This window comes from Perca fluviatilis, chromosome 1, assembly GCF_010015445.1.
Source record: "Perca fluviatilis chromosome 1, GENO_Pfluv_1.0, whole genome shotgun sequence".
NCBI classification, from domain to species: Eukaryota; Metazoa; Chordata; class Actinopteri; order Perciformes; family Percidae; genus Perca; species Perca fluviatilis.
Genome location: NC_053112.1, coordinates 23,881,315 through 23,952,844, shown reverse-complemented (window position 1 = coordinate 23,952,844; position 71,530 = coordinate 23,881,315). Strand labels below are relative to the sequence as shown.

The window sequence follows — 71,530 nt, the reverse complement described above, 5'->3', positions numbered from 1 at the left end:
CGCTCCCTGCTCCTCAGCCTAATCAAACTCATATATGCAGGCAGAGTGCCTGCAATTATACATAAGCCCCTGCCTTGTGCATGTGTGTGAGTGAGAGTGTTTGGAAGTGTGTTTATACTGCATATGCGTATGTCTGTGTGTACGAGTCTTACCCAATGTGTGTGTGTGTGTGTGTGTGTGTGTGTGTGTGTGTGTGTGTGTGTGTGTGTGTGTGTGTGTGTGCAAGGGTGCGGTTTCGGGGGGTTGAAGTCACCCCCGCGCTCGAATGCCAAGTTTTTCAGGGGGGATATGAAGCTGTGCAGCTTTACGAGACCTCAGCCTGTGTAGGATACTTAAGACACTCACACCACAGACACACATGCATATAATGTACAGCATATACACACATACAATCACACACACGACCACAAATGTCCTGTGGTCAAAGATACGCTGGCACAAGCGACTAGAAAGAGAATTAGATTGGTGAAAAGGAGAAAAAAAATACAAAATAAAAGTGCAACAAAGTGAAGCATATTGAGGTGTAGTCTATTCCTTTCCCAGAGTCTCTCCTCTTTCCAAACCACACCCCACCACGGCACAGGCCCAAACCCCAATGCCTTTGTGTGCTCCCTTCGCTTTCCCTCTTTCTGTCCAACCCCTTTTCTAGTTCTCATTGGTTCTTTTTAGTGACCTTTTTTCTCTTTTTCTATCTTATAATCTTTTGCTGTTCCCTCTCTCTTTCGGTCGTCTTAATCACACACACTGTCCCTTTCGTCTGTCTGCCTTTACTGGCCGTCTTTGTCTCTGGCTGCAGTCTGGGCCGAGGCATCCATCTCAGTATTCAATACAGGCAACTTGGCTGTAACAAACTATAGCAACCACAGAAGTTACAAAACACTGACACTCAGGTTTTCTTTCCAAACACTCTCTCTCTGTCTGTCTGTCTCTCTCTCTCTCTCTCTCTCTCTCTCTCTCTCTCTGCCCATAATCAAACAGTCCTGTCCGACCATCACCTATGAAATCCCCTCGAGCGTGCAGGGCTCTAGTAGTTTCTGAGACGTTTGCCATTAAAAAGCACATGAGAAAACCATATGCTGTGACTAAAGTTAGCATGTTGTGGTCTCCCAATGACATGCAGCACTACCCATATCTTGTTGTTAACCATCGCCTGTGGCCAGGCGATTAAATATTGAAAGTGATGTAGCATACTGATACTGCCATTAGTATGCTAAATGTGCGAGACAGGTGGTTGAGGCTGCTTTTCAAAAGGCAGGAAATATGTGAATGGAAAATGTGTGTAAGTGTACCATTTACGCCATACAGTGTAAATATTGTTTGAGTAAGCTGTTGATGTGTGCTCTGGGAGGGAGCACGCCAGTCAAATACATACAGGCATATGCAGTCAGAAAGAAATGGCTGACTGGCCGTTATGGCTAACAAGCATATCATACACAGTGTGGATCCCAGAGACTCTTTGGATCTGTTTGCAATCTGAGTGTGTGTGCGGAGCAATGTGTTACGCCTGCTGCTTTTTTAGTGTTTACTGTGTGCAATAGCTGTATATACATTTTACTCCGACCGGTTTGAATTACTGCATTTCTACCGTGTTTGTATTCAACAGGAAGAAAAAGGTACAGATTTATTTTTCTAGTCTGATGTCATCATTTCTTAATTTAAGCGGTTAATTCAACATGTCAGATTACAGCACACAGGCCAAAGGGGCAGTTTTTCAGGCAGTCAAACAGTTGTCTGTAAAATTCAACCTGAAAGACGATGTGCTGTGTTTTTTGTTATTGTTGTTTTTTTTACAATTATATGAAAATGACCACATGTGTGTCCTGCAAAAAGAAATCCCCTATCTTCAGTTTTTTTTCTTCTTTTTTTTAGGTTTTGCATTTTATTTTGTTCTCTGCTGCTGGCTTTGTCCTCCGCTTGAGGAACATGTGTCCGGACTCTGCAACAAAGTCAAACTACTGCAAAGCATAAATTAAACCTTGTAAAAATACTAGTCACAGAAAAGCTGACATTTTGAGGAAATACAGAGTTTTGCAGGGCACTGTTGCCACACCTCAGCACGGTCAACAGATGAGTTCAGGACGTCCATGATGACATGTGGGAGATTTTAAAGGAAGTGGATAGATGATCATGCTAACGGGCAGAATGTCAACACTCAAAACTGTGTGTGTATTTCCTGGACACATTAACTCAGAGCTTCCAATTCAAGATCTGAAGAATGGAGATGATATAGTTGTTAATATCCCCATGGTGATGTCTGACTATAAAAATTATTCTGCAACAATGCTCTGATGAGTCTTTTGTACTCTGAATGCCCTCCTCCTCTCAGCTGCGGTAAATCTTTGTATAGGAAAAAATTGAATTTTTAATGGACTGGGCTTGTTTGTGTCTCCATGAAATAAATCACATGTGTGTGTGTGTGTGTGTGTGTGTGTGTGTGTGTGTGTGTGTGTGTGTTTACCCTATATGTATCAGACACGAGGAAACATTCAGGCATCCCTTGGCCTCTAGAAGGATCGTCGTTCACCAGGTAGGTGTCAGTAGCCTAAAAAACAAACAAAATGATGGTTATTCAAATAAACTTTCATGGATTTAATAGTACAGTGATTTTGTCATAATATGAACGACTGTCTTAGGAAGCGGATCCCAACCATTTCTTTTTTACACTTAGGCACCAGAAATTCTAGCGTTTGCTAATTTAGCGCATGCATGAACCTGTTGCTTTGTATAAGTTTCCAGTAAGATGAATAAACTTAAAAATACAATTTATTAAAACATTTAAATCATTGAAATGTATATCTGACATTTGTTGTTCTCCAACAAACATTAAGCTACACTGGTCCTCAGAAATAATGCAGTTAAAAAAATTCTGAGACTATATTAAAATCCAGAAGGATATTTTTTTGACCAATCGTGTCCTGAAACCCCAAGGATCAAACACTTATTTTCATGCTTCCCCTTTGTGAGACAATCCTAAAATGTACCTGTACTATATGAGACAGCCTTATAACCCCTACTAGTGTCATTTATTCACAGAAAGCACAGCGCCTGCTAACAACTCTTGCACTATACATCCCCAGCCAGACTGTCTGTAGTACCAGCATGCATGCATGCATGTGTGCAAGTGTGCATTCAGGGAGCTTCATTTGTATTCTAAGTCAAGCAGGCAGGCAGGCAGGGTTCTGGCAAGGCCCGGAGCTGTGAAATGGGCTCTCCTTGCAGTTCTGCCGTTGATTGGATCAACCTATCCCACTCTGCTTAGCCGAAGGGAGCCCCAAATCCCACAGCCGCTGTGCCGTTCTGTGAAATCCTATTTCATTTCACAACTTTAACGGATAAAAAAGCGTGCACACACACTTGTGCCAGCCCGAGACCCCATGCCACATTTATTTAGCTGAACAGGAGCAGAGAGAAAACAGTGTATCTGGTGTGTGGAAACATTTAAGTGCACACACACATATATAGTCTCACCCTCCTGAAAATATAATCACCTGCACGCATATATGCATTTTTTCCTCGCCCATGTGCTCTCGGCCTCGCACACAAACACACAGCAACACACACACCAACGCACACGTGCATGCCACTTACGCAGACACAAACCCCATAATAAGAGCCAGACATTGGCAGACCACACAGCCCTGAGTTGTGGTGAAAACAAAGGCTATTCATATCCTTCGCAATGAGAGGTCTGTACAGCTAACTCTCTTTCTCCCTCTCTCCCCCGTCTCTCCCCTCAGCTTTTTATTACAGATAATCTGCGCTTGCAAACCTTCCATTTTTCTGCAATTGTGCGATTTCTAATCATCTTTATTAGTCCATAAACATGTTTTTTTTATTTTTAGTCTCTTTTTATAGCCGAGGCCTCCAGCTCCTTAAGGGGGCAACACAGTGCCCATTGTTGAGTCTCAAGAAGAGGATGAAGCCAGGAACGGATTGAGAGAGGCCTGCTGATAAGGCTGCAAAGCATTTTGGGAAAGGGTAGCAGGGTTCCTCAGATGCGCACACGCACACGCACGCACGCACGCGCACACACACACACACACACACACACACACACACACACACACACACAATGCAAAATGCAATCACTCAAAGTCTGCCAGGCCGCACGTGTCTGATAATGAGACAATGCATCTGATTGGCCGGTGCTCAGAATAATGGCCTGGATCCGCATCCGCACCAGCAAGCCGACCACAATGCATCAGGTGTGCTGGAGCCTCTGCGATTGGCTGTGTCTGGCCAGAAACAAGGTCAGGTGCACTAGCAAGCCTCTTCTGATTGGCTGAGCCGGACCCAAAAAGCTACGGGTGGGAAAGAACTGTTTTCCTTGGCTGCCACTGCCTTATTCTGCTGGTGAATGGGTGTCTGGTAGGATGGCGCTGGGAGAACTGGTTCAACTGGGAGTATGTGAGGAAACATACTGACTATTTAATTATCTTTGTACATACATGTACAGATAATCTCAATATTACTCATCCTTTAACTTGACCCAAGGAGCTCTTTGAAACAATGTAAAACACGCACAAAAAGCAAACGGCACACCAACAATAGATCATTTGCTCTCATTTTATATTAACCATCCGACAAAGAGGAATTTAAATGCCCTGTTTATGTCGTCAGCCAACGAAACAGGTGTTGATGAACCTCAATCCCATTGTGCAACAGTGAATAACATGAAGCTAATGAATAGGCTAAGCTCTGTACCTGCCACTGGGGAGGCCAGAACATACTGACTCCCTTTGTAGTAAACCCCAAAAAAACTCCAGGCCCCCAAACACTCTCTCCTGCAGCAGTGTATGAATTATATATTGTACTATATATATAGAGCATATGCCCGGTCCATATGGCCAGCCCTGAGCGAAAAAATCTCAAAGCCCTCCTTAATTAACATTTTAGAGGGAAGATTCGGAGGCGGTAGATTGAGTCAGTGACCTATTTGGAGTCCATCATCACCCAATGCAAATGTGTTAATTAAGACAGATTTTCCCACTCCACAAATATGTGGAGTAGGGGATGTGATGGAGGATTTTTTTTGATTTTTTTGTCTGAGCCATCTGAAGGTAAGGGTATAGGATCTGTTTTAATCTGCCTTTCATGCTGCCTCCACTGACAAAAGAAGACACTTCCCTTTCACTTTCTCCCTCACTACCTCACACAGTCTTTCCTTGGCTCGCTCTCTCTCTCTCTCTCTCTCTCTGGGTATATGTTAACGACCATATGGCCAAATTCTTTGGAGGTGAGATCTCCGAAACCTGCTCACACTCGCGCGCACACTCACACATGTACACACTCACACCTCCACAGAGCTTTGTGTATGAAAGGCCCTGATGGTGGAATTTGTTCTCGGATGGCTCCATTTTAAAGCACATGAATGGCAACATATCAATGATCCTCCTCTCTGTCTATCTGTCTTTCTGCATCTCACATTTGAAGTTACACACAAACACACACACTTACATGCACATTCACCACCTAGACACACACAAACTTACACTTCTCACACACCTGGTGTGGCCCTCGTTTCCAGAAAGCATTTATTCTGGCTGCTGCACAAGCATCAACCACAAGCACTATCGTCGCTGTCAGTCCATCTTCTAAAAACTATAATTATTATCACCACCATTGTGTCTTATCATCATGATTTGGTTGGCTGAAAATAACACTGCCAAGTTTAAGCCTGGATGAGAACGGGGGGATGGGGAGAGAGGAGGATAGAGTCCAGCCAACCTGCGTGAGATGGCAACCACTTCAAAGACGCCGGGCCGCACCGGCGATCTGTTCCACGGTGTGTGAGGGGTATATGAAAGGCAGAAATGGCCGCCGTGTGAGTTCCTGCCAAAGCTACCTCAGGGAGAAATGTTGGAAAAATACAATTTTTCACACAGCCATCTCGGGGGGTGGAGGAAAAACGGGGAGAATAAGAAAGAAGATGAGAAACTGAGGGGCTGCATTAAAAAAAGAAGGATAGATGGATGGCTGAGCAGAGTGGGGCTAATTATTTCACTCCACTTGTGGGTCCTGAAGGTTTTGTTGGGTCAGAAGTACAGCCAAGATGCAGTGCTAAAGACTGCATTTGGCTTAATTGTGCAGTTGTGTTTTATTTACACAATAGTAAACGGTGGGGGCTGTATAAGGCATGAGGCATGAGGCACACGGCGTGAACAGTTTCTGTTAAGGAGGCCTGACTGCAGGAAGCAGGAGTATAAAATTATTTCACATGACTGAGGCAAAACACATTCCACTCATTCAGGAAGTTCAACTTTTATGTGTATGTGTGTGCGGCTTGAATCAAAAGTGCTTATATGCAAATCAGCTGGGTGAGGTTAAAGTTTTTTAATTCCTAAGTAATAGATAGAAACTATGCCACCCTTAACAATAGCTGTCCCAACTCCAGGTAAAAAAATCAATACATTCTTGAAGGAAAACTGTTACAGTGAAACAAGTTTAAACAGAGTGCACATTGTGACACACCCCGAGATTCTCTTGGCCTGGCACCTCGCCTGTCAACTACTGATCTTGCTTGACAGGCACACAACACTGAACTTCCCGGGCTGCAACATCTCGGTGCCACACTGCTTGCACCATACGCTACCTCCGTACACTAGGTAACCCAACGCCACTGGCATCCCTTTTCCTACATGGATCCTTATTCATGCCTTTTTATTGGCCGAACCACACTTAGTTAAGGCCTCGCCGCACTGGCTATGTGCATTTAACAATGAGGTTTGGACTGGTACAATTAGCCCTTTGTGTCACACAAGGACTGATCCGTGGGGAGATTTTCTTGTGGTTATGGTTCTAATACAGCAGAGAATACCACAAAGACCAGGAAGCATAGAGTTACATTACATACACACACTCAGTATGACTCAATAAGGCAGCGTGTTGAGCTCATTTCAAATGTCTCACCAACTTCCAACCCACTGAAATGATACTCTAAAAAATGTATTTAAATACAATGTAAGGTTAACGCCCACCTCCCAGCTTGGCACCAATAACAGTCTTGACTTTGATGTGACTGACAGGTTCTGTGGTTGGCAGGTTTTCTCTGCAACAACTGCAGTGCAACCAACTGCAAAATTACAGGCCCACAATCAAAACAAAGTGAGTATTGTAATATCACTGCCAATTGTGAACCATTGTCTAACATTCACCTTAGGAAGACAATTGTTCAGCTGACATCACAAATCACATGTGGCCTGAAATGTGACATTTTGAACCACTCAAGGCCTGTTTGTGTTGTTGTGTAGATATGACTCAGTGTCACATCATCACAAACATTTTTGGCATTTTTGACCCCTCTAATGAAGTTATTGTTCTTCTAACTGATATTTAAAACGCCTAAAAGTATGTTTTCACACGAGCGAACAATGTGTCTTTCATCTTGGGAACTGAAATCAAGTTGCTCCTGTGAAGTTCCTTGATGACAATAATTGAGCAGAGGCAGACTGAATGAAAACTTGTCATAGATGCTCTGTATAATGATTTTACTTTATAGACGAGACACTTTTGCATATTGTTGATGACACTCAAAGTCCCCTCGAGTCTGAATTTGAGTGTCTGGACAATATCTAAAACTACTCCAGCAAACAAAACTGTATATGAGTTAGTTGTTAATAATGAATAAACAGCAATAAAATATCCTCATGCCTGGAGTTTTCATTCGCATAAGCTGTAGCAACTATTGCAAATTTTTTGCTGTATTGCTGACATTTATGTGTCTTGTGTTTATTATTTTGAATGTTTATCGTTTTTATTGGTGAGACAAAGACATTGTCAAAAATGATATTCAGATAGCGTTTCAGTCTATATAAACCATTATATTTTACCATTAGAATTAGCCATATCATTGGTGCGATAGGAATATTGTATTGCTAAGAAAATCGGAATAATTTCTGGCATGTGCATACTGTATTCATCCCCTATAAAGTAATGAGTTTCTATGTTTCTACAAAAGCTTCCCATCATTACCTCAGAATATTTGAACAGGTCTTTGTTAAACCAAGAGCTCAACAGAACAACCCTGTGAGCTATATACATGTCATATTATGGTACCTTAACAGTAATCTCTTTGGCTGATAATGAAGATCAATTCTAATCTAGGTCACAAATTTAGTCCATTATAACTATACCATGAGGTCATTACAATTCAAAAGCTTTGAAATGCAACATGACAGAGACGGTTTAATGTCAAGGAATTCTTTAGTAATCATCTGATGAAATAAATGCTGCAGTGTATAAAAATATAATCAGATCATCATTAGACCAGAGATTCTTCCTCTTGATTTTCTAAACAGCATTTAATACACGGAGGTGCTCTTATTATTCATGCTGCTTTCGCACTTGTTCCGGGGGTACAAAGACGGTCTGTGTGTAACCTCACCTCCCCACCCCCTTGTAGTCGCTATAAGTGTCATCAACTAGCCTACGCAAATGAAGTGCCCATTGATATATATATATAAAAAAAAAAAAGGCACAGTCAGACAGAAAAGACACTCAGGGTGCAAGGTGGAGAACGGTGCAGCAGCCCTGCGCCACACGGATTTAGGATGCTTTCATAATGTCATCATCATAATGATGAATACCGCACATAGCTATGCTGGGCTTTGAAAATCTCCGCAGTCTGTGCTCGCATACATGTGCTTTATTCTGTTTGATCTGGGCTGAGAAGGAAGATCAGCCTCCACTTTGTCAATCTGTATTTACTGGGCTACTCAAACGCATCTGCAAACAATTCAGCCTGCACAATTTTAACCCATCAGTGAGGCTAAAACAGTTTGAATTAGGAAAAAAATGTGTTTTAGGCTTGTATCATATTAGACATATACTTATTACAACGTTATTATGTTGAGGAAGGTTTAAGGGAATTACGAGCAAGGAAAGTTAGGTTCACAAAAAAAAGACATTTATACTATAAAACAAGAGCTGCATTAAAACACATCGTTGTGGTTTTGGAAGTAATATGGGGCAATCAGCATATTCAATTTTTGTCAAAATGTGGTCAATCAGTGTGACTTTAGATGCTTCATAATTATCAAAATTGGCAGACCAGCAAGGTGAATCTACACCCAAACACAGGTGCGTTGTGTCGTCATCTATGGCCCCACACTCCGCGCGTCCAACACAGTGCTGATCTTCTACAAAGAAATTAAAACCCTCAAACTAACAGCGGGGATTCAGTTTAACACAAGCAATGTTATGTTCAGTCCTATAGACTTTACCCTATAGACCCAACAGAGGGGAACTATTGAGTTACACAGCACGTACCATTATAGGGTGGGGAGATCTGCCAACCCTCTCAATGCCCCATTTTCCTTTAAAAGTTCAGCTTCCAAAAAAGTGAGAGAGGGAGTGAGGGCTGAGGGAGGAAGACTTGGTCTCTTCGCTGTTGCCGGAAGCAGAAAAAGGACCTTTAAACAAGTCGGCCTTAGGCCCAGATAGAAAAAAACACGCTCTTTCAAAAGTGGGTCCACTCTGCAGAGATAGGAGGAAAAGAGGACAGCGGCTCCGAGCCCTCCGTCTACCGCAGTTTGGCCTCAGATGCGCCCATGTCCAGCAGCAAGAAGTCAGAGAGACGTCTGCGTCAGAGTCCCGAGGTGCGTGCTTCAGCGGCCAAACTTGTCCAGCAGATTGGGAGACGCTTAAAAGCTCCCCGAAATAATACAAAATAACACTTTTTTTTTTTTTTTAATTAATGGACGTAAGAGGTCATGCAAAGTAAGTTTTGTTTATATTATTTTTCCGTGTGCTGCCTTTGCAGTCGGGCAGCTTCTGTCTCCAAAACGTGTCCAAAAGCGGCTGTCTCCCGCGCCGCGCGTTCGATCTGTTTTACCCTCGTATCTCTCTCTCTCTCTCTCTCTCTCTTTTTCTTTTTTTTTTTTTTTTTTTTTTTTTTTTTTTTTTTTTTTTTTCTCTCCTCTCTCTTGTTCCAAACACACACAACACACATACGCACACACGCGGAGTTACACACAAACGGGGGGACACCCCTGGTCCCTCGCCGCCTCCTCCTCAAAGCTGACGAGATGAAAGAGCAGCTTGCGTTTTGCTTCTTCAGATCGCTACAGCCTCGCCGATAGCAGAATGCCTGCACAGCGACGCCTAGTCGGTCCGGGCTCCGGCGGGGCTCTGGATGCCTCGGTGCGTAAAATGGAAGCTCGCCGTGCGCTCCGGCAGCGGCGACAAATAGCCCACACTTCCCTCCCCACAAAATATCAGCCACTAAATAGCTCACCTCAGCAACGTGCGTCCTGTTTACACACACACACACACACACACACAGAAAACTAATAGACGAGGAACTGGGGCAGTTGTTTACAGTGAAGGTGGGGGGACGGTGCGACAGCCTCGAACTGGTGAATTATTGTGTGAATTATTAATAAAGCGAGCGGTGTGCAGTCTGTCGCGGAGAGAGCGGAGCGTCCAGGGGAGCAGCTGGGGCTTTAGGAGAATTAGGAGGACCAAGGGCTAAATCACGGACGGCGGGGATTAGGGCTGCACTGGCTCCTACCTACCGCCTGCATGGAGCTTCCAAGAGTGGCACTGTGGGCACGGCTGGGCATGACCCGAGCTGCTCCGAGTTTGATTTACGTAGTTTTTAATGTCACAATCTGGAGCAAAGATCAAGCACAAAAATGGGTTCATTGGGTTCATTTAAGGAAAGTCTAGTCACTCAGTGCCAGTGATTTTCTATGCAGCTGATCACATTCAAAATATCAAAAGCTATGTTACCACGTGTCCCCAGAAGTTGAGTGAATATGAGGAGGTTCAGAGGGCTTTTGAAAGCAGGATTTTCCATATTTTAGGCTTAGAATTATTATTTTTATTCATAATGGCGTTAAGTGTAATGGCAATGATGGAATTCAGCAAACTTTAAAGCTTATTAAACACTTCCCTAACACAGATTGAGTGTCTCCCAACAGAATGAAGCAGTGAAGCAACAGGATTAAATGTGACTGAGATACAGAGTAGGCCTACAGACATATAGTGGAAGATCTGACTTTGGGGAAATGACTCCAGAACACAAAATTTGCTGTTTCTAATGAAAGTGCTGATAGTTGTTGGAGACTATGCCTGCAGTAGTAGCAGCAGGAGCAACAGATCCGTCCAAGACAACAGAAAGACACGACCTGTGGACATCCTCTGGGATTATTTAGGAAAAAGGCCAAAGGGAAGTTCAAAACGTTATTTCAAATTAAGACATTGAGTTTTTTTATGTAACGGTTTTTGTCCTGGGATGAAGAGCATTACGTGTCCAACAGGACTTGTGGTAGCACCCAAAAAGAGAATGACACAAATAAAATAGTCCCTCAAAAATGTCTTCATAAAAGTGATTTCACCAAACCCAAGAAAACGTAAACACTATAGGCTAATTTCAGAAAATATTCAAATAAAAAATAAATACAAGTCGAAAACCCACCCCAGGCTAATCGATTGTTATTTTTGTTTCATATTTCACATTTCAGGCTTTGCAAAACTAATACAAACACTTCGTTTAAATCAAGACAACACATTATGAAATGAAATAGGCCTATTGAATGTAGTTACATTGACACTTTAGGGCATTGAGCCTGCGTCTGCGTGTCAAACGTAGGCTATTTATTCGCAGTTGTGCCTGTGTCGTTATCCGTCTTTTTTTCTTTTTTTTTTTAAAGCAGACGTCTAATGACATTCCTCCAACATGACGGCTTATCAATAATTAAATGTTGACCTCCCCACACATTTGGCCACATCAATTATTCAAGTCACTGAATTTGTGATTTAAGTTTTTGTTTCGGCCCAATTTGGATTATTCCATTTACACGATAGTGTGTCTGTGGTGGGATGACGTGAGGATTTTTGGCGTTTAAAAAAAAAAGAAAAAGAATTTGAGGTAACGGAGGGTCCATTTGCTTAACAGCAGCGATATACAATTTGTCGTTTTAATTGGTGTCACAGTTTTAATGTTCAAAATGGAGACCAAAAAGACCCTTTAATCAAAAGCAGATTCTGTTAATAACACAAAGACAAATAATGTGGGCCTAGCCTAAGCTCTCTCTACTGCAGACTGCCCACCTGCCCATTAACACTTAGTCAAAGGCCATTTTTTTCAAAAATAAAATTGTCTTATTACACATCAATTTAATTCATTTAAAAAAAGTGTCTATAAATGTGCATGAGCTCAAACGTGAGTCTTTTTTTTTGCGACACTGACCGCAAAAATCCTTTCTGAATGTTGATTATTTTAAATTAATAAATACATAATATTAAGTAATCATTTTAAACTTGTGGTTATTATTTGTACGATGAACTCTGGTCATTAGTTGGGACATCAGAATCAAACTACAAGTTGCAGTAGCGACAAGTTCAGCAGGTAGTTATAATAATGATGAATAATGAATTATTATATAACCACCTAGGGTTAAAGGTGCATTAAAATAATTATCAGTAGGCTATACTTTCCCATGCACAAAAAATATAAACAACTCATCAGTCGCACTGAGTGTAGTAATAATAATATAAAAATGAAACAACACTAATAATGATAATTAGATAAAATACAACCTAGAATTCATAATCAACGCGTTGTGATGATTTACTTGTTGAATGACATCAGCCTCCAGCGATTGTATAATTTTCACAGTTTATACCATGACCTTCCTAAATTTGTTTTTCTTTTCATTTTGTTTGAATATTAATTCTGGTGTGGTTTTTTTACAGATGCTGGTGACTGGGAGGCTCACACATGCCCGACGGCCTGTTTGGAGAATGACCAGTTTATTGGAAAAACACCAAAATGTCCCTCTAAACCCCAAATAATCCCACGACACGATTTTTTTCTTTCTTAACTCTTAATTAATTCACAATTAACAGTTTGTACAGTTCGACCGCACTGTGTACTCAGCACGAGCAACTACTGAAGCCCGGAAGTTGCAGAAGGCCAGACAGATTTAGCCTACTGCAAGTTTGAGGTAAAAAAAACGAAAAACGAAAACAATCGAGCAAAATGTGTTTAGAGAACGAGCAAAATGTGTTTAGAGAACGAGCAAAATGTGTAGCATGGTTGTCCAGTGTATAAATCGAAAATAACCTTATTCTCAGCATGACAGTCAGGTGTCTATTTGACATACAGATGACCACTAAATGTGCAGTGCGAGGCTTGCTCAAGTAAAGTAGCCTACGTTTTAAGAAATGGCCCGCAAACATATTTTTAAATATAAAAAAAAATGCTGAAAAAAAAGACGTTTTTTGACTCTTATGAGTGCATTTACCTGTGAAACAAATCTGAGGGTAGGCTACACTGCACAGCAAACTAACACAGATAAACACATTGTGCAGTAATTAACAACATTCACATAATCGCTGTAAATTTAGCTGGCCTATATAAGGTATATTTATCATTTATGAGGAATTTCGAAGAACAGGCCTAAAATTAAAACAGAAGTACACCTGAACTACATGTGGCTGGACATTAAAGTATTAAATATACAAGAAAAACGCGACATCACTAATAATGATTAAAGTATGGATGAAAAACGGTGAAGTTGTTTGTTAAAAGCTATACATTGTTTTATTAGAACAATAGACCAAATACTTTGTCCATCTGAAAATAATTTGAAGAAACCTACTTGCATTTGTCTATGAATGTGGCTTAAATAATAATTTATACTCCTTTGCACTGATGCTGATGCACCATATGCTTATTGACCTCATTTCAATTATGGCATATTTTTTTCTTAAAATAATGTGGATGAAATGTCTTAAAACCTAAAGCCACATCTCAACCACCACGGCCATTACGTTTTTTTTTCTTCTATTTTGTGGAAACAGGGGACACAATAACAAAATAACACAAATGGTTGTTGGCATAAACCCTTGATTTAGGCTATATTATCAAAACAAAATAAAAAAAGGAGCCACCCAAGGAAAAGTTAACAAGTTGGGTTCCTTTTAAAAGTTCTTTGGAAGAAATGTAAATCTAAAAAATAAATTCTTTATGTTACAAAAGTTACAAAAACCAACTGGAGGAAATGTACTGGCGTGCGTCAGCCCTGATCATGTAAAGCAACCTAGAAGTGTCAATTAGGCTGAGCTTTGGGTTAATAGAAGCCCTGAATGGTGGATCTCACCACAGCCCTCTAAACCAGCCATTACTGCAGACCACAACGACTCTGATACCACACTGTTTTAAGACCCAACATTATGTGGGCAATATGTTCCCTAAAGCTCACTGTAAGAGGAGAAGGGCACATTGTGGGATCAGGCAGGCAGAGTTCAGACAACATGGAGGGACTGTTTTTTCTAAAGTCTGTAAACCTTCAAATGATTCTTTCCTAAAAATTACAAGTTTAAGATCCTGGAATAGAACTGCAAACCATGACTGACATGTTAAAAACTAATTATCAGAGAAGAGACCAGCCGATTCATTGCTGGTGATAAATTGCAGCAGACAAATATTCACTTATCAAAGATGGATTTGGCACCAAGTGTTTACGAGTTTAGAGAAACGTAAACAGACGTCTTTAATCATCAGGCACACATTTTATCAAAGTAATTACTAGATATTGAAGTGCACAATAAGGATAACAATATAAGGAACCATCTCAGATTATGTTTAAGTAGTTACAGAGTAAATGTGGTGTCTGAGCAATATGGAAATCGAACAGATGTTTGACGCACCTGTCTATGTAGCACAACATGACTGAGTTAAATGGTCCCTCCTCTGTCCGCAAATCAAAATCTCAAAACACTCTGATTTGTAAAGCGAAATAATGTTGTTACAAATGGTGATTGTTACAATAAACTGAAGCAATATAACTCAGGGTGGACCAAGGTGAAAATAACAAATGTCCTCAGAAGTAAAGGTGAAACAGAAAGACATTCACGGACCTTTAAGAAAAAAAAAGGAGAAAACAATGCAAAGGGAAATGGCAGCTCATCCAGACAACTTTATTGTGCTATTTACAAAATGTACAAATTTGCAAAGCTACTGTGCACAATTAAACTACCAAGGCCTAACAAGATCACAAAAAGAACTACGGACGGTCAATCAAATAGATGGAAGAAATAAAGAAAAGCAAATATAGCTGAGCTGGAGAATTGAGTGACTATTATACCTAAATGATAAGCCAAATTTTAGACTCAAAGCACTGCCAGCAGTGCACAAAAAACACTGCACAGCTAAAAAAGCACAACACAATAAAAAACAAAGGCCTCAGTCCTGCTGCCACTCTTCCCTCTGACTCCTGCAGCATATCTCCTGCTCTCACCGCCCTCTGCTGCAGTGAAAATTAAATACTCATTTGGCCTTACACAAAATATACTCTGCACCAAGACCATATGTCAAACTCGGTGGAACTATTTTTTTCCCTCTCAATCATCATTCCTCTTCCCGCTAAAAGAAATGGCCCAGACAATTCTGCGCCTCCATGCGAGTAGTGCAATAAGCGGTGGAAAGGAAAAAACAAGGCTCTTTTTGTCTGCGGCGGCCCAGGTTTTATCCCCGTATTGCCGAGTGTTGTCTAGCATTACAAATCTCAGCCCTGGCCTGGATGGGCACAGGAGGACTCTGCTGGCCCTGCTCACACTGTCTGCATCCTTTACGCTCCGCCATGCAAATAAACCCAAATGAGAGAGCAGCTGAGGAGGGAGAGCGAAGGAGATGGAGGGTTTGTTGGAGGGAAAAAAAGATGGAAGGAAGGAAAGGGAAATGAAGGAAGACCGATGGATGGGACGGCTGCAAAGAGGAAATGAAGAAATGTATGTGGCAAGTAAGGAAGGAAGGAAATAGTTGGTCTGAAGTAGTCGCATAGGGACAAAAAAGAGTGAGTCTCTGTGTGTTTGTGTGCAACAGAAAGAGAAAGAAAGAGAAAAAGAGCGGGTACTAACCGGCTATTGGAGGGGTGAGGAATGCCCGGCCCTGGCACAGGAGAATGGGATGGAGGGTGGAGTATGTTCACATTGCTGCTGCCAGCCGAGCACATTCCCACTACACAGTCATGGAGACTTTTTAACCTACAGATATTGAAGCAGCAGCAGGAGAGTTTTCTCACTTGGTTACAATAATACATTATTATATGTTTTATTTTATGAAGCGCTGTACAACAAGGCCTCTAAAATGATCTAAAGTGATGCTGAAATGATCTGCTGAGGCCAAAAACATTGAATGAACAATATTTTTATGTCTATTATATTTTCTATTGTTTTGGGGGCATTTTTGTCTTTTTATTCAGACGTTGACAGCAAAGATGGAGAGGACATTTGGCGAGAGAGTCCCCATGTCCTGATAAGTACTGTAAGAGGGTAGTCCACTTTAATAAAAAATAGGTAGAGTATGTCAGACTAAAATAAAAAGCGCCATCTACTCCTTTTCTAAGTGTTTTAATGAAAGGAAATTAAACTTAGATTTTACCATATACTGTTTATCTTATTATTAAAATTATTTATACATTCAATTTACTTTAAAATACTAAACAAAACTCTATAAAAGTTAATGCGCTCAGACAAAAGCAATCTAAAGATACAGAATATTTTAGGGAAACAGCTGACATGCAGTGCACATAATGGCAATGATCAACCCAAAGCTGGCTACCAATATGCAAGGTGTGTTTCTCTTGTACCGCAACTAATAGCTTCTGGAATAAAGACAACTTCCTTCCATTTATTTCACGTATTGTATACATAACCTAAAATGCATTCCTGATATGATCTTTTAAAGTAGTCATAAAAGGACATTTTAATTGTTTGACAATGTCAGAAAACATTATTTTAAAGGTCTTCTAGTTGACCAGCCATAATAATAACAATAAACAATTGATCTGTGCCCGTCCCTCGTGTGTCCAGTTATGTGGAAAGTAAAATTTGAGGTGCTTTTATTTTACTCTATACTTCAGCTCCACTACCTTTAAGCTGGAAATGTACTTTTTACTATACATTTATCTGACAGTTTGAGATTAATTATTTTGCATACTAAACATATGATCATTTTATAAAATATGATTTATTGTATATATATCATGTATATTGATATTTAGATTAAACTACCCGGCAGTATATAAAGTAGTTAAAACCGGCTCCACCTCGACCATCTGCAAGATTAAAATGCTGCTTATATATTAATGCATCAGTAAACTTAAAGTACATTTAGCTGATAATACTTTACTCTTAAGTAAGTACACTTTTAATTGAGTGTGTTTAAGAGTACTTCTATAGTTATAAAGCCTTATCATGCTCTACACATTTTACAGTGAGAGCTCAGAGTCAAAGATTATGAACCCGAAACGTTGAACGTGACGTGAAGAATGTCACGAGCCATTTGTGTTTCTGAAAACAGATTTCACTTTTCCAAGAATTTTGTCTGAGACCAGTATGTGTGCATAAGTGTTGGCGTGTCTTTCGTCAGGGCAAAGGTTTATCAATGGCTGACATTAGGCTCAGCTTTGATAACACACGCACCCATGCACACACAGTTTAACTGATAAAACATTAGCTCCATTTTGAATCACATATTGGATCAGCAAAAATGTGGATGACAAACAAGGTGACCCTAATTACTATGATTATTATTAGAACTAAAACTTTTAGTTGATTAATCGATTAGTTGATCAGTAAAACCTAAAAAAAGTATTTCTTTTTTAGCAAACAATGCAGAAACATTTGCTTCAGCTCCTTCAAATGTGACGATTTGGTAGGTTTGATAGGTTTGATAGGTTCAATGTCTTTGGGTTTTGGATAGTTGGACAAAAGAAGACAGTTTGGTTTCTGGGAAATTGTGATGGACATTTTTATATTTTCTTTGCAATTTCTTAAAATAAACAAATAATTGATTAATCAAGGAACTAAGTCAGATAAATCATTAATGAACATCATTGTTAGCAGCAGCCCTAATATAAAAATAATACTAATATTATTTTGATTATTATTTTGATTATTATTTTGATTATTATTATCATTATTATTATTATTATTATTATTATTATTATCAAATGCCATTCAAATAAAATATTAAACATACAACCTGCTCTCAAGACAGGACACAATGACACACTGCGGTCTGTATTTGTGCGACATTTACTGACATAATTATTCTTTGTGTCATAAACAGTTAGCAAACGTGACCTGATGTGAGGTCACCTAAACTGCAGCACACACAGGCTGTCATTGTGTCTCCACGTCTCCACCCACTCTGTGAACGGGCATGTGAGTGGATTTGTTCTGGGCCGGGCAGGTCAGCGGCGTGTGCAGTGTAAAAGTTAGTTCGTTTTTATGTTTGTGTGGAGAGGAGGAGGGTGGTTTAATGGAGGTTGTGTGTGTGTGTGTGTGTGTGTGTGTGTGTGTGTGTGTGTGTGTGTGTGTGCTCCCCCAGGAGAAAAGAGGACTCCTAATCTGTTTTCCTGGCTCTTCTTTAAAGGGAGAGCAAGACACACTAGAGGTTCCCTCTGATCTGCTGCCCCATCCATCCTTCACTTTCTCTCTCTCCTCCATCTCTCCTTTCCTTGCTTCCATCATCTGTCTCTCGTTCCCTCTGCTTTTAGCCCTCATTTTATCGGCCACCCGTCCCTATGCTCTCTCATCTGTTGTGTTGGCCCGCTCTGGTCTTTGTATGGCGACAGCCCCCATCTCCAGATACTGCCTAAGAGCTCTGATTCCACTTAATCACTCCGTTTTTTATTAGTTTTCCCTCGCAGGGTATTTTGTGTTCTCAATTGCATTTATCTATTATGCTGTTTCAGATTTATTGCTTTAGGAGGCAGACTGTGTGGCACACTACCCGCCAATACGGTACACGATGCTGTGATCTCTCTACGTCTGCCCCTCTTTATGCCTGTCTGCTTTCATCCCTTCAAAATTAAATGAACAAATACACAAGGAGGGTGCTGTGCCACACTAGCTCACAACTCCTCTCCTACTTTATCTTATACTTTTTTATTAGTTTTCTTTTATTGGGCGACTTAAACTCTCGACTGCATTCATTTAGCATGCAGCAAAGACCACAGGGGAAGAGTATATGGCATCAGTTTCTCGGATGGTACACAACTCTTGGATCCATCTGTCCTGGCATCTTTTTTCGCCTCATTGCTTTACTTTTCCAATTTCACAATTCAAATTAAAATCACAGGTATGGCTTACTCTGTGAGCACAGATGTCTGTCTTTAAAATAATTTTCTGTAATTAGCAGAATACTTAGAGTGGCTTAGTAGTGACTGTGGCACCTTCAAATTACATTCTGTTCTGAAAGGGCAAATCTATACTGTTCATTATTATATTGCACTATTGAATTTTTTTTCAAAACACTAATGATTATGCCACGGCTTTGCCCTGCAGTCTGAACTGCTTACTTCTACTTAATTAGGAGACATGGCATGCATACTCAAAATATTTTGCCCCAAAATGGCGGCATACCATCCCGGCCCTCCATTTTGTTCTGTCACTGAATCAAGTCTGGATCCTGCACCTGACTTGTTGGATCAGAGATTGCATTTGAAAATACCCTCTCTCCATGCCCTGCTGTTACTATGCATCCCTCTTCTGGTTATTGGTCACCACAAGTGCTGTTTACCTGCTGCACCAATAGGAGGACGCCCGCTGACTGACGTCCCCTTCTTCTCCACTTTGTTTCCAGGGGCTTCCTGTGACCAGGGGGTGGGGGGGGGGCGGGACATGGGCCCCGGCCATCACCTCGACCGAATCCAGAACCAAATGAGGAAGGCACTCAGAGAGTCAGAGGGATAAAGGAAACAGAAGAGTGAGTGAAGATGCAATAAAATATTATGATTATACAATGATAGTCAAGACAAAGCAAGAAACAACAACAGCTCCTTATTAGGATGAAAAAAAAACAAAGAAAAAATAATAATATGCATGACCCTGTCCCTCCCATCCAAATTCAGCACCCTCCCCTCCTCCCTCCCCACTCAAATACTCCCTCCTCCTCACTTCCTCTCCCCTCCATTGGGTGGCAACACTTGGTACGGCACATGGTGAGACAGCTGTTGCAGGGCAACATGGGCATCTGTGGTGCTACATAGAGGAGAGAGGATAGTAAGGGGGGTGGGGAGGGATTGTAGGGGGTGCAGACAGCATCAAGAGAGAGGGATAGTACCCTCTCTCTGTCCTGTGTACATATGTGTTTGAGTGTGTCCTAAAGTTTCAGGGATTATTAATGGATCTAGGTGGAGAGGTATTTTAGGGACAGACAAGAGAGAGAACAAAAATCAGAGGAAGAAACAAAAAGGCGTCTCTTCTTCTTCTTTTTCTTCTTCTCCTTCTTCTTCTTCTTCTTCTTCTTCTTCTTCTTCTTCTTCTTCTTCTTCTTCTTCTTCTTCTTCTTCTTCTTCTTCTGCTATGCCAAGCTGTGAATGAAAAGTAGCACCTATCCTCCAAGCTATGACAGAGACGACATTAGCATAAGAACATTAGGATAGGCCACTCCAAGACTGGAGTTAGTGCCTTCAACACCTAAAACCTTGCACACACTCACACACACACACACACACACACACACACACACACACACACACACACACACACACACACACACACACCCACACACACACACACACACACACCCTGCTCTCTGTCTGCATTTCATTCTTTCTCTTTCTCACACAAACACACCCTACTAGTCCCCCCCACCACCACCACCCTCCGTCTGCACCTTCCTCTTCAGAGGGAATGGGCGTTTTCCCAGGGTTATTATCACATGCCAGTTGCCCCCCTCCCTTTATACACACACACACACACACACACACACACACACACACACACACACACACACACACACACACACACACACACACACACACACACACACACCTCACCCCCAATCATTCCTCTCCCCTCCTCTCTCCCAGCACCTACCACACACCCTTGCCATTTCTCCCCCCACCCCCCAAAGCGCCAGCGCAGCCCCACCTCGTGGTGCCAAAGTGGGCAGCCTCTGCCTTGGCGTTGCCTGGGCCTTCTGGTGCCCTAGATAGCTGCATGAGTGTGTGTGTTTGTGAGCACTGGCCCAGCTCTGTGCGGACACAGCCAGCCCTTTAAACTGTGTCAAGGCTCCAGATGCTGGGAGAGACTGGGATTAACACAGGCGTTTGTATTCAGACACATACGTGCAAACAGACACACACAAGACATTCTCTAGGCCCGTATATTGCATCACACTTCACATGCCTACATGTTTTGACCAAAGCCAGTGTGACTCTTACAAAAGAAAAGAAAATATGGAAAAGACAAAGAAAAAACCCAGTACCTGCTTTAAAATTAACCAAATAAATTTCACTTTCAGCGCAGCAACGATACAGTTTCTGTCTAAACCTACGGATCGTCTTTTACTATATGGTTTTAATAAAATGCAAACAAAAACACAGAAATGTATTAGACAGGATACACAGGTATCAGAGATCTGATGGCGAACCAACAGACCCTGGCAGAGCTCTGAGATGATGTAGTGATGCCAACGCCGCACCTCAGAAAGTGGATTTGGATTAGGCAGACAGAGAAAAGGACCTCAGAGACCTGACATACACACACACCCCAGTGTCCGTACACTAGCCCTTTAGCAGCATGCCACTACCCTGAGGGCATGAATGCAGACGCGCACACACACACACACACACACACACACACACACACACACACACACACACACACACACACACACACACACACACGCAAAGACACATACGAATACCAACCAAGTGTCCACCTACTGTTTCTTTTGTGGTGTGCCACTGCCCTCGGGGTGTGCAAATTTACAGACACAAAAATACATTCACACAAACACACACCAGCATGCACATTCCTCTGGTGATTCTGACATCATTGCAACTGAACTCATTGAATAGGATTGAAGTGATGTGAATGATAGCGAATTACCAAGACCCCCACAAACTAGCAAAGGCTACAGACTGCTAATTACAAGTATGCAAGCATGTGTGTCCAAGTGTGTGAAAAAGAGAGAGTGAGGGAATGTTTTCTTCCAGTGTTCAGCGTCTCTCTCTCTCTGTGTCTTGCTGAGCAGTAGTTATGGTGCCAGTTATGGAGTGTTTACCATAGCAGGGAGCTGCCTTGGCACCGTGCCCTAATTTAGGGGAATTAAAAAGCACTAGACAGGCCCCTTTGTGGCACCGTGCGCCCGCTTTAATCTCCCCACGCCTCAGCGGGCACCCACAGCACCAGGAGTGGGCACCGTGCCCAAATGACCCCAGGCAATATGGAAATCGCCACCAAAAATCCTAACTAAGCGCCGAGCCCTGCCCCTGGTGCACAGTGTACACAGTACACACAGACATGCGCAAAGCGATCCTATCAAACACGCACACATGGTGCAAGAGGGACAACACCCAGCTCACAATGCTACTTTGCACACTGTACAGCACTTACACACACTTACACACACATATGATTAAAAACATGAAAAAGTAATTGCAGGCTCATAACATGTGTACATAATTACAACACTGAAATACACGCATACAAACACACATAAGTTTCAGAGCACAGGGGCATGAAATGAAACACTCCCGCTGTCTCTGTTGGCATGCGTAAACACACACACACACACACACACACACACACACACACACACACACACACACACACACACACACACACACACACACACACACACACACACACACACACACACACACACACACAAATTCACTTTTCCACTCATCTAAAGTTGGTGTGTTCTTTTTGAAGTGTAGGTGAGTGAGAGCTTGTCATGAGGTCATCCATCAGGGCTAATGAAACTGGCAGACCCTGACACTGTCTCACTGGACAGCACCGCTGGCGCCACAAGCTAACTCAAGGAGAAATCGACTGATTTAATTACACAGCGAGGGCACACACACACACACACACACACACACACACACACACACACACACACACACACACACACACACACACACATACACACACACACACACACACACACACACACACACACACACACACACACACACAACACACACACACACACACACACACACACACACACACACACACACACACACACACACACACACACACACCTGCTCACACCTGCACAGAGAGAAAAAGACATACATGAACACATGTAGGCATACACACACACTTATATATAGGTAGGCTAAACAATCATTAGTAAAAATGCTTTCCCACACACAAATACACACATTAAAAAAGCTAAGAGAACACACACACACACACACACACACACACACACACACACACACACACACACACACCAAATATTGCCCATTACCCACTTCTTGCCTAAACCATGTCATGCCAGCTAGCAGACTGGTGCAACCCTTTAAAGATGAGAAAGTGTGAGCTCAACATGGATGTTAACCTTAGCTGATAAACAGAATGCACCATCATAGTAATATTAAGTTAAGGTGGACTTGTCATCTATACAGAAAAACTTCAAGGCACCTTTAGCGAGCAAGCTGCGCCTCCTCACTGCAGGTTCACAATGTTCCCTTCCCTAAAACAAAGACCCACTTTGGCCCTGGAACAGGACGGACTCCCATCCCTCTCTCTCTCCCTCCCTGTCCATTTGTCTCCGTACTGGTTTCACTTAATAAGCTTCAAAGGTTTCTGGGCAACGTGGCTTTCAAAAAAAAAGTTACCATGGCATTTTTTTGGCACAGGGCATCTTCCCTCTTGCTGAGGATATGGGGTTGCCATGACACCGGTGGGCACCTTATAAAGCATACAATTGTTTAAGTGTGTGTGCGCTCGTGTGTGTGTGTGTGCGCTCGTGTGTGTGTGTGTGTGTGTGTGTGTGTGTGTGTGTGTGTGTGTGTGTAATGGACATTTTGTGCCAACCTCGGTTAAATACTTAGACGCTGGTAGGAAACTCAGGACAGCAGCAAAGCCAGCTCCAAAGTTCAACTTTGTGTGCTCACACACACACAACAAATAACTATAGCATTTAATCTTACTGTTTTAATGCTTTTCAAATTGTATACATGTAAAGATGACATAAAAACAGAATATTGCATGTTTTTGGCTATGACATATTATTAATAAACTCAACAACAAAAGAACTGAGAGTAAACAGCATACATGCATTTTCTGCAAGTACATTCTGTGTTTGTTTTGGTTAAACTTACCCCAGAGAGTCTCAAATCCAAGTGCTAACTTTAAAATTGGCTGTGGATTTTCACTGATGGTTAATGTTTTCATACTGGCATCTTTCTTTGTCCCTGCTAATGTTTGTGTGTGTGTTAGACTGTGTGCGTGTGTGTGCGCGCAAATTTATTTTGTGCACTCCCATCCTAAGTAATTTGGAAAACAGTGAGTGCAATTGTTAGTGATGAATGCAAAAGCCACAGCACCCATGCAAATAACAATCTGAGTGTGTGTTTGGTTTAAAAGTAATATATGACAATGATAATTATTGTTCTTTTTGTGATGGTTCCTTGACCTCAAAGTGGTCTTTGTCCAAAGCGAAACTACAGTTTTGCGGTCTGGTCTGGCTTCAGCAGTCACCGCACACTTCAGTGCAATCGAGCCTCCACTAATGTGCAGTGAGTGGGAGCCGTGAGCAGCTGCAGCATGTCTCTAATTTTGGCCAAATCTTTCCACACGTAGAACAAGTTCCGATTTGAATTTAGGCTGAATAAAGATAGCCTTCCTTAAACTGTGCAACATATAAAAGTTACTCCCATAATTTCTTTCTTGAAACACTTAGGCTGAAGGCAGCCTAATCAAGAACTACATGCTCTCATATGTTCATCAGTGCAATCCGACGGACAGGGCCTCTAGTGGCCTCTAGTGGGTTGTATATGATGTTACATCTCATCAACAGATTCATTGGAACCTGAACACAGCCGTGTCCTAAAGCCATCTTACATACTTATTGTCATAGTATACAGTTATTGCTATTTTATACTAACAGGAAATTGTACAATACATGTAACACCGGATGTGACTTTGGGAAGTCACTGCCAAATAAACTGACTAAAGACTGAATACTTGTTTGCTATCTTCAAAGATCTTTCTTGGGGCTGTTTCAACACCGTCCACATTTTTATTCAATTTTTTTCCAGTTGTGAGTAACTCTTTCTTTGTGCATTGCATTATGGGAGAATAGTGTCAGCAGCACGCTCAAAAGTCTAGCAATAGTATGCACACACTCTGCTTTGACTATACTTTACTTTGTAATTTTTTCCCAGTGTGAATACATTACAACACTGACCCATACCATTCAAATAGTTTGTTATGCTTGTTAATTACTGTGTATTGCACAAACAAGTACCCATTCCTACACGATGTTACACCAAAAATACTATTGTAGTGGTGAAATAATTCTCAGACAAGAAGATAACTTCTTACATATCACATTAAATTACAAACAAAGAACTTTGTCTCCTGTTCTGAGCTCTACTAATAACCCCCCCCCCCAAAAAAAGGTTTGCTTCCTACAGTTTTATGTTATCATCTACCAAGAACTCATATAAAATGACAGACTTTTTATCCTTAAATCATCATATAATAAACAATACATTATGACAAGGATTTTGTCTTAAATCTTTCCAAAATAACATAACAAACAAAGCTTTTTGCCTTTGGGAGAAGACTAAAGCTGCCTGTTTATATAGCTAATGGTAGCGCACCTGGATGTAACTGTGCACACAGAGATCCTTGTCTTTTGGTTAAATTCTGCTTCACATTAGGCTCAACGCTGTACTGTAGTTGATTTTATCGAGCCAGTATGTTTATTAGGTTTATAAAAAAATACCAACAGCAGGGCTCGACAGTTCCCCTTGGCAAACAGATTTAGTCAATTGGCAACCATTTTTGTGGCCTCTGGTTGCCCCCTTTGGCAACCACCTGTTCAATATTTGAGTTTTTTTTTAAATATATAAAAACAAATCGAAACGTATTATTGTTAAAAGTTATTGTTATTACATTTTTAATAATCATTTAAATTCTTCCCTTTTTTGTGCTGGTCTGAAAATGTATCCGATCCGTGAGTTTTGTGATCCGTTGCACCCCTATTTGAGAGGGATGGGAAATTATATTGCAAGCCATTATCTCATTGTTTCATTATTAAAATGTGTGGTGTAGTTAGATAAGAAATTAATTGCTCCAAATATAGGCAGTTTGAAACATGGCAACCGTATTGTCAATTTCGGCAACCAAAAGCTTCTGCCTGGTTGCCAAGCTGGCAACCACTTTAAAAAGTTAGGGCTGAGCCCTGCCAACAGAATAGGTTAAATCCCCATAAAGAAATCAGCTAATGAAATTGAAAGCAAAAACTCATTGTTGCATCAGAGCAAGACCATATTTTGCATAGAGAAACAATCATCACCATAGAAAGAACCCAGACATTTACCAAATCAGTTTTTGAAATATTAAGGAAATAAAAGCAATGCTCCTTTATTAACATTTGAGTAAATGTTCATATAATCTTGTGTTTTCCTCCGAGCTAGTGTTCACTGAGTTCACTGTCGTTCTTTCAAAGCTTTGTGTATCCTTTTCCAAGCTATGTGGAATATGGATCATCTTGGGCTTTGCCAAAGTTTGTCTCAGAGCCCAAAACGCTGAGAAAACCCTGCTTTACGTTAGGCCTAAATAAATAACTCAGGTCAAAATGATGTTAACATTTGGTTTTGAAAACAATTGTTTTCAATTTCCAACTTTCCTGACATGAGACAAATTTCAGGTCAAAAAGAAGAAACGGAGGATTGTAAAGGCTTTGGGAAATAAGCCGACAAGTATTGCGATTGCAGTGGATATGTGCAGTACTAATCTCTGTTTACCCCAGCAGTATAAAACACCCTATAGACCTCAGGTCATATAACGTGCCTTCTCCCAAAAAGAATTCCCTCCCTGGGACCCAGAACATGAGTTTAATAGTTATTCTTATTAGCCTGTGCAACGGCTGGGAGCCTGCAAAATAAAATAGCTGTTTTTCTGTTGATCTGTTTACGCTCGCCAGAGGAACTTTACAACCGAAGGAGCCAAGACTCCAGAGCAACAAAAAAAAGACCTTTCTCTTTCTCCCTCACAGCCAAAGTGGACTTATTATGTTACTGATGGCAGAATTCCCAGTGTGGAATTAGGACTTTGAGCTCAGATAACGTTCCTGAATCCCAGCACGGTGCTGCTTTTACTGGTGGTGGTCACACACAGCTTTCTGTCTTTGCCCTGAGCCAAACCAGCCGAGGAATTAGTCATTAATAGGGGGACAACTTCGGGCTGCTACTGTTTCCCATACTGATGAAGAAAGAATATAATTGTACAAAGATGTTTTTGATGTTGTAGGGGTTCAGAAATGTTTCTGTGTGTGTGTGTGTGTGTGTGTGTGTTTGTTTGTGAATGGTAGGTGTTTTGAATTCTTAACTATGTCTCTGCTCCATTTGAGGATTTGCCTTTGTTCCTGTCCGTCTGTCTGTTCACCTGTATCACCCCCCCACACAGCCTCCACACTACACATGACACAGTAACCTCCTGTTGTTCCCTGCCATTAGCAGTATAGCCTCTGTGCCCGTGTGTTGCCATAATAAAACAATAGAGTGCAAATCTTCCAATCTCCTTAATGTTCACTAATCTAATGAGTGCGGCAGGGATATTAAGCAGATTGCTGAGCATTACGTTTTACCATTAGAGACACAGCTACCAGCTATTTCAGCACTTCTGGGCTCTTTTCCTCGAAAGCCCCCCAAAAATCAGATTTTACCATTATTTCTGTAGTCTGATCCTATCGGCCTGCTGCGTCTTGGGTAGATTATGATTTGGCATGAGGAAGAGTGTGGTTACTGCTGTGTGTGGGAAGAAGTGTGTGGGAGTGTATGTGACCGTACGTGTGTGTGTGTGTTTGACAATAACAAGCCAAGTTAATAAAAGGGAAACAATTAGGACATTAAAGATTGACATAGCCCACAGATTTTAATGTTCTTGCTGTCTTAATAAAATCCATTCAACTATATGTACACACACACACACACACACACACACACACACACACACACACACACACACACACACACACACACACACACACACACACACACACACACACACACACACACACACACACACACACACACACACACACACTCTCTCTCTCTCTTTCTCTCTCTATAGTGGTCTCATTGCTTCCCTCAGGCTCTCCTGACAGGTGTGGCTCCCACACACAGACACACAGAGATAAACATTCACACACTCTCAGTCACACACACAAACCAGGCCCTACAGGGCATTTTCCCTATCCTGGGACTGCACAATGGGCACTTTGTACACCCTCCCCTACTCTCCACCCCAGCCCTTACCATCAACCCCCCACCGGCTTCCAGCACATCCCTCTTTAAATGGGAGATTATGCAAATGATCTCACACCACTGCGGTACCCCACATATAAGTGATGTGCATTCAGTCAAATCTATAGTCTGTCTATGGGAGCATGTATGGGAGTCAGCACATGAATGTTTCTACTCAGTGAGAGACGGATGTGGACTAAATACACAATACATACTGTAGACGTCCCAGGTGTTTGAACCAGAATAGTTCTTCCATCAATCACAAGGTGCAGTGATTTATTGTCACTTTTCATGATCTGCCTTGATTTATTTTTTTTATCTCAAATATGTTTTTCAAATTTATGCTTACACCACTAAAAATATTTCTTCGGCTTGCAGGCGGATATCTAGACTCAGGGCTGAGATAATAAAAGACATTCCTCTGATCTGTAGCAGCTGTGAATGGTCTGATGGAAAAGCATATACAATATGGTGTAAAAAAGTAAAAGTGAGTCAAAAATGTCTGCCGTATCAAAAGGACTACCATCGGTGGAAGAAGTATTCAGAAGTGAAAGTAAAAATACAACCCCATAAAGATACTCCATTACAAGTAAAAGCTCTGCATTAAAATTTTTACTTTAGCAAAAACACTTATTATCCAAATTATAAAAAATATTAAAAAGTATAAGTACTCGTTATGCAGAAAAACAGCCTCTCTGTGATACATTACTACATTATTGGGTCATTATTATTGATCTTTTAATACGGAAATGTTAAGATGGAACCAATTACGTCATATAGTACTTGCATCATGTCTTAAAACAACTTTATTTAGAAACTCTACTACTAAACTGATCATATGTTTTGTGTGTAAAATTTTACATTTAAATCTTAAAAGTATAAGAACTAATAGCTGTTAAATAAATGTAGTGTAAATACAAGTACTTCAAAGAAACAAAGTAAAAAATGCTACATTATCAGTTTAATACTCAAAATGTTACTTAAGTTAAAAAAAAACACAAGTATAAGCAGTAACATGGACTTAGTATCAAAATTGCTCTTATGCAGAAAAATAGCTCTTGACAGTGGTATATATCTATGAATTAAACTATTCGATTTTAATTAGTAATTCATTATTGTGTGGTTGAGTTAGAGCTAACTTAATTTATATTGGGTAAATTATGGCAATGCATTAAACTCATATACCCTTCACCTTCAAAGTAATTACAGCTGTTTAATAAATGTATTGGAGTAGAAGCCACCCTCATCCCAATGTGAGAACATCTCTCTCAGGTAAAGTACGAGAACGATGCAGTACAGTAATGAAAGTGGAAGTGTGGAAAACAAACACTGAGACTGCTGATACCCACTTCCATAGGGTGCCTTTTAAATGAGTGTGCAGACAGAGACGTACTAGAGATGAACATGCACGTGTACACACAAACACACACCGCAGGCTTGTTACATACAGCAGTTAGGTTCGGGGTCAGGCCGGGACACAGGTTACCACAGGGTTAAAGCCTCGTGCACATGAGAAAAACAGCAGAAACAGATTTAAGAGAGAGGTGGATGCCAAGAGTGCCATCTGCTTTAGTTACCCCCCTTTCCAGTTTCCTCTCTCTCCTCTCCCATCGCTCCCCAGCTTTCTCCATCTTTCTTTCTCTGCACATTCCCCCGTTCCCATCTCCCACTAAAGCCACATACATATTTTGTCAACAGCTAAATATTACCATTCATTATTTGTTTTCTACACTGCTCGAGCTCTGATAATAAACTAAGATGTTATAGATACGGGGACGGGTGTGGGGGTGGGGAAGGGGGGGTAAGATAAGTCCAAATCTGGCAACCGTCTCAAGTGTAATGACACCTCCATCTCTATGGAAAACCATCCCCTTTTGTCTTCACTTGCATGGGAGCTCTTTCTTTTTACTGTTTTGTTCCCAGAAAACCCATGGAACATTTGCCAACATTTTTAAGAGCTGCGAAAAGCAGGATTTTTTTTTTCTGCTGTTTTTTTAAAGTCTTCCACCTCGCAGGTGTTTCTTTTTAAGGCGTGCTCGACAATGCCAAGCTCGTCTTGGCTCGTCTTGAATGCCGCGGGCCTCGGGGAGAGAGAATAAAAAAAAACGAGGTTGGAGAAATCTTATTGATTAGCAGTTGTCGCTTCCCTTTTCTTTATCTCCCTATGGCTCTCCTTTACTGCCTCACACACTCTAGCTCCACACACTTTCTAAGTGTTGATAGGGGGATGAGAAACCTTTGTAGGACAGGCCAAGTAAAAAAAAAAAAAGAGAGCAAAAGAAATCTTAACTATAACTTAAAAACCTCTGCTCTCTCACAGGAAGTGACAGGACTTGAAATACCAAAAAACAAAGCTGTAGCTTCAAGTGAGACTTTTTAAATATTGTATAAAGAGTGTTAATGCATAAGTACGTTTGTACGAGCGTATGAAGTTCACGTGTCAGAGACTCTCGGAAAGTACAACCTGCTCAAGGCCCAAATGTGTGGCTTTTATTAAGCGGTGTCTAATTTCCCTAGCCTTTAGGCTAAACACTGGTTTGATAGATGCTGTCAAAACTGATTTATGTGCATCATAAATCAGTTTTGACGGCATCTATGAAGCCAGTGCTTCATAGATGCTTCACCTACATGTAATATAGAAAATGAAAATGAATAATCAGTCTTATCTCATTCTGATGTGCTCATGTTTGTCTGATTAGCATTCTGTGGGTAACTGACACAATTGCAGCCAGAGCTGGGTTCATTAATGTTAAGACAGATTGCTGCTCGTTAGAGCCACCATGTGGTGCAAACACAAACAGCAGCCATCCTGCTGAAAGTGGAGTTGATAACTGTGTAAGCCATGTTTAGTCTTTACAAAATGTCATGTAAAAAGTAATAACTACAATAAGTAATAATAAAACCATGTTATTGCCCTTGAGAGAGAGAAAAAAATGATTCAGGTTTTTTAAATTAGAGAAGGGGGGGGAGACATAAACAGAATAAACAGGTGGACTGCCAGTGAGGATCAGTGATACACCGGCTGGATGGAAAGAAACACAGGACAAGAGGGAGGGAGGGAGAGGGGGAGAGCTCAGAAAGAGGGATGAAAAGAGTCGCCAGGAAAGAAGTACCATCTGTTTTTTAGGGACAAGGAAGATAAAAATGTGAGCAGCGCTCAGAGGCAGAATGTTAGGAGAGACTCAGGGTGTGAGAGGACTCTGCGTTCAGGGTGAGGAAACAACAAGGGGCACGGAGAGGTAGCCTATCGGAGAGAGGGCCAGTAAGAGGGAGGCGGACAGATGGAAGACAGGAAGATGAGAGAGGGAGAATGAGTGAGAGAGAGTGAGGAGAGGGGGACCAGAGATTGGGTCTGGCAGCGGTGCGAGCGCACTGGGCACGCTCACGTCGGGAAGGGACATGACTCGACATGCCGGCTCAGCCCAGCTGGGTCAACGCTCTGCACTGCCATGTTGTTTTGGCTTGGCGCTCTCTTCTCCTACATGCACACACACACACACACACACACACACACACACACACACACACACACACACACACACACACACACACACACACACACACACACACACACACACACACACACACACACACACACACACGGAGGGGCACAAACAAATCCAGTTACCCCCAGTTCGCTCTCTCATTCTCCCTCTCCCTGTCTCATATCAAGACACACACTCACTCACAGGCAAACACACACAAGCTCACACCCAAAATGCCATGGTTTTGGCTAGAGCCGGCCAGGCGGGCGAGGGCCCTGGACTAATGGAAACGCCAAACTCGTTACTCTAACGCTGGGTGACAAGGGCACCTTGGGCTGCAGATGTTCCTGCTGATGACAGATGGAGCCTGGCACTGCCAGGGGACAGTGGGCCAGGCCTGCGCCAGCTCCATGCCACCTGCACCCCTCCTCTGTACCCCTCCACACAAACATGCACACACTCCCTCGCTTTCTCACTTGGCCTATCTCTCTTGAACACTGGCGCAGTGCTCCCCCCCCCCCTTTTTTTCTACCCCTATGTGTCTGTCTGTCTCTCTCTCAATCACTCTTCCTCCCTCACACACACACTGGCACGCTCCTCTTCTTCCAGTGCCCACTGCGAGGATGACTGTTTGTGGACAGATATCTATGACACTGGCAGAATGTGTTAGATAAATTGTGTCTGTGTTGGTATTGATCCTATTAACCGACAGAACGGACTTCATGACCATAATTCAAGATGAGGACATAACCAAACTGTTTTGTTTTGAAATGCCCGCCGCAGCATCCTGATGAGCTCCGTAACAAAATGAGTTAGCAATGTTTGTCGCACATTCTGTCAGTGTTATCTGATGACTGAGTGTAATTGAGTGCATTTCCACTTTTGAGCAGAAAGTGGATTTCAGATCAGCTAATGCATGTTGGAGGCTGTGTAATGATACCATTTATCTTCATGGAAGTGGTGACAGGCTTCTGGAGGTGATTCGCAGGCCTGGCTCAAAGAGACAGTCCACCAGGATAATTTGCTTGATGCTGTTAGTCGCCAGATTACCAAAAGTGTGCTCAGCTGTAATTTCGATGATGGTGGTTTTTCACAAGACGTCTGCTTTCTTGAATGTCACCAGTGGTACTTTCTCACTGTCACTATGTGAGGGGCAGAAAATGAATGCAGCTTATCCTGCAAAAAGGTTTTACGGTTATTTTTACACATATTTCATGTTTTATAACAAGCCATAACAGCACTTTTTTCAGCTTTTCATGTGTTATGGGGGGGGGGGTGGCCTGGAGTGGATAGACACATGAAGCAAACAGAGGGAGGTAAACCAAGGGCTCACATCAAAGTGTGATAGGTGCTATATAAATAAAGCTTACTTACTTACTTACTTACTTACAAAGTATTTTCTCACAGAAAATGTGATGAGATTCTGGTAAAGTATTTGCGCTGCCACACCAACTACAAATCCAGGCACATCCACTATCAGTCTGTGAATCCAAGGGTTGAAAGAACACCAAGACACCAGAGATTCATACGTTTGCCGTTTCATACATTTTGATAAATCTGACCAGGCCCGGTAGCCAAAGTTGTGTCTCCAGCTTGGCCCGGTGTGATCTTTCCCACTGTTGGAATTTGTGGACTGTGATATTGAACTTCTCTGTGATTAATGTGCATTTTGTCATTGAAATCTTCTCGAGGTTCTGTGAGTGGGAGACAACAACGTGCATGATCATAATCATTGTTTCATGGGAGCTTGTGAATCTGTCAGTGCAAAAAAAAAAAACACTTAGCAGATTCCAATGTTGCTTTGTGGTTGCAGGTTTTTGGAGCCTTTTTTTTTTTTTTTTAGCTATGTATGACCGCCTTTTCTGTGCTGCAGCCCCCTCCTCTCTCTCCTACTCTTTCACCACTCTTGCATCAAGCCTGCATCCCTCCACCCCTCCATTTGCCCACTTCATCCAAAAACCATGTGTGGCGTGTCATTTCAACTCCCTCCACGCTGAAGAAGGGCCCCTAACAAAACAAAACAATTATCTCTCCCCTCGTTAGGACCTGGCTTGCATCCTCTCTCCCTCTTTAACTCCCCTCTTTCTCCTGCCGGACCCGGCCTCCGCTCTTTCCCTTCCGTAGCTGTCTCTGTGACAATAAGTTGAGCTGAGGGTCTCCTAAGTGCTTCTGGAGTGGAGCGTTTAGCTGATTTTAGGCTTCATGTTTCTTTTAAAGGCCTCAGCAGGAGCAGAGGCACACAGGACGGTTGTAGCATTAAGGAGAGGGTGAGATGCCCGTGAGAGAAAGATTAAGGGAGGGCAGGAGAGCAGGGCAGCGCGATGGATGATGGCATGTAGTGGTACGAGGTGGGCGCTGATGTGTTCTGGTGAAGGGGAAGGGGAATGGATGGGTTGGCAGCAGGCGGAAGAGAGCAGGTTTCACCGTGCCAGCTCTTAATTACTTTAATTGGAGTCATTAGCTAAGTGAGCATGAGAGACATCACCTGCATGGTATGCAGGACCGCACCTGCCACAGCAACATTGCTATCATCATCACACTCCAGCAGAGGGTTGACTGACAGCTCAACACTATACGCTAATGCTGCCACACTGAGGTCACAATCAGTACAAGTACAGTCAGATGCACAATGCAAACACATTCACAAACACACAAATATTATCATATATTAGGGTTGGAAATCACCAGAAGCCTCACGGTACAATATCGTCACGATACAATATTATTGCAATATATTGCAATTTATTACCTTTTTTCCAAATGTTTCCCAATTTCAAATTATGTCCCCAAAAGGAAATTTTGTCAACATCTGTTTTATGTAAAAAGATTTTCTCTCTGTTTGTTCATCACACTTATATTTTATTGCTACAAAATATGATTGTCAAGCTACTATGCTATGATACTATGCTCTATCGACTTTTTCCCCCACCCTTATCATATATACATTTATTATATGCATGCCGGTGGATCAAATATCTGTCTTCCTCAACTACCAGACTTAGAGAAACACTACACATTTACAAGTCATTCCTTTGGAAGCATCAGGAAATATGAAATATAAATATAAAATAAAAAATACAACACATCAAGAGCATCACCACATATTAGAAAATAAGAACTACAGAACCAAAAAATTTGAATCAAAAACTGATAAAGGCCTTTATATTTCTCAGAAAGCATATAAAATAGGTAAAAGGGTATTATAGTTACCCAAAAAAGAAATCCCATCATAACAGACAATTTACGATGCAAATTTAATTATTTTAGTAACCAAAAAAGTAGGTTTACATTTTTTCAAGTCTGTCTTAAAACAATACTCACACATGTACATTAAAGCAGTGTTTGCTTTCTGTAATCATTCCTCTTGTTCATTCTGACAATTAAAAGATTCCTGTCTAACATGCTTTCATTGAAAATCAAATCAAGAGGGTATCTTCTAAAGCTTAAGTCTTTTTAGTGCAAACTTCCCTCTAAAAACACTTTAACGTTTAAAGAAACCCACTTCAATATGAATCTATATATCTACTTTATTCTAAACATTAGTTGTGGTACTTTTAGTAGTAGAAGTAGTAGTAGTAGTACCAGATACCAAAACCACTGTAGGATTTTATCCAATGACAAACTTTGATGTTGTCCAGATCTGCAGGCTACACCTTTCTGTGTCCTCCTCAGCACCCAACAGACAGCCTGGCAGGCGGGCTGGCAGCCAGGCAGAATGGCAGTAGGCTGGCAGGCTTAGCCCGGGGCACAATCTCCTGCAGAGCCAACTCTGACCAGCTGGTCCAGACTAACACCACAGAGCGAGTATGTACCAGCGTATCAGTGGGGAGGTAGATGTTAGCCATGGTCCAGACACTCCCACACCTAGGGCCTGACACCTACAGCACTGAACCTGCACTGGTGGGATTTAGGTGAGAAGACTCCGTCTAGTCTGTGACTTAACAGGTCATCACATTTCTCCTGGCGTACCCTGTCACCATCCTGATTTCTTTCCTGAGAGTGCATGATGGACCCCTGTTCACTCTCACTTGCTGATGCCAGATCTAGGAGCCTGATCCGCAGTCCAGTCTGGACCAATGTACGTTTACCTCCAGCACAGCCCCAAGCGGCTGGGGGAAAATCTGGTGGACCTTCCTCTTCCAGCACTATTCAGCTAGTTAGTTAGCTTAGCACTGTTTGGTCTACTTAGCCACAGCTTTACATACAGAAAGACACACAGGAAGTCAGAGGTAGGAGGTGTACAGCATCAAAATAATCTAATTTGGGAATATTTGTTTTCAAGCCAATTACCATTAGACGCAAAGAACCACACCTCACTCGGTTAATTAACTATATCTGCCAGTCGAAAGAAACATTTTTTAAAGTAAAACGTCTAAGTACGTGTGAAAAGGCATCAAATTCTCCATCTATAATTCAATTTCCCCTTGATACACCTTGATTGAACTGATATCGCTTGAGCCCCCCGTCTCTACCACACACACCTCCCAACCATTTCCATGTCTGACAGTTAAAAGGCCTACACACAGAGAGAAAGAGCAGGCAGCTCATTGTGCGTTTTAAAGCGCTAACTAGGCCACTTAGCGCCCCGTGACGCTGATCTGATCCCCGAGGCGCTGAACTTGGCAGCGGGCCCTCCTCCTTTCGCTCCTTCCTTTCCCCTCGCCATGGGAACCAGGCCATCCTTAATGACGCAGGAGTGCTCCGCCGGATCCCACAATGCAAAGGGGGCTGACATCTGTCTTGCTAAGTGGTGCACTCTCTTATGCACCTTGTTTGTTCAATCAACAACCCCCCCCCCCTCTCCTCCTTCACTATGCCCATTTTCTTTTTTTATCTCCCTTTTTTTGGTTGAAAAAAAAGACAAAAGATTGAAAGAAGAGTGGTAAAGAGTTTGGAAAGAATAGATAGTGAGATCATGACTCTCCCTTTACCAGCATCATTACACACACAACAGCACAGTGGGTAGATTATTACACATAGTAAGTGCACCATTGTATAACGACAGAGATGGATGACTGAACAGAGTGCAGGTTATAGTTATTAATATAAAGATTCTGGCTTTTTACAAACAACCTTCTTTACTATGAGGGCTGAGAGTTGAGTAAGCAGAATGTGATCAGTCAGCACGGCTATATGAGCCTCTCATCCTTTCCACCTTCTGCCTTTTTGAAAAAACAGTGCCTGATTAAAAGTGCCCCCTAATTCCTCATAGTAAATATTTGTCCCATCAATCTCTGAAGATATAGTCATCAACCCAAGATGTTAATCACATGCTAATGGAATCCAAGGGACTCAATGCACCCCTATAGTGCAATGAACGCTTTCACTTTTTCACAGAAAGCCTACGTGAATGCAAATGGCCATCTAAACAGTCATTTTGACAGCATGCCAAGGCATCCTAAAGAGCCCCCTTCTTTATGCTCCTCTGGGAATGTATGTAGGGACGTGTGGGATGAGTTCACTTTACCAGACCCAGGTGCCAGGATATAAATGAATAATAGGTTTTATGGGCCCTAACTGAAAAAAAAGCACATGCGCACATAATCACACATGCCCACTCACTCAAGTGCATCTGTGGTGAATGATGTTCAAATTCCCACAACTACACTGAAAAGAGATTGGGCATGAGAATAGTTGGTTCCTATACATAATTCAGTGGTTCATGCTTAAACAATTATGTTTGCTTACTGCTAAGTACTCGTGCTCAATAGCTCGTTTGCTCTCTAGTTTGGGGCTTTCAGATGTAAGTGCTATGTGCTAAAAGTCGGTGGAACACAGCTTTTTAATAAAATATAGGAGCTGACACTTGAGCGCTTGAATACGAGAGTGGGTGGAAATAAACAACAAATGCTCTTCATGTTTTTACTTGAGCTTTGCATGCAAACTAAATTGCACTTGTAAATCTAACTAGTGTTGGCAGAAAACTAATTAGCAATGCCAGGCAAAAAGAATGTCGACAAATAGGACATTTTAATCACAATATTACAGATCACAATATTTCAGTTTACATTAATCTAAACAGATTTTTTGAACAGTAACAAAAGTCCAGAGTGGACAACTTCATCTGTTGCAACAGGAAAGTGCATGACCAAAATATTGGTCATTTTGTCATCAATCAGTAGTGGAATAAACCACCAGAATATTTTACTCTGAATAACACATTCAGACTCATAAATGAAAAGGTAATGTAAATATTCATTACAAATGTCTAAATAATTATCACACAAGTTGGAACAGTTACGGGTGTTCGGCCATAGCACTCTTTTCCTCTCGGCCCGTCTCACATTTGCACTCCTCCACCACCATCACTCGCTTCTCCCGGACCTTGGCTCCACACTGCAGGGGCACAGCCACAGTGTGAGTTTTGGATGGAGCGCAGCGGGAGCAGGGGGTCCGGTGGTGGAGGGCCCCTGTCCCAGCACCCAGCCCGGCAAACTCCCCTTCAGATGGGACAAACAGGGAGCTGCACTGGCCGAAACACAGCTTGTTGTGCACTGTTACAGTGCTGCATCCGTCTGTTGTCACACGCTGGGAGGACAGGGAGGGGCAAGATTAGGAAATATTTAATAATGTTAATTTACCTCTGAGGGTGTAAAAATCAACACTATGCGTTTATGTAACTCCACACCATCACAGTTAATCCTCCACCAGAGCCATAATCAGCTTTATGAGGGAACAGACATTTTTCTTATTAAATAAATATTTCATCCAGCTCATTTTAACGCTCTTGTTGATTTGTTGCACAGACATCTATTTGGCAGAGAAAGGAAATAAAATTCTGGTAAATGATCAAAAAAAAAAAGTTGCCTCTTACCTGAGTGAAAGGTACAGCAGTGCACGTCTGTTTAGTGTCCTTCAGGTTTACTGGCAGGGACGTGCTCATTTTCTCTCCTTTATTTATGGCTCTCTGCCACATCTGCAGGCCTTGCCTCTTCTTTAGTTCCATCACAGTGGGGCTTTTAGGGTGCAGGTGGTGTAGTGGACTCACTGGGGTCCTGGGGGCCGGGGCCAGACCTGGACGCCCGTGAGACAAGAAAGCAGGGAAGGACAATCTGGAGCTGAGGGAGGGGACTCTTCTGGGGGTCAGCCCCCCTCTGAAGAACCCTGAGTGGGCCAGGGCACGAGGGTCCAGCTGCACAACCTTCACTATTCCCCGGACAGGTTCATCCGGTCCGCTGCCAGATGATTCAATTTCGACTCTTGAGCCTTTGATAATGTTGTCAAAAGTATTGTGAGGAAATGTAAAAGCTACAGCTGTCCAACTAGACAAAATGACAAGGCTGATAGTGAAAGCCATTTTTGACACAAAAAGAGATGGTTTTCAGAATGGAAATTATGCAAATCCTTTTAAAAAGCTGACCAAACAAATAGCTAAAAAAATAAAAAAAAAATAGTTAAATTAAAAAAATCTTTGTATGGTGGTCCAAGGTTCCAAATGGTAACCTTGCTGTCAGTGCTTCTGCCAGTGTGATGGAGGGAGTCTTTTATATAGGTGGCTGCCAATTCTCACCTGTGTTTAAACGCAAAGAAGGTGTCGCAATTCCCACACCAGACCAGACATCACACCAAGCTTAAAACTCCAGGTCGTGGATGTATGCCAGACTGAGAGGATTTCGGTTTCAAGGTGATCGTTAAAAAAAACACGGTCATATATCCTCAAGGTTCAAACTAACCTGATTCCATGGATGTAGATTATTTTTTTTGCTATGAATTTTATTTATTTATAAAAAGGATTAAATCACAGTATCCCCGTGCTACATGAGGTGTGAACACAATTCTTCCAAAATATATTTTCTTATTTGATGTTTTGATGATGGTGGTGGAGAACGCTGCCTAACATATCACTGGAAAATCTCCCATTTGTCACATTATCAAATGGTTGGGATCTGGTGACTGTGAAGGCAATTATATGCCATTATATTCATTTATGCCACAAGCAACCAGCATATTTTGATTTATTTTGCATCCTGCATACTAATAACAGATTATTTGAAGTCATTAAAAAGTGGAATGTGCTCCAAAAAAAGCACTGAATGAATTTTATAGATACCCAACTTACTTGCTTCTTTTCATAAAAACAGCAAACTTGATGTAGGGAATAAACATTTTACTAAACTCAAACTATATTTTGTCCCAGGCCCTAGCTTTAGGAAGACTGCTGTAGTTGCTGTCTGGTCAACAATAAAAAAAAAAAAAACCTGCTTACTCAGCAGGTGTTACGGTTACCTTTGGCTGTAAAGCAATAATGAGTTTATGTTCTCTGTGTAAACAAGCCGTCTCCTGTCCATTTATTCCCACAAGCATCTCCACAGCTTCTCCCTTGACGTCCCATCATTACACCGTTAGACTTCAGTGTGCTCTGTCACCCGTGACCTGATCACACACTGGCTGCTGAAGGCCGACTGGCTGACAATGTTATGATAGGAAGGGTGTTTGACTTTCTCATAGAGACCTTGTCGTTAAGAGGCACTTTTTTCCGACTCATTGCCTCGTCTCCACATTCATCTTTCCCATCCACCACTTAACATTATGGTCCATATGGATGCAAGAATAAATGTGTGAGGTGGTTTTTTAGTATTACAGTTTATTCCAACTGCTTACACACGTTTTCAAAACTATGTCTCCCTTTTTCAAAACTCTACACACAATTCCCAAAACTGCACACACAAAATGCAAAATGCCTCACATCTCCTTCAAAAATGAAATACTGCATTCAAAAAACACATCTCAAAATGAAGCATTTGCATCAAATGGCAAACACTTTTTTCATAATAGTAAATTTTAATCTGCTGAAAGTGGTTGAAAAGTGAACGTAAAAAAAATTTAATGTTACAGTAAATTACAGTAATATATTTATTTGGCAAAACATTACATTTGTAAGAGTAGCACAGTGTTGTATACAATAGCATGAAACAAGAAAACAAAAGTACAAACATATGTAAACCAAAGGTATCATTTTTAGAATAAAGAATATGTGTGTGTGTGTGTGTGTGTGTGTGTGTGTGTGTGTGTTGTGTGTGTTTGTGCGTGCTTGTGTGTCGGGGCGGGGGATTGTATGGACCTTGTGCAAAACAAAGTCTGATTGATTTGTAATGCTGAAATAGTCATTAGATAGTTGCATGCAGTATGGACGCCACTGTAAAGCTACTCAAGATGGGCTTCTCTCATTGGTCAATCCGTGGTTGATCATATGATGAATAAGTGTGGCCCTGATCTCATCAGAGATGGCTCTCCTTCTTCCTCCTCCTCCTCCTCCTCCTCCTACTCGTTGTTGTCCCCTGTCTCTCCCTCCTACTCCCCTTGCTCTCTGTCTATTGTTGGCATCTGTTGTTCAAAACAGGTAATCTGACCTTTGACCTATGTATAGGCCTATACTAAAGCAGTGATTGGTTAGTGTTCAGTTATGACATAATGTGTGAGGAGTGTGTGTGTGCCCTGGTAAATAAGTGTAGCATTTTGATTGGTTGTGTTTAGAAAAGGAAAGCAAGTCACTTCCTGTTAGATTTTTGTGTCTTAAGTAGAGAATTGTGTGTAATGTTTTGAAAAAAGTGTTTTATGCAATTGAAACCTGAGTGAAAGGCTGAGAAATAGCTTATGGTTTTGGAGATTTGCTGTGTAGTTTTGCACTTTGAGTGAGAGGTTTCAAAAATCGTGTGACATGAAAAGATTTTGTGTGTAAGCAGTTGGAAAAAACTGTAATGTAGGAAGACTCTAGCACTGCAGAATAAATGTTTTCCACAAGAGGGCATAGTTTACAAAGTATTGCCAATCACAGTGCTCTCTCACTATTACTGTTCTCAATGAACTACGAATTACATAAAAAAAAAAATTTCACCACTTTGTTTATCACGCACACTTACAGGATAGGTTTACCGTTTTTCAACACAACACTGTATTGTAACGTTGACTCCCTTTTTTGTTACATTGCACAGCCTCAGTGATAAATATGGAAAAACTAATGACTCTGCTCCAGCTTCTCAACACATATCAATGTTGCAGTTGCTGAGGCCTTCAAAAATACAATAAATTCTATTGTCAGAAAGGGGGAAAAAAAGGTCAAACACACCTCTTTCTCTCAGGATTATTGACTTTATTTTACTGCCGCTGATATACCCAAGAGAAATAAAGTCAATAAAACCAGGTAAAGAGCATGCATGGTGTACAGTATGAGTACAAAACTTATCAGGAAACTATTGAACTATAGAGTAGAGCTGCAAATATTAATGGATTAGTTGTCAACTCTTAAATTAATCGCCAACTATTTTGATAATCGATTAGTCGGTTTGAGTAATTTTTTAAGACAAAAGTAAAAATTCTTTGATTCCATTTTTCTGTCCTCTGTGACAGTAAACTGAATATCTTTGAGTTGTAGACAAAACAAGACATTTGAGGACATCAACTTGGGCTTTTGGGAAACACTGATCCACATTTTTAAGCATTTTCTGACATTTTATAGACCAAACAACCAAATCGAGAAAATAATCAATAGATTAATCGACTATGAAAATAATCATTAGTTTCAGCCCTACTATATAGGTTTTTTTTTGCATTGAATGCTAGCTATTTGATTTTGACTTTCTAATCTTTGTTTATTTGTTAATTTAGCTCTGCTGTTCGGGCATACAGTCTCTTTCAACAGGTTACCCTTAATGCTGAAAATGTCCCTGTTGTACTGAGGATGTTTATTTTGTATAATATGAGCTTTATGTTTGGATGTTTTACTCCATGAATGAATATAGAATGAATATGAATATAGTACTTGATAGATAAACAAAAGCCAGGTCCATGCAATTTAACAGGCAAGTAAGTGTGTAAATAAACATACAAGCAAATAAAAGATGAATTAATTAAAGATACTGTAAACAATGATACATACATAAAACACATTTTGTGTTGGGGAGTTTCATTATAATGTATTTAACCATATTTGTGAGTAAATAATGGATGCACTTAAATAAGAAGTGTCATTGTGTATCCTATTAGTTACCATGAAAGTAAGGCAGCCTATTTCTGTATGTTAAATGATTCAGGTTATACTAATATAGGTATGAAGTGCCTCAAATCTGACTTACATCTTATCTTGACTTCACTTAATGTACACCACTCTAATGCCTCAAGTTCACCTTTACAAGGGTGACCACAAACAGACAGACATTAACACTGCCTAACCCTGAGAAAAGTGATATGAAACATAGTCACATGTTGCATTTAACTGTGGTTCCAACTGTTTAACGATGACAGAAAGAGAGACAATGTTTCCACATTATGAGGCCATCAAGGATGGTCATTGGGTAGCTTTTTCACAGCATGTGACGGGAAAACCTGCTTGCTTCAGCAGCCAGCAGCAAGCACACATTAAACTTCACTAACTAGACTCCACTAAAAACACACACACACACACACACACACACACACACACACACACACACACACACACACACACACACACACACACACACACACACACACACACACACACACACACACACACACACAGAAATTGGCCCTGTCTGATGTAAACTGTCCTGTAATGCATCAGCAGCAATTAACCTGGTGAAATGTCATTTACTTATTTACACTGCATAGAGCAAATTAAAGCAGCTCTGACCAGGAGGCCAGACCATATGGAACACACTGACCTTTCCATTCCCCCATGTAATTTAATAGCTGCTCATGATATTATGTATACCAACACACCGGCTGTTGAGGGATATAATGGAAATAAAATGAGCTGAAAAAATGAGTCGGTTTGTGATAGGAAGGATATGAAAAACTGATGGACTCTGTGAGGCATTTAAAACCTCACAAATGTTTCTATCTGTGCTATAAAAGCATCTCCTTTTCTTACTCAGCATGTGCAGATTAAATGTCTGTAGTTCCTTAATATGTTAACTTTTAAATTCCCCGTCATTTTTCCACCGCTAAACCTGCATTAACAGAGTTTTTTGGCAACATGGGGGCATCAGAAACAGACTGACATATTGCCAAGTTATACAGTTGATATGTCGAACGTGCTAGCAAACAGTGGCTTATTTACCCATGCAGCAGACATGAATAACATTAGCATTCAGTCATTTCTGGCCACCTGAAGAATGTAGGTCCTAAACTTAATCTCTTTTTAGTTATTTTGTGGTCTACAGAAACTCCTTATTCATAATTATGAAAATGCATCTGCTTACAATGTCACCAAAATGAAACAGGCCTATTAATGAGCCAGACAGTTGAGTGGGGCACAGATTTTGAGTTAAGGGGCCGTGTTCATTTCACAGAATTCTGTGAGATCAGGTTGTCCAGTCTGAGGGGGACTGTAGATACATTAAGTGAATTGCTCCCAAGGGGGTAAGCGAGCGTCCACAAAGTGTAGCTCCTATGGAGCCATTTTGATGCTATCAAGCCATCACCTGCCGTTAGCATTCCATTGACTGCCATTCATTTTGGTGCCACTTTGACAGTGAATAACTTTACATCTGAAGCGTTTAAAGACTCTATTTGTCCATTGTTTATTTCTAAAGAAACATGACAATGTATAAAAGGCTCCATTACCTTGTATCTCACGTTATGGCTCCGTAGCAGGCGTTTTTGTAAAGATAGGCTAACGATTGTGTCATAACCACGCGACTTGTCGCATAGTAAAGGAATTACGATACAATACTGGAAAAGCTCGCAGGCAGTTTTGACTTACATTAGCTGTTTAAGTTTAATTACTAATGTTAACTAGCATTTTAGTTAGCAATAATTAGCCTGTGTCTATGTTATCTCTTTACATATACCTACGCCTTTCGTCTCTGCAAGTTTCAGAATGATTGAGATTTCTCTTGGCACAGCTACCAGAAGAACTTTCAGACAGGTTGCTCACGTCACATCTACGTCGGCAAGCTCAGTTGGAGGCTGCTCAGCAACGCTCAGCCATCACCGGAAAAGTGCTTCTAATATCCTTCACTGGTCTCCGTAGAAAACAACGGCGTCACTTTGTCCACTTCTTTAACTGTCTATGATTGCTCCTCTTGTGTGGGATCAGATAAACCCAAATAAACATTGGTGTAAAGTTCCTCAATTAATTACAGTTCAAATTCTTCTTATATGTGGTGCTTTACTTGTTTTTTCATGCTTTGTTCACTCTATAATCCATTTTATGTGGGTAATGGATATATCTCTTCCATGGTCATTGGTACATGGATATTTACCATTACCCATAGGCCTACCTAAATATACATATAACATGCGAAACATGCCAAAGAACACCAGAATTCATGTGTTAATAAAAGGAGGTAAGATTTATTATTTCAATTTGATCAAACATACAAAAATAAATTCATTATATTGCAGCTTGCAGTGAATGTGAGAGACATACACAATTGACACAACTTATGCAGATCCTTTTTTCCCTGTGCATCATCACATATAACTAGTTACAGTATACAGTGTGTATCAGCACATACAATGTCCGCTGACTGCAACCCTTCCTAAAACATAAATAAATCACAGTATAAATGTGTACAGAAATAGTTCTGAAACTAAGAACGTATTGACTACCTCTTCATCTTTGATTTTAATGGTCTGCATAACACATGTAGAGCATTAACGTCTGCCTGTCTAATAATCTGTCTGTTTTAAATCAAATAAAAAAAACTTTATACATGTAGAAAACGGCTGACAAGTAAAGCTTTTTCCATCAATTACAATGTTGTCATCACATCCCAAACAGGAAACATCACGCCTTTTTGCCAATCTGCTTGTACAGAACCATCGAAACCACCATGGCAGCAATCTGTAAAGATAACAGTTCATTAATACATTATCTAAGCACAGTGTAATAGTTCTGTCCAATATTTTTTGTAGATTTACAGATTTCTGAAAAAGCAATATTTTAATGTATCTTTTATTTAAATATAGTTTTAATGGCTAAGAGGGTTTCATTGCATTTGGATGTACAATTGTACCTTCTAATGTATATGACAATAAACTAAACTTGAACTTTAGAAATCTCGATTATAGCCACTTTAAAGGTCATAAACAAGTATTGTAACAGATTATAATTATCGTTATATACAGGCATATTTATCAGGACATATATGAGAGATAAAGTAAAACAAATGACAATTTAAAGATATTTGATTCACTTTATAGAAGCAACTGTATGGTCAAAAGTACACAGCACTTCTAGAATGGTGGCTGAGAAAATGGCTGTTTGATATTGATACCTCAAATGCAGCGATTGCTAGAACCACAATTGCAATGATGAGAGCGTTGTCCTCTATCAGCTGCAGCAGCTTGTCAAAGCAGCCATCAATCATCTGCAAGAGAAACAACAGGTTTTGGCAGAGGTAAGGAATGATTGTTGCAAATCATTAGAATGAATGTTTTTTTTGCTAAAATGCATTAGATTAAACCAAGAGTAACTTGATCTCATACCGAACGACTTGCTTGGTTTGTATTGCATACGCCCCTGGTGATGGTTGTATTGCAACATGTGTGTGGATAAACATCTCTTCCATGGTCATTGTAAAAAGGGGAGCCATCAAAATCTGTGTAGTTTTTGAATCCGCAGCACTTAAACTAGACAAAAAAAGCACAAAGTGTTAATCCCAAATTTAACAATCTGCACTGCTGTGTAGACAGAAGTATGGATTATAAAAATGTTTTAAAAAAGTAAAAAATTTGGTTTTACATGTTTACACATTCCCATGATATATGTAAAAGAAGACAGTTTTAATCATCAGCATATGATTATTATTCTTTTCACTAGTCTGTAACAACAAAGTCTTTACTGGAAATCCTCAGAGTATATTCAACAAATCAAAAAATTAGCTGAAGTGCATGATCAGAGAGCCACTACTTTTGTCTCAAAAGTTGCATCGTATATCTCAGGACTTTAAAGGTAAAAAAAATAAATAAATCCAGTACCTCCTCCATGGTGGCGTTCCAAAGGGAGGTGAAGCTGTCACTGCGTCCATACTCTTTTCCAATGCTTATTTTGACTTCTTTCTCCAGACTCTGAAAAAGCTGATCAGCCTGAGAAGGACAGGTTGACAATCATTGTACTTTGTATTTTAACAAAGTTCTTCAGTGTTTTTCAAACTAAATTGGACCACCTGGCAATTATTGCTAAGTAGATCCTGTTTTGTTTGTGAGAGCCACTTACCAAACCCTGGAAGACCAGCAGCACCACAGCTCCTGCAACCTCGATTAGGAAGATAATCAGCACAATGCTAAAGAACTGGATGGGGAGAAAAAAATATGTAATACTTTAGAACTCTCATTGGAAAGCATTTGACTGGTAGCAGGCAGCACTGTGTATTCATTAAATCAAGTATCACCAGCAGAGTGAGAAACAGGCCTGGACATAGAGCATTTACAGGGTAACAATTTTGTTTTTGTTCAACCTGGACCCCATTTCCCCATGCACTGATGTGAACAAAAATCTTTGAAATTGGTCCAGTAACAAGCTCTGCCTTTCCCCCGACTCATGTTCCACACTCCACACCGCTGTCTTCGGACAAGAAGTCACCTCGTGAGATCAATAATGTTGTCAGACACTTTTAATAACAATCTGAGCCTGTCAGTGGCAAAAACAAACATTTTAAGTGGACAAAAATCGATGGTGCACAATTGCCCCATTAGGTTACATTGTAGCTTGGTTCGCGGCGGCCGGCCACTGCGATCTTGCTCAATACTGGACCAATTTCAAAGGTTTTTGGTCACTCTATTAGACACAAAGTCTATTAAACACAAATTCATGGGGAAATGGGCCCAGGTTGAAAAAAACAACAAAATTACCCTTTAAGCAGGTGTTAAGTTAGTAAAAAGTGTGGCCGGGCTGGCTCAGTGGCTAGAGCAGGCGCACATATACTGAGAGGTTTATGCCTCAACGCAGAGGTCCAGGGTTCGAATCTGACCTGTGACGATTTCCTGCATGTCTTCCTCCTTTCTCACCTGGCTGTCCTATCAAATAAAGGCGGAAAAGCCCAAAACATTATTTTTAAATAAAAAAAAAGTTTGTAAAAAGACAACAAACCTAAAGCTACATGCTAAAATATTTAACAGCTCCACATTCTGAAAGAAAAGGCATTCTTCTTGACCATTCTGGTGAAATAACCATCAAATATTTCAACATTTACTGTACAGTTACCAGAATTCTCATTTGCAAATATACAAGTGGTTCTCTCTACTCTCTAACTTATAACTAAAAAGAATATTTTTATTTAAAGAGATGCATGTTTATGTCACTTTGAACTTGTCTCGCTTTGCCAGACCATCCACACGCTGCGGAGCGGAGGAGGGTCTGGCTACTCCACACAGCATTCCGGGATGGGAGAAAATAGTGCTCTGGTTTATTGGCATTTCTTTAAACCAATCACAATCGTCATGGGCGGTGCTAAGCTCCACACAGAGCCGCTGTAAAATAGTCATGTGAGAGAAAACTCAGACTGGACAGATAGTCTAGCTAGCTGTCTCAATTTACCATGCAGAGATCTGAGGAGCTGTCAACCATAGTCCTCATAAATTCACCGGAGTTTAAAATTCCAACACAAAGAAAGCGGAAACATCAGCGAAAATACATGCATCCAGCGGAATTTCCTGTGGCACTGGAGCAATCCCAGAAGTGGAACATCAAAAATATAGACTACTTTGAACAGACAGACAGAATTATTCCATTAATTGTGGTCCATTATGTTTTAAGTAAAACATTTTCACAATGGAGTGTGACATTACTTAAAGAGGACCAGATATGTTGTCTATTATTTTTTTTCTAAAAATGTTTCTAAAACTGACATGAAGGTGTGCTTTTTTAATGAATTTCTTCAGTCCTATCCGGTCCAGTTGATCTATCAAACATTGCTCACCGTCAGCAGCATACACCGGCTCTCCCTGACAGCTCCGCAGCAGCCCAGGAAGCCAATGACCAGCAGCACGGCCCCCACTGCCATGAGCAGGTAGCTGACGTTGACCAGCTGGGATAACCCAGATGGAGCGTCCTCCAAAGTATCCAGTATACCCAGCAGAGATCCACTATCCACCTTCACCCACACTCCCACACCCAGGATGACTGCACCTGCCAACTGCATGATGGGTGAGGACAGTAGGGAGAGAAAGAATAAAGCAGAGAGAGAGAGAATGCAAGGCCTTGGCATTAAAGCATGGAGAAATAATGGTAAAATATTCCAAAAGATACAGTAGAGATAGGAGTAACATGCTGAAAGGAGTTACACATTTATAATTAAAATAAATATATAAAAAACCTGAAAAGTCAAGTTGTACCATATAAAATACTTGTTCTGTGATGAAAGGTTGAACTGCAAATATGAGAGGTCATTAGCAGGTCATCAGGATTTCAGCCTGAGAATTATTAGAATATATATATATATATATATATATATATATTTTTAAATAGTTTAATATTCTTTTTGGAAATGCACTTATTCGCTTTTGTGCCAAGCATTAGATAAGAAGATTGACTCCACCCTGTTTGTAATGCAAATATGAAGCTACAGCCAGCTGCCAGTTAGCTTAGCTTAGCATGAAGACTGGAAGCAGCGTTAAACTGCTAGCCTGGCTCTGTTCAATGATAACAAAGTCCACCAACCAGCATCTCTGTGTTTCCAGTATTTATGCTATGCTAACTGTCTTCTGTCTGTAGCTTTATCTTAAGCTCATAGACATGAAAGTTGTAGCCTATCGATTTGTGTATTTCCCAAAATGTCAAACTTCCTTTCACCTATCACTGAAATAGAAAGTAGGCACAGCTAATGTATGTTTTCCAGGTTTTGCTGTAAAGGATACTTTTACACAAAGCCAAAGGGAATATCTTGCAGCCCTATGATACATTATAATTACTATAATGTGTGCTCTCTAGTCTGTTTTCTTGTGGGACCAGGCCAACATGAGAGTTGGACAGCAGAAGCAGAAAAGAAATACTTACAAAGATGCCGCCATTGAAGACAAACATCATAATTTTGAGAAAGCCAGAGCAACACATCTTGGCGTTTTCTTTTCTTTCACACTGTTAAAAAAGAGAAGAAAAAAGCTTGTTAATTGAATTGATAACTAAATTACAGTATAATTGGTCCCACTTCCTCATTTATCTGTTAGGGGATTTTGTTGGCACAACTTTGCATTTTACCTCTCATAGGAAAATCAATGATTTGGGGATGGCTTACAGTACAACACAGCGAGCACCAACATGGGTCAAGTAGCATTTGCTTTGGTTATTCATTAACCACAGTAACTGGCAGGAAAACAGAAGGGGTCTTAATCTCGTTTAAAAGTGGCAAGTTTGTCAATGCTGACGTCACCTGAGGTTTCGGTTGATGTGCGAGAGAGGTTGCTCACTTTATTTTTTATTTTGCCTTGCCTGCAAGTTATTTAAAGTATTTCCAAGCACACATTTAAGTTGCATGATACATTTGTTAGATTCCTCTTGACACATTAAGTCTCCATCTGGTACAGAGGTAGAAATTCACTTCACCTCCAGCTTTGCACTTTTGTACTCTTCATTGTAAAATTTTATAAGCAGTTCTTTAGTACTGTGGTGCTCTCTCTGTCAATTTTACAATCACATTACAACCCATATCTTTATGCTTGGTTTTAAGGGGTATCTACCCCTTCCCCTTAGCTCTACCCCTCGATCAAAACGAGTATTGGGATAGCCCTTACGCTCACGGAGACGGAGAAATGAGATTCAGCCTTAAAATGTCTTTTCCACACTTCAGTTCATAACTTAAAACGCAGTATGAAACACATATTTAAAAGGTGACATGTAAGTAGGTCTTAAATATGTTGTCATTATATGGTTCCAAGTAATTAGAATAGAAGTCAAGATATCTTATCAGCTTACTGGTAATCACACTGCAAGTAGCCCAGATGAGCCATATAACACACCCTTGTCTCCAACTTTGCACTTTTATCTTCCTTATTACAGCTTTTACTATAATATTCCAGTAGGCAATAAAATGCTGTCATAACATTAGCAAAATCACGTGTTGTTTATTTGGATACATTTAATGGAAACCTGGAGCCAGCAAAACAGGACAAATACCAGTTTTTAACAGAACTTTAAAAGTCAGAGAACATTTTATGTTTTCTCCATCAGCTCTGTTACAATAAATATACAGCTAAAGGAGCTAGTTTCCCCTGGTGTGTAAAGAGTTTATATATATATATATATATATATATATATATATATATATATATATATATATATATATATATATATATACTATTAAAAACAACTGAGTTGGACGATACTTAGCTTATTCAGTCTGTTGGTAATTATAAATATAGTGTTATTATTACAAGTTAACCCATTCAGATATGACTAATAGCCTACTTAAACAAAATAATAACAATACTCAGACATTACTTAGCAACGGACATCGCATAACCAACTACCACGCTTTGGAAGGTAAACCTCTGATTACAAGGGAAATATGAAAACACAAAGTACAAACATTCAATCATCCCTTTGTTTGATTACTTAGATGAAAAGTTCTCTCTGACAAAAACATACTGGATCACTTCATATGTTAAATCGTTGTGTTTTAGGTGGGTTTACAGGTATATTAAAAATTAAAAGGTTTTTAGTAATTGATCATATGAATAAAATGAATAAAGTATGAAAGAGCATGAAGCCTGTACCTGTGCAGTTCTGTCAGTCTGTCCGCTGAGGTCTGATCACTCAGCAGTGTCTGCTCAACAAGGCTTTCACATGCCCCTTTATCTTCTCACAGGTCTCTCTCTCTCTCTCTCTCTCACACACACACACACACACACACACACACACACACACACACACACACACACACACACACACACACACACACACAGAAACAGAGTTCATGCCCTACACGTCACTGACTTTGCTTTTGGGATAAGCAACATTTCCTGGTGACCAAAGTCCCTTCAAAAACAGAACGGAAACTTTTATGACCAGGAACTTATAAATTTACAATATTGATGTTCATGAATGATTACTTAAATTTAACACAAAGCTCAAAACACAGAACCCTTTCAAAAAGAGGCATTAAATTAATTGAATGTTGGGAATAAAGACAAACTTGACGAATGTTTCATATTCTTCGGGGATAAAATGTCAATAATTGATTCTACTTTAAAAGTGACTAACTTCTAACATCAACACTGTGTAGAAATTGTAGAGAACTATCAAACTTTTCCTATTATTTAGAAGTGTTGTTTAATACAGAAATATTATTGAATTGCTTCAAATTAAAACCAGCAGACATACTGTATAGATCCACATCTTTTAATACCCCACTTTTAGAGAGACACAATAACCCTGGCAAAGGAAATATTGAACAAGCATTAACCATTAAAAAAGGTACAAAAAGAAAAATATAAATTAAAAGCACATGACAAAATCCCTCCAAAAGAGTAATAACAAGTCTGGACTGCACACATAGACCTGGAATGACACACACATTTCAGGTACGTTTGACTTTGTACTGAACAGTTAGGAGCCTTCTTCCTCTGCAGGATTACAAGTTCACAGGATACAGTGTGCGGTAAGGAGCCCCAGTGATGCATTTTCATACAGCTCCCACAAGGGGGTAGCATGACATCAGTAAATCACAGTGATCCCCACACCATGCTGATTTGGCTCATGCCTTTCATTCACATTCTCACCTGCAACAGGTGCTGTTCACCCATTAAACAAGAAATAACAAAAGGCACAGCTGCTCACTGCAGCTCTTTGGCATCTCAGTGTTAACAGTCACATTCGAATTACAATGAAGCTGGAGTCACAACCAAGTTGTGAAAAGATCACATCAAAGAAAAAGGGAGCCAAGAAACCATGATAGTATTGAAGTAACATGAATAAGTACATTCACAATGATCTATGTTTCCATCAGCATGCGCAGCCACCCGTGCTGCTGCGGGGCGTCTCCTTCAGGCCGGCCTCCTTGTGATTGGCAAACGGACCGGCATCGCCGTTGACACTCTCGTTCATCTTCTCGCAGATGACGTCCACTAGCTTCTCAAAAACCTGCTTCACGTTGATGTTGTCTTTGGCACTGGTCTCAAAGAACTCGAAGCCTGGAGAGAGAAAGAAGGACTACAGTATGAGTGAGTCAGTATGTTTGATGATTGTCTTGTGTGTTCTTGCTAAGCATGTGATAAAAGTGTGTGTGTGTGTGTGTGTGTGTGTGTGTGTGTGTGTGTGTGTGTGTGTGTGTGTGTGTGTGTGTGTGTCAGCCAACCGAGCTCTGTAGCCAGTCTTTGGGCATCTTCAGTGGGGACCTGCCTGTCCTCTTCCAAGTCCAGCTTATTTCCTAACAGCACTACTTGAGCGTTGCCCCACGAGTACGTCTTGATCTGGGTCGCCCTGGGAAAACAACACAACATTTTCACAAAAACTGTATTGCCTGCAGCCAGTGGAGAAACGTAACAAAGCACATTTACTCAAATGCTGTGCTTAAGTACAGTTTTTGAAGTACACTGATGAAGATGTACTTTACATGAGTGTTTTAATTTACGCTACTTTTTAACACAACAGCGTCGGAGTCTAGTGTGTGTGTGAGCCGATCCGCACCATTAATCGACCACCTGAACCGAACAAACCACCAAATTTATGCATTATAATTGTCATCAGAGACAGAGATGGACTGAGTGCTGCTGCGCCCGTGTGTGTTTGAGAAAGGGAAAGAGAAGGTGGACTGTACACTCAATGCTTGGAACGCTGCTTTTTCATCTTTTGCATCACTACAGGGTGTAGTCCCGCCACGCCAGCTGTCCCTTTCACACGGACGTTGGTTCGGTTCTGTGACTACCTCCGCTGCCAGCTTAAAGGTCTTACTTCTAAACCACAAGGTTTTACACTGTCTCTGATAACACTTTTGCACTCAAGAAATTTTGATTGCAGGTTTTTTACTTGTGACAATTTTATAGTATTTCTACTGTTCCTTAAATATGTAAATAATATGAGTACTTCTTCCGCTTCTTTTTAAAGATGAAGAACTTTCTGTACATGTAAGTAAGGACTTAAAGCTGAGTTACAGAAAAAGCTTCTTTTTTTCTTCTTCTTCCATTTGAAGTTATTCATTTTAAGTATTGCTAGTTATTTTGCAGGGTTTTCTTCATACTTAAACTACTGTAAATATTTTACAAGGACTGGAGGTATATTGTCAGATTTACAAATGCTTCAGCTGTTGGATAACACACACACACACATATTGATATAAACAGTGGTTTAATGGTATAGGACGTTACAGCTGCAGGTCTACCCACCAGTCCTGTACAGCATAGAACGTCTCCTGGCTTGTGATATCATACATTAACAGGAATCCCATGGCTCCTCTGTAGTAAGCTGTGGTGATGGTCCGGTAGCGCTCCTGCCCTGCTGTGTCCTGTAAACACACGACACACCTGAGAAATCCTGGGTATATTTTCTTTTGGGACCAATGACTTATATTGTTTAAACCAGGGGTCTTCAATGTTTTTTAAACCAAGAACCCCTTAGCTGAAAGAGAGACGGATCAGGGACCCCCTACTACTAATATTGTATAAAATTAAGTTGCATATTACACTGGGTGTAGGGCGGCCTAAAGCCTTTATACATACCTTTTTAGTGCATAGAATACTAAGCTATTAAAATAATAATTGTTGGCATGATTTTATAAATCATCTTTTAATGTTTCACATACATGTGGCACGGTGAATCTGGATTTACTGTGTCTGTGTATGGCTACCTTAGTGACTACCTTCCCTATAGGCCAGTAAGCCTATGATCAGTGGGGATTTATATTTGCTAATAATATGTTGGATTCATGTTAAGACATTTTAGTTTTAGTTTTTGAAAAAACTTTCAAAAATTAACAATAATTTGGAGGCCCCCGTGCAGTGACTCTGAGGACCCCCTGAGGACCACCCGTTGAAGATCTCTGGTTTAAACCCATTCTCAAAGGAACAGGGAAAGGACAGGGTTAACTTGGGGAATCATTAACTCTCTTTCTCTTGGTACAGAAGCTAATCCCGTCCGTCATGTGTTGATGTTGCCACACCCTGTAAACACACCGGGATATGCTCTCTGCTTCTTGGCTATGCCTTAAGGGACAGAAATAAGCTCTGCAGATTTTATTTTTCTTCTTTATCCGTGTCTAGATTGTGGGAAAACTGCTAAAGCATTACATAATAACTCTGATGTGGATACATTACTGTAAAACTGCACCAAGAAATAAGACTCTAACTGATTAATCTCATAGGTTTAAATGTTCTCCCCTGATCAAAACGTAAAGCCAGCAGCTGTCATGTACAATATTAATGTCACACTCTATAGATGGAGATTTAGGGTTTGTCAGTGACCTACAGTATATGTTGAAGGGACCACACTGTATAGAGTATGTGTAGGAGTCACAGCATGAGATGTTACCACCGTCTCAAACCGCTTTATGCTCAACTTTGGCACAGGGTTTTACAAAATGAGTTTGTTTTAATGGCCCCATGAAACCCATTCAAGTTGCTCAACAGCCAATAACATTTTACTTTGCACCTTCCTCGTGTTAAAGTATGCAACTGTATCATTGTTAAGCAGAGCAGAGAAGGCCTGCTATGCTGAATACATTAAGTAAAAAAAATAAAAAGATTTATTACTATCATCTAACAGGAGCACTGTGGGTGAGCCCTAACCTTCCACTAACATTCAGTAATAGATCTGTCCTGGGTGTCAGTCTGCACAGTAAGCACATTCAGCTCCAGCAGCTCAAACCCATGCATCTTTCATGAACCCTGCTGTCTGGGGACGATGTTAAACATCAACTGCCATTAACTGCGGAGTGTGAGAAATTAGTTAACGCCACATCCATGACAGGCTGTGGCGTGTAAGAGGGCAAACTAGGAAATGGGGTGAGGACAAACAGTCTATGCTGTGCAACAACGCCTTCAAAAGCACTATTCTCTCTGCCTTTGGTTGAAGCTGCATTTGAGAATCTCTCAACCCCAGGTAAATGCAGTTAAATACCCCAAGTAAATTATAGCTCTGACATTAAAGAGACTGCAGCGTTTTATACTCAATTTTGCTGATATAGTGACTGTCAATGACTGTTTGCTCTGTACAGTATACTTTTTGGATCTGCGTGAGGAGTGAAAACGCTTCCTGAGCATTCTCCTGGAAATTATTAGGAACTCTTCAGACCTTAATGAGTGCCACAGCTCTTTCTAAACTGACACCTCTGCTGTAGGCTAACTAGACTCTTAATGTTTCTTTTCTTTATCCTCGATGAACTGAATGATAATACGACCTTTAGCGTGTTGGGTTTTTGGAGTTTACCCGGCTGTCTCATTTCCACAATGCTTGGCCGCTATTGAGAAAATAATGATTATATGTTTTAGAGTGTGATCAGTATATGGCTTTTCTGATATAGTGGGTCAAATTTGGCAATTTGAACAATGCACAATTTTGTTCCTTCCTGAACACATTTACATGAAAAAGTCTGTAAAATCTGGGATGAGATTAGACTTTTCTTTTGTAAAACACCTTGGATGCATTATTGTTGTCACCTACTTTAAGTGACCCACATCCCTGCTAAAAGCATCTGCTATGGCTTCATGGCTTTGGTTCAATAGAACTAGCCCCAGGCTAACTGCTAAAGGTGCGGAAACGTAAATTAGCCTTAAGAGTATATAAACTGAAGACCAAACAAGGTGACTAATATTTCCAGGCAGTCTGCCATATGTGATGTCAGTTAATAAACAAAGCAACCGCCCTAGGTAGCACCACATATTAAATATCCCAATCAGTGGTAAAAAAAAACTACATACATTAGGTTTTTACACTCAGCACTCTAAACTTTTTATGTGCCAGATTAATTAGAGTTAAATCTAGTCAAACTGTAACACAGTCTGCCAGCATTTACTTATCTGCTGCTGCACTGAGAAAATATCTTTCAGTTTGTACTGGCCTTATCTGCCAGACTTCCACTCTTTCTTCCTGCTGCAGAGGAGAAACCAGACTCTGCGCATTTGGTGGTAAACAGTTTGAAAGCAGGAAGGTGAAGGAATGAAATCAGCTTTGCTTTATGATTCTTTTTCATGCCAGGATAATTTGCCAAGTAACAGAGTACAAACCCCTTAAAATTGAAAAACAAAAAAACTAAATCCTATTATTCTACATGTACTGATTTAAAAAATGTTGCTTTTAAACTACAATAAACTAAAAGAGTAACATAGCTCTGTCTGTCACATATCACTTTTGAGCTTTTCAAGAGTAGAAACAAACATTTAAAGTGTGTGTGTGTGGGGGGGGGTTGCCTTTATAATACCTTCTTCAAAACCTTTACATCTAACACTATTCTAACTTTGGACTCGTGGGATGTTATACTGTAGCTCACTTTACTAAGTTTCAGACAATAATAATAATCATGCCATTTGACAATTTTACAGACACCTTTTGTGTTTATATCTTTCTGTCTTTCTGCTGCAAGATTCTTGTTCTCCATTTGTATTAGTTTTCTTTTCCCCCACTCTTAGTTGGTCCATGGAAAGAAAACATCTGTAAAAAGTATGCACCTGAAAAGCTCTACACCTAATTTTTCACCTTTATAAATGGCACACTAAATACAGTCAAACTGTGAATTAAATGCATTTAAAAAAATATATCATGAGACACTTGTGGTATAGTAGATCAGCATATTTGATGAGGTTGATGTACTTGCATGATTCTTGCACTTTTTGGCTTGTACCCACATGGTTGAGTGCACTTATTGTAAGTCGCATTGGATAAAAGGCCAGCGAAATAACTGTAATGTTATATGTCACTGATTTACATTTCCCACCAGCATGTAGACATTAATATTCCTTTATTGGCATATTCCAAAGATCAATGTGAATTTTTCCAACGTACCCAGATCTGAAGTTTGACCCTCTTGTCGTTCCTGTAGATGGTCTTGACTTTGAAGTCGATGCCCACTGTGCTGACAAAGGCTGAAGTGAAGGAGTCATCTGCAAAGCGGAACAGGAAGGAGGTCTTTCCCACGCTGCTGTTGCCGATGATCAGCAGCTTAAACATGTAGTCAAAGTTTTGGTCGGCTGCGTCTCTCTGTTCCTGGCCCGCCCCTGCATCTCTGGCTAGTGCCATCTATCAAATGAAGTAGGACAAGAGGAGAAGAATGGGCTTTCAGATTCCCTCATACATAACCTCAAACTCATTCATAAAAAAGTATCCACCACAATTGTGAAGTGTTACTAATGGAACCTGTAACTAAGAACACTATGTGATTAATCATTTCATTAATTTAGCAGCAAAAATTATTTATTCTCCAATGTCAGGATTGGCTGCTTTTCTCAGTTGTATATGATTGTAAGTTGTAATTTTTTTTTTTTTTTTTACTGTTGATCAATACATTAAATAAGTCACTTTGGGCTCTGGGAAAATGTTTCCTGACATTTTATACGCTTAATCCATTAAACAACAAAATAGTCAACAGATTTCCTGATATTATGAAAACAATGGTTAGTCGCAGGCAGCCGTGCAAGCAACAATTCACCAGAAAACACACGTATGACAGCAGAAGACTATAGGTACATTTGTGCTGTAAAATAATAAAAACTAAATTAGGATGAATTAGTTGATTAATGGATTAGTCAACTATTTTGTTTTTTCTCTTACCTTTTTTATTATGTATTCTAATAATATTACTATATATGTGATGACAACTTAAAAAGTGAAGAAGAAATAGGACTAGTACTAGCTCTTGCAAAATCCATGGTTACCTCTATACCAGTGTATTACAGAACTATTTGCAACATGTATGTCAACTATGTGCTCAGCTGATAAATCCCCTATGTTGGTGAGAAAATGCATCTAAAGAACAAAAATATATATATATATATATATATATATATATATATATATATATATATATATATATATATCTTGGAGTCTTGTCTTGTCTGTTTGACATGAGTAAGGAGTATGATTTGGCTCCATCGCCAGCCTCCCTGGCTGATACTGGCTTATTTAAAGATTGCAGGGAGACAGCGATGTGGTAAGACAGTACTCCTGTGTTCGAATGTCAGAGTGAGGAATCTTAGCAATTTGAGAATTCACACTCACATACCTGAAATGCATCCAGACTAATATCTAGGCAGATGTTAGTAAATGGAAGTGTTGTTTTAAAAATGGTCTATCTTCCCCCCTCATCCCCCTGAGCTCTCATCCCTGTGTTATGAATCACAACCAGGGCGAGCTCTTTCCACTGTTTCTCCCTCTATCAGTCGCCCACTGCTTGCTCCCTGTCCATTTGTCACATGGACTCACGTTGCAAAACTTATGGGATCAGTGGATGCTGAGCAGTGGGCGAGGGGGCAATGGATTCTCCTCCCCTTCCTGTATATTTCATCCATCATCCACCCGACCATCCATCGACCCACTGACGCTGCCATTTAAACACACACACACACAAACCCTCACACACCCATGTATCTTCCTTGACTCACTCTCATTTTCATCCATCCAACTATGCATCCCTCCTGACATCATCCATCATTATTTCACCCTATCCCAACTCCACAATCTCTCCTTCCTCCATCTTTCTGCATCATAAGGAGCCTGACCCATTCATTCATCCACACATCATCTACCCCTATAAAGAGAAGGAGGGGTGGGGCCCCTCCTTCTCTTTCCCAAAGGCTGAGCTGAGTCCTGTACTCCTCCCTGCTGACTGCGATCTCTCAGGAGACCAGCTCAGCATTACCACTTCCAAGACCATAAAGAGGGACTGGCTGGCGTGCTGCTGTACACACTCAGCAAAACACTAATATCCGCGCATGCGCCCACACATCAATGTGGATAACGTACAAACGGGTATGGTGTGTGTGGAGGTTTATAAGGCTGGATGCAGATGAAAACCGGGCATCTCGCATAAAAGCAACCGCGTCATAATACAACATAAGACTTAACAGCAGATGTTAACATAAAGTTGTTAGGTCAAAAGTAGTTGATGGAAACGGTAAATGGAAATGGGGTGTGCACTTTGAAAGACCAGGCTACGTTACTGTTTGTATAAGGAGGCACATGGGGTCACGACACTTGTTGACACCTAGAATTTATCTAGTTATTGCTACACAAACCAGCCTGCATGTACTACAAACGCAAAGATAAAAGTTTTCTGACATGCGTTAGGTTGACACTGTAGGCTAGTTAGCCTAATTTGCCTAAACTGCCACACCATACGGTAGCTCAACTACAACCTGATGACATTAAAAACGTTTTTGATAACTGTGTTGAAAGTTTACTTACCTTGGATGTTGTTTATGAGTCTGTCTCCTCCGTCCTCCCCGCGGTCATCCACCTCTACCTAAAAGCCGATGGGTGTGCGCTGCAGTAGGGCGCTCCACTTCAAGCGTTCCGCTCCCGGATCTCCAGGCTGTGCATGTGCCTCTATCACTGGGACACCCACCGTGTAACCAAAGTCAAGTCAGCAAGGAGATATAAATCGAACTCCCGGTAAGGATTTTCAAAATAAAACCACACATTTTCTTTCAAACTTGTGAAAATTAAAACCACGGTCAACACATTTTAAAAACCATGTTGAACACATCCGTCATTTGTTTAAGCAACTTTGGAGCAGAGTTGAGTTGTCATTGTTTTAGTTTGTATCGTGCTGTGTTCTGTTACTTTTCATCCTCCTCTGTGATTCTGTGAAATGTTGATATAGTACCATATAACTACTGTATATTATATAGTATTTATACTCAGTAATGTTAATGTGTAGAGCTGTGAGTGACTATGGTATTCCTTTATGTTAGAATTTTGGTTTAAATTGATTGTTTAGACTGAAACTAGTGAAAAAAGCAAGACTCCAAGGTGACATCCTTATATGGCTTGTTTTGACCAACTGTCCAACAAAACCATTGATAGTCAATATCTATATAATGACACAAAAGATTAATTGACTGATTGTGGAAGACTACATTGACAAACTGCATGACCGTTTATCCTGTCAAATTATTAATTTGAAGGCTAAATCACTACATTTCCGGTATTATTCTGTCGTAATTTATGCTTGAGTTTCAATAGTACCTCTCAGGCAGCCTTGCTGTAAACTGTGTTAAATGGCGCAAGCTTTACGCACTAGTAACGCATCCAAACACATGAGATCTCAGTTTAATTGGTCACTTTTATACCGTGGATAAAATATGTTAGCTGATTCATAAAGTCTAACATTCCCATTTAATACGCCGAACTTCAACATGTAAATCGATGAAATATTCCAAAGTCTTAAATCATACAAACCCAAGTAGTCCTGGTCTTCTCAACAAGCATCATCCTGACTGTGAGCATTGCACCCAGGAACATTAATTATGTCCAAACAAGATCAGCTTGCAAACCTCAAAGGATGGCATTGTTAAGCACTGAGAAAACCAGCATGTGCTTGTGCTGTAAGGCCTGACTGTGAATTTAAAACAGAGAAAATCATGTTGGAGCAAGAGAAAAACTACAGCTGTAGGGCAGTGATGCAACAGACCTGCCAAAACTGCAGTGTGAAAGAGGCTTTTTATTGGTGCTTGGCAAAACATCAACATCAGTAGCACGTACACCCTAAACAATACACAGCCAGTTTTTTTAGAATACAGTTATACACATAGTGAACGGTTTCTTTTTTTTAATAAAGGTATTCAACTCAAATTCCTAAATAGCCTATTTTTTTCTAAAATTCCTAAATTCCTATTTTTTTTAAATAAATAAGAAATGTTCTCACCTAACACAAACAGAGGTATTATCTTTAGAACTGGACCACATCTATTTTGTGGATATTATCTTCATCTTAAGCCAAACAGTAAAATATAAGAAAAAAATAAAATCAAACAGGAACTCTTAACTCTAGACATAGCCTGGTAAATCAGACACGTTTTCTGATGCATATTTAAAATAAAACTGCCACGAAACTTCCATCATCTTGAACAGTAACATTGTCACTTGAAGTCCTCCAAAGCCAGAAGTTACAGAACGGAACAAGAAAAGATACAATTCTGTTAATGTTTTGTGGCCAAACTACCTGAACATATTTAACATGCATACCTTCTAACTCAAAGGTTGATGAGCTCTGACTCAATATTTGTTGTGGCTTTTCAGTCCAAGGTTCTGGTAGTACTGTGAGCAGGTTTTTGGTCACTTGAGTGGAGGTATCGGGCTGGATCGTTGTGCATCCATAACCTGTGGAACTCCTTGATGAAGGGTTGCACCAGGTCTGGCTCATCTGTGACAATGACGTTCTCCATGTTGCTCTGCACTGCTGTCAGCGTCCAGTTGAGGGAGCCGGTGATGAGCAGCCGGCCGTCCACCAAGGCAAACTTGTGATGCATGTAAACAGAGCCCACGTCGCATCGTGCACAGATCCCTGCGGAGCAGAGGGTAGACAGGCAAGAAGGTGGAGAATATTCTTTAATGCTGTAGAGATTCTTTGCTATGTAGTCCTGGGTTGTGCACAAAGAATATTAATGAGAATGTGGATATGTTGAATACTACATAAGGTTCTTTCTGTGAATACATAAAAGAGAATTATCAATGAATGTTCCTGCTTTTTATGTCTTTTTTAAATTGAAACAGCAATAGAAAAAAGTACAAAAAAAGTTTTGAAATGGACAGTGCTGACCTGACCTGACGAGTTGTAATATAGAGGGGTAATATATGTAGAAATCAACAAATCTAAATGCATTTGAAAGCTACATTGTGTAAGAATTTCTCCCATCTAGCGGTGAAATTGTATATGACAACCAACTGAATATTACTTTCTAGCCCCTCCCATTCCGAACGCGTTCTAACTCCTACGGTGGCCGTATTATTCCAAGAAGTACAATTTTGTCCGCGAGTGTTCCTTCCAATGTAATAGTTTTAGGTTATTTTGGTACCATTTCATTGCTAACATCAGCTATCAGGTTCCCAAACATAGCAAGCCAATGTCAGTAAAGTATCAGTGCTATCGTTATTCTGTATATTGTACGAGATTAATAGTGTAAGGCAATGTTTACAGCATAGGAGAGAAGCAACGGAGGTTAGGGTTTTTAATATATTTCTCTGAGCAGTATGAACAATGTCAATGAAACCGAAATTAGCTCTTAGTATCTCCGTTGTTTACACGCAGCTGTTCCAGCTGTAGCTTGTCTGTGTTACAACTCCATTACGTGAGTTGTCTGCCAGGGAAATCACGACACATATGATTACTTTTATGTTACAAGGTAGACAATCCTTTTTCATCACTGACACGAGGAAAAGTATCCTAGACGTTGTTCTAGCGTTATGCACAACCATGCTATAGTTAGCCAAGCAATTATAAAACTCTGAATTTACACAAATAGGCAAGATTACCTTTTGAGAAGAAAGCAGGCAACTTCGGTGTACCTTTTTAAAATCCTTGCTCCTTTGGAGGACTTCAAGTGACATCCGCCACTCCAATATTAACTTTGGTCTTGTTGCTTTGCCTGTCGCGTTGTCGTTTTAATTCTCTTTTTAACTTCCTTGGCGACACTGTTACATGTCCTCGAGAATAGGCCCAATCCTCCATTTTCAACAGGCTTTCAAATCTGCTGGCAGTCGCAAGTTATCTTCTCCCCTGGCACTGAGTGTAAAAGCGCGAAAGGCGGAGGTGTAATTTGGCTAATGTATTTTAAAGATGGAGGTGCAACATGGCTGCCGCCATTCGAGCGACTCGCTCATATGTATTCTGAATGGCAGATTCTCAGCGTACGAGAATACTTTGATTAGATGGTGGAAATAATTACACATGAATGAACACATATTTGTGAAAGAACAAAGGTTTTTTCTGCTAAGAATCAACTAAAAAAATTACACAATGGAGCTTTAAAGTTTTGTACTTTCACTACATAAACCATTTCACCACTGTAAAATCATTTCATCAATAGCTTACAACACAATAATGTAAAACAAACACATAAAATCACAAGACACTTATTTCTTGCTCTTTTCCAGACTGAGCAGAAGAAATCATTTGCATAGGGGAACCTGAGAAGAAGCTATTAAATCTGACAAACACTTTTAAACATACAGTAGGCCTTTATATTTATTTCATTTCATTATTGATTTCTTAAATATGTATATTAATTATGATTACTTTTACTACTTGCTATCAGCTTTTCCTAAAGATGTGCATTTATTTGTTATTGTTGAGTATTGCAACTAAAAACTATCTTCTTACTAAATAACTGCAGTGGCTATTTTACATAAACCAAGGACATACAGTAAAAATAATATTGGTTGTAATACAGAATATGCTATGAATACTAAATGCTATTTTAATCTTTTGTATAGAAATAGTTTATCTTCTTTTGTGTACAATGGAAATGACTTTGGTAGGATATTTTGATTTCAGTTTGCATCACACTGTAGACTACTAATTTGTAGATTGGACTGCAGACTAAACTGGGAGAGAGATTAGACATGCAAATTCTCTCTTGAAGGAGTAAGTGCATGCCCCTTTAAAGAAAATGAAACACTATTACCAGGAATGTGTTTATAAGAATCTGTGTATGGTGCTTTTTTAAAAATATGTTCAGCTCAAAGTAAAGAGAGCCAAAAATAATGCAACCGGCAATTAAAGTTTGATGTCTTTCCAGTTTTGGACACCCAGGACGCGGACAGTCCAGAAGATGTCGCTTTAAGATAATTTTCCCTGCCCTTTGAGAGCCTCAGGGAATATTTCAGGGAAATATTTGGACTATCCAAACCAGTGACAGCAAACTAATCCAAAGCACTTAGGTGCCAGTCACATATTGTTACTTGAGGATAAAAAAAGGTTTCTGCAGACAAAATAGATAGATACAGTATGAAAAGTGGAGTTGGTTGTCCCTTGTGCCAAAGTGGTTCTCACGCACGCACGCACACACGCACGCGCGTGCGCACACACACACACACACACACACACACACACTTAGAAACACTTTGCCTGATTAAATTTGCTGTCTGGTTGCCAATTTCTTACTCACTTAATTCTTACTTAACAATACTGTATGCAGTGGCAGTAATTTATTAAATGCAGAGACCTGCGACAGAAAGTGAGACAGTGTGAGTCAGACACGTGACGAAAAATCTTTCAGAGCTTTCAGAGCATGACTACCATAACTCATAGGGAGGTTTATAGTGGAAATCTCCATTCCCCCAGACAGTTCCTATCATCTCTCCATTCACCACTAAGGAACCCTGTGGGACTTACTGACAATGACAGTGATAGTCTAAGAACACAGAGGGAGCACCTTTTATTGAGTAAGACTAGAGTCATCCTTCATGTATTTCAAGTGAAATGTGTCCATTATAATGACCCCACATGGGTTAGTGTGACTTTTGTAACAAATAATATCTCTAGATATTATTTGTTACAAAAGTCACAATAATGTAATATCTCTAGATATTATTTATATATATTTTAAATATGACTCCCTGGGCCTGTTTTTGAAATTGTTTGGCATAATAAGGATGGTTCATCATAGTGACTGTCACACAGCATGAAGACATACTGTATATAGTACTTCACAATAATAATAAAAAATAAATACATGGATCTGTTTCCCTTACCAGCCTTGCGGAGGACCCCTATCTGGGAGCCGGTGATGGCGGCGTAGTCCTTATCAGTGAGGACTCGGATGGTGACGCCCCTGCTATGCAGCGCTAGTACAGCCCTGCTCAGGTCCATGTTGGAGAAGGCAAAGACACACAAGTCCAGAGAGGAGGTAGCAGACAGGATGCGCCGAAGAAAACGAGAGAAAGAGGTCTCTACGCCATGAGGCAACGGGCAGAGACAGGAACTGGAAAAGCCATAACAAGAGAAAATATGAGTTTTCCTACTTACTGTATCACCTGTTGATCTTCTAAAGGGTATACTAATCCTGCATCCCTTTTTTCTGTTTGGATATTCCACCTCTCACCCAGGTTGTCCAGAAGGTGAGGAAACCAACTGCCCAAATTGGGTTTTCTAGGTATTATTTTATGTGAAACACTTATTCAGTAGACAAAACTGTCCTGTTAAGTGGGAAACAATTGGGACGAGGAATGGTAATTGCATTGACTAAATCCACTTACTGAATGCATCTAGGGGCTATGAATTTTTGCATTAGTGGCCATGCACTGTCACAACACACTGGACAGTGATACAGAGAAAATCATATATAGCTTCCTTTTACTCAATGCAGTGATTATGTTTCACTTACTGATGCAATGAGGGAGTGAAGATGTGCTCCACACAGGCCACCTCTGAGGGAAAGAAGAGGACCTCATTGAGGGTTCTCCCAGTCCTGAGGCGCCGGAGGAGCCAGCCAAGCAGCTCCACACTGAGAGAGAGGCCCACCACACCCAGGCTGACCACCTTCACCGTCCACATCATTGACATTTACTACATAACACAATAATGTTCAAACCAATCATGTACTATAATGCAAACTTTCTTATCTTTACATATAATCATAAAATGTTTCTGCGAGTTTTGTCTTACATGATTAAGGCATTTTCATAAAGGTTTCACAAATTGTTAATCATGATTATGCTATCTGTTTTGCGTATGTTTTGTAGTGCTAAAGTAAGTCAATTAAACCATAAGTCCACCTTTTCGATTTTTTTATTTTTTTATTTGATATCCTTGCAAATGTAATATATTTGTGTTGTCGCCTGTTTAAAGACGTCATTTTGGGAAATCATGATGGGCATTTGTCACCATTTTTAAGACAAAAAACGATAAACTGAATTGAGAAAATAATCAGCAGGCCAGTCTATGATGAAAATAATCATTATTTGGCGATCTAATGTCATATACTATAACTGCCCGAAACCTCTGAATGTTGTCTGACAAAATACACATACATTATATGTTATAACAGGAATGCGTTGTATATTTAACCGTTTAGCAGCATATGATTCGTTTTCTGTTCATACTGGCTGATGGATATGGCACCCCATAGAAACAACAACATACATACAGTTACACAATGTTTTAGGTATTTAAATTGTATGCTACTTAGAACTACTTCATTACATACAGAGGCAAATATTGTACTTTTTACTACACTAGCTAAAGTTGCACTTATTTGACGACAAAACCAGCGTTTTCCTCTAGGTGATTCGTACTGTATATTACCATATCAACCCCAAACACTGAGGAAAGAAGACAAACTACGACACAAACGCCATTTAAACCACGCTAACTGCAAATATGTATAAAAAGTTGACAACTTAATATTTCAAGAATTTAGCAGGGCATGTCAAAACATAAAACGAGAATATTTTTAGACAACACACCTAAGCATCTTCTGTCGCCACCACGCGGACTGTGTGTCAGAAGCTGTTTCGTCACTGGCAATCATTTTAACTGACATTTTAGGGAGCCAATGACCGGCCGTGAAGCACACGCTCTCCTCCAATCACTTAACGCGAACAGTTGCCGGTGCCGGGTCTTTTAGGAAGTCTTTTCCTCTCTTTACCGCAACGTGTATCTTCTACAAGCAAAGGTAAACACGATTAAACTTTTACTAGGTGCCATTTATCAATCACGACATTTTTAATAGCTACGGTTAATCGAGGCATATTCAAATATGTTTTCTTACCAAAGTCCATTTAACTCGTATTTTCATCGTGAGGAGATTTACGTTGAAACGTTACTGGAGATCAACAACAAACATGCTAACGTTAGCCTGCTAACTTTAGTTGCTAACAATATTGAGCAGCAGCTGCCGACTGGAGTTGTTCTCTAGTCCATGTTTCTCACATATTTCCTATTTGGTGGTATTTTCCTATCGCAGATGTTCTCCTTGTTAAAGCTGCCTGTTTTTCTTATCTCTTTTTCGCACATACTTGATTCAGTTTGTGTGCAGCAATGGGTCGCCGCAAGTCCAAAAGAAAGCCTCCTCCTAAAAAGAAGATGACAGGAGATCTGGACTCTCAGTTCACCTGTCCATTCTGCAACCACGAAAAGTCATGTGATGTCAAAATGTATTTACAATTTCACCAAATACCTATCATCCCAAGACAACTGCTTCAAGTTTGATTCGTTGATTTCTGATGTGATTGGTGCCAACTTTTTTGTTGTTGTGCTTTTTATGTTAACAGGGAGAGAAGCAGAAATACTGGTATAATATCATGCACAGTCTGCTTGGAGGAGTTCCAGACCCCCATTACCTGTATCCTTATTCGCACATGAATTTTAGATAACAGCACTTTGTCTTGCTCTAACAAAAAAAGCATAACAGAACTGTTTGAACACCCTCATTTAAAAATAGCATACACTTATGTGTATTAGCATTTAGTGTGAAAGTTTGGTCTTACCCTTAATAGTGATTAAACAAAATAATCTATCACGTCCAGTAACTAGTTTATTTACAGGCACTTTCAACTGGATCCCACAAGTGCCCAGTATAATTCATCAGAAGTGCTTGTCAGATAATCGGATAACTTTAGAAACCCCCCTAATGATTAGTAGGAGGCTGTCTGACCATTTCCGTAACTTTCCGCTACCCACTTGACAATCTGTTTCTGATAAGAGTATACCCCAGCACATAGTCCTAATCAGCGAATGGTGTTTGCTCAGTTGTCATGGAGGTGGCTCAGACTACCCTTATCCAGTATCATAAAGATCTCTGCCCACAGTTAAACACATGAACAATATAAAAAATGGCTAGATTACTTTTCCTTCCTCTTTTCACTTGGCAAACAACAACAACGTAAGAACATAAATACAGGTTAATGACAACAACTGTGTAAGCTATATCAACATTTAAAATGTGTGCTCACAAAGAAACACATCGCCAAACAAAATCGCCATAAACAATAAATTATTGACAGCAGCTACGCTGTATGTTCGGCTATATTTACATGATTTTTGGATGAGAAATACTGGCTGTAGTGTTACCAGCGATCATTCAGTCTCTTTCCAATTGGTACGTGTTCAGCTGTGGGGAACCCTACAGTGCATTGGCTGAAGAAAGCTCAAGGAGGCCATTCACATCTGATGCCAAAGACCAACTTTAAACAGTGATGGGTTAGGGTTTCCCCCCAAATACAACCACTTGTTATGTGACTGAAGTTCCACACTTAATTCATGAGATAATAACTTGTGTCTTGATTTCCAAAGTTCATATCATCCGGCACTGATTTAAACACTTACTCTTAAGCAACAAAGTTCCTTTTATCCTTAATCCAATTCTCTTCAGATCTGTCAGAGCCAGTTGACGTGTACAGTGACTGGATAGATGCCTGTGAAGCAGCTAATCAGTAGCCCTCGTGGAGCTGGATGTCTTTCAGGAACGGGATGAGGATGGGGCTGATGGTCCTGGGCCCATTAGGATCAAGCTGGTCAGAGGACATTTATGAAACTTTAATTGTTCACAGGTTTCCATGTGGTCACTTAAGATTTACAGTTGTGTGAACAGCAGTTTCACTTATTTGGTCTTCAGTAGAAAGCGGCCCTGAAGCCTTCCCTTTGTCTTCTGACATCTCCCCCTTCTGTGTAAGATTTCAGCCCACAACTCTAGTTTTGACTCTTGAGATGTATTAAAAAAAATTGAGAGCTTTCTATTTTCAACATTTGTTTTTGTATGGGTCTCAAAAATCCTTTAGCTTTTACATAGAAGTTGTGAATGGAAAACGCGTCCCTCTTTTTATTAGATTTTTTAACCGATAGATATTGTCAGGTGCAGAAATATAATTTTTACAAGAGGCCTGTAGTGTAAGTGAATGGGCTCCCATATTGGCATTTTAATGTGAAATCAATAAAGTAAAATCTTTTTGGTTCGCATTATGAGAAAGCGACATGGGAATATGTGGATCTTGACAGAATCGGTGAGTTGGTGCATTCAAAAGTTGAAAATATTACGTTTTCCACACGTTCATTCTCTATCGTACACTCTGACACACGCAGCAGGGCCTAATTGGAGAGGAAACTTTTCAGGTTTCACTGCCAGGCTTTGCAAAGTGTAGGGTGGAGTGAACTTTTTCTTTGGTTAAATCTTAACACAGTTCAGCATGATGTTACGGGTTGTGTGTCCACAGCTCTCCTCATCCTCATAAAGACGGTTGTGTCACAACATTAGGTCATTCCACTGGAGAGAGGAATGGACGTGTGAGATTTAGGCTGAGCTGCTAAGTTCAAAGGTTTTGAATTCTTAAATCATTTAGTTTTTCACTCGATTGTATGTTTTTAGCTTACATGTTTGAGAAATACAAAAATTCATTAAGTACAAATTGTTATGAAGCGGACTTTTAGAAAATAGTGTTTTCTTAAACTGTAATCAAGTGTTAATATTGAGTGCTTATTTTCCTATGCAACAGCCTTCGGTGTTAAATAGCATAAAAGCACGCTGTTTTAAAAAAAATGTTATCAATTTGATAAGTGTGATCTTGGAAATAAAGCAATAACACTTAATACCAGTACGTGTTGGTTGGTTTTTATTTTATTGTATAACTAACTAAACACACGATAGAGTAGGTTTTCTTTTTGTGATCAAGAGGTGGTAGTTTGAACTTGATTTGATTTAGTTGAATGTTTAGTCTTTTTTTTTTTTTTTTTTTTTTTTTAATGGGGAGATGGAAATAAAAGAATCCCACATCATAAACATCCTGTACAGAACTGAGCACCACCAGCTGGTGACAAATGGAGGGACAACCTCAGAATTAGGGTTTAGATGAACTGTCAAAGAAATTGAGATTTAATAAAGACAATGGTTACAAAAATACTTGAGTGTCAGTACTGAAATAATAAGAAGCCTTGACTTGATATATTTTATAGTAAAAGTAGAATTAGGTGAAAGAACACACACAAAGACCTCCAAATGTGTTTTTATTTTGAGTTTGTACTGTTAGTGTTGACGATACACAGGTGTAGTCAACCATGCAGAACACAGCTTTTTGGTTCAAAGAAATCCAAGCACAATGGGATACCCTCAGCAAGTGAATGGATGATGACCCAGAAGAACACTTTAAAAAAATTCTTTTTAATAATTGCTGCACTTAAATTCAAAGGTGTCAAAGACACTGGCAGTGCCAGTTTCAAAGTAAAATGTATGTGTGCACGGCTATTGATCTACTCTCCTGTGACATCTGTGACCGTGACACATTTTTAGGAGTCCAGTATCCATTCATCCCCACAGAGCACAGGATGTAGCAGATCACAAATGAAAGAAGACACAGTGTAGCGAGGCTGTGCACCAGGCAGGGCTGAGTGATAATAGATGAGATGTGGAGTGCCTGCCTGGGCTCTCCACCCAGGTAAAGTGTCTCCACGCGCACACGCACTGCACTGTGTATTGTGTTTGATGATGGACCCCAGCTGGAGATGTATTGACGACGCCTTATGAAACATGCTGGAGGATGATTACAATGGAGAATGATTATCACTTAGTCTCTTGTCTGTCTCTGCACGTCCCCTCCCACTCCCTCCCCCTCTCTTCTATATCTCGCTCCTTCTTTCTCCTCTCCCATTCAGCACGCGAGGTCAAGTGTCACTCCGTCTCCGTTGTCAAGGCTGCCAATCACCCACACAGTGAGTGCGAGGCAACTGTTGCCAAGGAAACAGCGATTCGGTTGCTAGGCACCTGGAGCTGTGCTCACAATAGTCATTTTGTTGCTTAGAAGCACACACACATACATACAGAAATACACACAAAACCACAGAAACGGCTTTGCCAAATCAACAAGTTTACTCAACGTCAGTGTAAAATTCGTATACATTATAATTACAAACTGTGCTAATAAATAAGAGATTTGCTTGCACAGTAATAAGAAATCATGGAATGGTACATGATAAGAGAGTCATTTATCATTGGTACATTTGCAAACGGATGCTAATATATTGCTGAATT

At 40.3% G+C, this 71,530-nt stretch overlaps 6 protein-coding genes and 1 long non-coding RNA gene across 9 annotated transcripts in view; 2 read left to right on the top strand and 5 right to left on the bottom strand.

Annotated features, from left to right (window-relative positions):
* Positions 1–20,234, bottom strand: part of nfixa (nuclear factor I/Xa) — a 121,551-nt gene extending 101,317 nt beyond the window's left edge. The window contains exons 1-3 of one of the 3 annotated variants that reach the window (XM_039795651.1): positions 19,915–20,234; positions 19,538–19,689; positions 2,459–2,542 (exon numbers count right to left, since the gene is read on the bottom strand). In XM_039795651.1, the coding sequence (XP_039651585.1) occupies positions 2,459–2,542; positions 19,538–19,689; positions 19,915–19,990 (312 nt within the window). In that variant the 5' untranslated portion in view covers positions 19,991–20,234. Of the gene's footprint in view, positions 1–2,458; positions 2,543–9,267; positions 9,852–15,867; positions 15,887–19,537; positions 19,690–19,914 lie in introns of those variants that run through there. The other 2 variants (XM_039795664.1, XM_039795657.1) reach the window with 2 other exon arrangements.
* On the top strand, positions 9,477–15,436 carry LOC120556236. Its single transcript, XR_005638830.1, has 2 exons — positions 9,477–9,596; positions 12,700–15,436. It is a non-coding gene; the product is annotated as an uncharacterized LOC120556236 (long non-coding RNA).
* A 17,657-nt stretch (positions 20,235–37,891) lies between the features above and the next one.
* Positions 37,892–39,023, bottom strand: dand5 (DAN domain family, member 5). The gene is made up of 2 exons (XM_039807876.1): positions 38,541–39,023; positions 37,892–38,254 (listed from the first exon to the last, which is right to left on the bottom strand). The coding sequence occupies exons 1-2, from the start codon at positions 39,021–39,023 to the stop codon at positions 37,964–37,966; spliced, it is 774 nt and encodes a 257-aa protein (XP_039663810.1). The 3' UTR covers positions 37,892–37,963.
* A 5,954-nt stretch (positions 39,024–44,977) lies between these two features.
* Positions 44,978–51,488, bottom strand: LOC120568475 (tetraspanin-1-like). Its single transcript, XM_039816068.1, has 8 exons — positions 51,362–51,488; positions 49,647–49,727; positions 48,571–48,786; positions 46,869–46,943; positions 46,631–46,738; positions 46,139–46,282; positions 45,928–46,020; positions 44,978–45,494 (listed from the first exon to the last, which is right to left on the bottom strand). Exons 2-8 carry the CDS (start codon positions 49,701–49,703, stop codon positions 45,438–45,440), a joined length of 750 nt encoding a protein of 249 aa, XP_039672002.1. The 5' UTR covers positions 49,704–49,727; positions 51,362–51,488; the 3' UTR covers positions 44,978–45,437.
* Positions 51,489–51,965: 477 nt separating this feature from the next.
* Positions 51,966–61,041, bottom strand: rab3da (RAB3D, member RAS oncogene family, a). Its single transcript, XM_039806724.1, has 6 exons — positions 60,972–61,041; positions 59,976–60,122; positions 57,579–57,812; positions 53,969–54,087; positions 52,942–53,066; positions 51,966–52,777 (listed from the first exon to the last, which is right to left on the bottom strand). The coding sequence occupies exons 3-6, from the start codon at positions 57,810–57,812 to the stop codon at positions 52,590–52,592; spliced, it is 666 nt and encodes a 221-aa protein (XP_039662658.1). The 5' UTR covers positions 59,976–60,122; positions 60,972–61,041; the 3' UTR covers positions 51,966–52,589.
* A 172-nt stretch (positions 61,042–61,213) lies between these two features.
* pld6 (phospholipase D family, member 6) lies at positions 61,214–67,085 on the bottom strand. The gene is made up of 4 exons (XM_039806716.1): positions 66,978–67,085; positions 65,897–66,078; positions 65,265–65,494; positions 61,214–62,076 (listed from the first exon to the last, which is right to left on the bottom strand). The coding sequence occupies exons 2-4, from the start codon at positions 66,073–66,075 to the stop codon at positions 61,808–61,810; spliced, it is 678 nt and encodes a 225-aa protein (XP_039662650.1). The 5' UTR covers positions 66,076–66,078; positions 66,978–67,085; the 3' UTR covers positions 61,214–61,807.
* On the top strand, positions 67,083–70,100 carry LOC120562828 (transcription elongation factor 1 homolog). The gene is made up of 4 exons (XM_039806733.1): positions 67,083–67,186; positions 67,539–67,667; positions 67,785–67,855; positions 68,885–70,100. The coding sequence occupies exons 2-4, from the start codon at positions 67,552–67,554 to the stop codon at positions 68,947–68,949; spliced, it is 252 nt and encodes an 83-aa protein (XP_039662667.1). The 5' UTR covers positions 67,083–67,186; positions 67,539–67,551; the 3' UTR covers positions 68,950–70,100.
* The last annotated feature ends 1,430 nt before the right edge of the window (positions 70,101–71,530 follow it).

Bases quoted from the DNA above. Each gene is read 5' to 3' on its own strand.
- dand5 (XM_039807876.1), bottom strand. From the start codon at position 39,023: ATGGCTTTCACTATCAGCCTTGTCATTTTGTCTAGTTGGACAGCTGTA. The intron at 38,255-38,540 runs GTAAGAGGCAAC...CTGTCCTCCCAG, and splicing joins CTGCTGTACCTTTCACTCAG to CGTGTGACAACAGACGGATG.
- LOC120568475 (XM_039816068.1), bottom strand. From the start codon at position 49,703: ATGTGTTGCTCTGGCTTTCTCAAAATTATGATGTTTGTCTTCAATGGC. The intron at 46,739-46,868 runs GTAAGTGGCTCT...TGTCCTTCTCAG, and splicing joins TGCTGGTCTTCCAGGGTTTG to GCTGATCAGCTTTTTCAGAG. The intron at 46,283-46,630 runs GTACTGGATTTA...TTTTTTGTCTAG, and splicing joins GGAACGCCACCATGGAGGAG to TTTAAGTGCTGCGGATTCAA.
- rab3da (XM_039806724.1), bottom strand. From the start codon at position 57,812: ATGGCACTAGCCAGAGATGCAGGGGCGGGCCAGGAACAGAGAGACGCA. The intron at 54,088-57,578 runs GTACGTTGGAAA...GTGTGTTTACAG, and splicing joins GGGTCAAACTTCAGATCTGG to GACACAGCAGGGCAGGAGCG. The intron at 52,778-52,941 runs GTTGGCTGACAC...TTCTCTCTCCAG, and splicing joins AAGACTGGCTACAGAGCTCG to GCTTCGAGTTCTTTGAGACC.
- pld6 (XM_039806716.1), bottom strand. From the start codon at position 66,075: ATGTCAATGATGTGGACGGTGAAGGTGGTCAGCCTGGGTGTGGTGGGC. The intron at 65,495-65,896 runs GTAAGTGAAACA...TGGCTTTTCCAG, and splicing joins TTCACTCCCTCATTGCATCA to TTCCTGTCTCTGCCCGTTGC. The intron at 62,077-65,264 runs GTAAGGGAAACA...TCTGCTCCGCAG, and splicing joins AGGGGTCCTCCGCAAGGCTG to GGATCTGTGCACGATGCGAC.
- LOC120562828 (XM_039806733.1), top strand. From the start codon at position 67,552: ATGGGTCGCCGCAAGTCCAAAAGAAAGCCTCCTCCTAAAAAGAAGATG. The intron at 67,668-67,784 runs GTATTTACAATT...TTATGTTAACAG, and splicing joins AAGTCATGTGATGTCAAAAT to GGAGAGAAGCAGAAATACTG. The intron at 67,856-68,884 runs GTATCCTTATTC...AATTCTCTTCAG, and splicing joins GTTCCAGACCCCCATTACCT to ATCTGTCAGAGCCAGTTGAC.